General features: G+C 44.5%; 1 protein-coding gene across 4 annotated transcripts; it reads right to left on the bottom strand.

Moving 5' to 3' along the window:
- Positions 1-29,578: 29,578 nt before the first annotated feature.
- Positions 29,579-51,555, bottom strand: LOC123181529 (MADS-box transcription factor 56). 4 transcript variants are annotated; one of them, XM_044593813.1, is made up of 9 exons: positions 51,450-51,555; positions 51,096-51,343; positions 32,535-32,616; positions 31,774-31,835; positions 31,596-31,695; positions 31,451-31,492; positions 31,255-31,296; positions 30,903-31,097; positions 29,579-30,764 (listed from the first exon to the last, which is right to left on the bottom strand). In XM_044593813.1, exons 2-8 carry the CDS (start codon positions 51,278-51,280, stop codon positions 30,918-30,920), a joined length of 693 nt encoding a protein of 230 aa, XP_044449748.1. In that variant the 5' UTR covers positions 51,281-51,343; positions 51,450-51,555; the 3' UTR covers positions 29,579-30,764; positions 30,903-30,917. The 4 variants fall into 4 exon arrangements, with proteins under 4 accessions (XP_044449748.1, XP_044449747.1, XP_044449746.1 ...); XM_044593811.1 differs by having other exon boundaries at positions 29,591-30,764; positions 30,903-31,100; XM_044593812.1 differs by having other exon boundaries at positions 29,589-31,097.
- Between the last annotated feature and the right edge of the window lie 20,534 nt (positions 51,556-72,089).

Raw genomic sequence — 72,089 nt, 5'->3', positions numbered from 1 at the left:
AGTGCTAAGCTAACGGAATGGGTCAAGTCAATCACATCATTCTCCTAATGATGTGATCGTGTTAATCAAATGACAACTCATGTCCATGGCTAGGAAACTTAACCATCTTCGATTAACGAGCTAGTCAAGTAGAGGCATACTAGTGACACTATGTTTGTCTATGTATTCACACATGTATTATGTTTCCGGTTAATACAATTCTAGCATAAATAATAAACATTTATCATGATATGAGGAAATAAATAATAACTTTATTATTGCCTCTAGGGCATATTTCCTTCAGTCTCCCACTTGCACTAGAGTCAATAATCTAGATTACACAGTAATGATTCTAACACCCATGGAGTTTTGGTGCTGATCATGTTTTGCTCGTGGAAGAGGCTTAGTCAACGGGTCTGCAACATTCAGATCCGTATGTATCTTGCAAATCTCTATGTCTCCCACCTGGACTTGGTACCGGATGGAATTGAAGCGTCTCTTGATGTGCTTGGTCCTCTTGTGAAATCTGGATTCCTTTGCCAAGGCAATTGCACCAGTATTGTCACAAAAGATTTTCATTGGACCCGATGCACTAGGTATGACACCTAGATCAGATATGAACTCCTTCATTTGCTGCTTCCGAAGCAGCTATGTACTCCGCTTCACACGTAGATCCCGCCACGACGCTTTGTTTAGAACTGCACCAACTGACAGCTCCACCGTTCAATGTAAATACTTATCCGTTTGCGATTTAGAATCATCCGGATCAGTGTCAAAGCTTGCATCGACGTAACCATTTACGACTAGCTCTTTGTCACCTCCATAAACGAGAAACATATCCTTAGTCCTTTTCAGGTATTTCAGGATGTTCTTGACCGCTGTCCAGTGATCCACTCCTGGATTACTTTGGTACCTCCCTGCTAGGCTAATAGCAAGACACACATCAGGTCTGGTACACAGCATTGCATACATGATAGAGCCTATGGCTGAAGCATAGGGAACATCTTTCATTTTCTCTCTATCTTCTGCAGTGGTCGGGCATTGAGTCTGACTCAACTTCACACCTTGTAACACAGGCAAGAACCCTTTCTTTGCTTGATCCATTTTGAACTTCTTCAAAACTTTGTCAAGGTATGTGCTTTGTGAAAGTCCTATCAAGCGTCTTGATCTATCTCTATAGATCTTGATGCCTAATATGTAAGCAGCTTCACCGAGGTCTTTCATTGAAAAACTCTTATTCAAGTATCCTTTTATGCTATCCAGAAATTCTATATCATTTCCAATCAGCAATATGTCATCCACATATAATATCAGAAATGCTACAAAGCTCCCACTCACTTTCTTGTAAATACAGGCTTCTCCAAAAGTCCGTATAAAACCATATGCTTTGATCACACTATCAAAACGTTTATTCCAACTCCGAGAGGCTTGCACCAGTCCATAAATGGATCGCTGGAGCTTGCACACTTTGTTAGCTCCCTTTGGATCGACAAAACCTTCCGGTTTCATCATATACAACTCTTCTTCCAGAAATCCATTCAGGAATGCAGTTTTGACATCCATTGCCGAATTTCATAATCATAAAATGCGGCAATTGCTAACATGATTCCAACAGACTTAAGCATCGCTACGGGTGAGAAAGTCTCATCGTAGTCAATCCCTTGAACTTGTCGAAAACCTTTCGCAACAAGTCAAGCTTTATAGACAGTAACATTACCATCAGCGTCAGTCTTCTTCTTGAAGATCCATTTATTCTCAATGGCTCGCCGATCATCGGGCAAGTCAACCAAAGTCCACACTTTGTTCTCATACATGGATCCCATCTCAGATTTCATGGCCTCAAGCCATTTTGCGGAATCTGAGCTCACCATTGCTTCTTCATAGTTCGTAGGTTCGCCTTGGTCAAGTAACATGACCTCTAGAATAGGATTACCGTACCACTCTGGTGCGGATCTTACTCTGGTTGACCTACGAGGTTCAGTAGTAACTTGATCTGAAGTTTCATGATCAATATCATTAGCTTCCTCACTAATTAGTGTAGGTGTCACAGGAACCGGTTTCTCTGATGAACTACTTTCCAATAAGGGAGCAGGTACAGTTACCTCATCAAGTTCTACTTTCCTCCCACTCACTTCTTTCGAGAGAAACTCCTTCTCTAGAAAGGATCCATTCTTAGCAACGAATGCCTTGCCTTCGGATCTATGATAGAAGGTGTACCCAATAGTTTCCTTTGGGTATCCTATGAAGACACATTTCTCCGATTTGGGTTCGAGCTTATCAGGTTGAAGTTTTTTCACATAAGCATCGCAGCCCCAAACTTTAAGAAACGACAACTTTGGTTTCTTGCCAAACCACGGTTCATAAGGCGTCGTCTCAACGGATTTTGATGGTGCCCTATTTAACGTGAATGCAGCCGTCTCTAGAGCATAACCCCAAAACGATAGCGGTAAATCAGTAAGAGACATCATAGATCGCACCATATCTAGTAAAGTACGATTACGACGTTCGGACACACCATTACGCTGTGGTGTTCCGGGTGACGTGAGTTGCGAAACTATTCCGCATTGTTTCAAATGTAGACCAAACTCGTAACTCAAATATTCTCCTCCACGATCAGATCGTTGAAACTTTATTTTCTTATTACGATGATTTTCCACTTCACTCTAAAATTCTTTGAACTTTTCAAATGTTTCAGACTTATGTTTCATTAAGTAGATATACCCATATCTGCTCAAATCATTTGTGAAGGTGAGAAAATAACGATACCCGACGCGAGCTTCAACATTCATCGGACCACATACATCAGTATGTATGATCTCCAACAAATCTGTTGCTCGCTCCATTGTTCCGGAGACGGCGTCTTAGTCATCTTGCCCATAAGGCATGGTTCGCAAGTACCAAGTGATTCATAATCAAGTGATTCCAAAAGTCCATCAGTATGGAGTTTCTTCATGCGCTTTACACCAATATGACCCAAATGGCAGTGCCACAAATAAGTTGCACTATCATTATCAACTCTGCATCTTTTGGCTTCAACATTATGAATATGTGTATCACTACTATCGAGATCCAACAAAAATAGACCACTCTTCAAGGGTGCATGACCATAAAAGATATTACTCATATAAATAGAACAACCGTTATTCTCAGATTTAAATGAATAACCGTCTCGCATCAAACAAGATTCAGATATAATGTTCATGCTTAACGCTGGCACCAAATAACAATTATTTAGGTCTAAAACTAATCCCGAAGGTAGATGTAGAGGTAGTGTGCCGACGGCGATCACATCGACTTTGGAACCATTTCCCACGTGCGTCGTCACCTCGTCCTTAGCCAGTCTTCGCTTAATCCGTAGTCCCTATTTCGAGTTGCAAATATTACCAACAGAACCAGTATCAAATACCCAGGTGCTACTGCGAGCTCTAGTAAGGTACACATCAATAACATGTATATACATATACCTTTGTTCACCTTGCCATCCTTCTTATCCGCCAAATACTTGGGGCAGTTCCGCTTCCAGTGTCCAGTCTGCTTGCAGTAGAAGCACTCAGTCTCAGGCTTAGGTCCAGACTTGGGTTTCTTGAGCAGCGACTTGTTTACTGTTCTTCTTGAAGTTCCCCTTCTTCTTCCCTTTGCCCTTTTTCTTGAAACTGGCGGTCTTGTTGACCATCAACACTTGATGCTCCTTCTTGATTTCTACCTCCGCAGCCTTTAGCATCGCGAAGAGCTCGGGAATTGTCTTATTCATCCCTTGCATATTATAGTTCATCACGAAGCTCTTGTAGCTTGGTGGCAGTGATTGAAGAATTCTGTCAATGACACTATCATTCGGAAGATAACTCCCAGTTGAATCAAGTGATTGTTATACCCAGACATTTTGAGTATATGTTCACTGACAGAACTATTCTCCTCCATCTTGCAGCTGTAGAACTTATTGGAGACTTCATATCTCTCAATCCGGGCATTTGCTTGAAATATTAACTTCAACTCCTGGAACATCTCATATGCTCCATGACGTTTAAAACGTCGTTGAAGCCCCGGTTCTAAGCTGTAAAGCATGGCACACTGAACTATCGAGTAGTCATCAGCTTTGCTCTGCCAGACGTTCTTAACGTCGTCAGTTGCATCTGCAGCAGGCATGGCACCCAGCGGTGCTTCCAGGACGTAATTCTTCCATGCAGCAATGAGGATAAACCTCAAGTTACGGACCTAGTCCGTGTAATTGCTACCATCATCTTTCAACTTTGCTTTCTCAAGGAACGCATTAAAATTCAACGGAACAACAGCACGGGCCATCTATCTTCAATCAACATAGATAAGCAAAATACTATCAGGTACTAAGTTCATGATAAATTTAAGTTCAATTAATCATATTACTTAAGAACTCCCACTTAGATAGACATCCCTCTAATCATCTAAGTGATCACGTGATCCAGATCAACTAAACCATGTCCGATCATCACGTGAGATGGAGTAGTTTTCAATGGTGAACATCACTATGTTGATCATATCTACTATATGATTCACGCTCGACCTTTCGTCTCGGTGTTCCGAGGCCGTATCTGCATATGCAAGGCTCGTCAAGTTTAACCCGAGTATTCTGCGTGTGCAAAACTGGCTTGCACCCGTTGTAGATGAACGTAGAGCTTATCACACCCGATCATCACGTGGTGTCTCGGCACGACGAACTTTGGCAACGGTGCATACTCACGGAGAACACTTTTATCTTGAAATTTAGTGAGAGATCATCTTATAATGCTACCGTCAATCAAAGCAAAATAAGATGCATAAAAGATAAACATCACATGCAATCAATATAAGTGATATGATATGGCCATCATCATCTTGTGCTTGTGATCTCCATCTCTGAAGCACCGTCATGATCACCATCGTCACCGGCGCGACACCTTGATCTGCATCGTAGCATCGTTGTCGTCTCGGCAACTATTGCTTCTACGACTATCGCTACCGCTTAGTGATAAAGTAAAGCAATTACAGGGCGACTGCATTGCATACAATAAAGCGACAACCATATGGCTCCTGCCAGTTGCCGATAACTCGGTTACAAAACATGATCATCTCATACAATAAAATATAGCATCATGCTTTGACCATATCACATCACAACATGCCCTGCAAAAACAAGTTAGATGTCCTCTACTTTGTTGTTGCAAGTTTTACGTGGCTGCTACGGGCTGAGCAAGAACCGTTCTTACCTATGCATCAAAACCACAACGATAGTTCGTCAAGTTAGTGCTGTTTTAACCTTCTCAAGGACCGGGCGTAGCCATACTCGGTTTAACTAAAGTTGGAGAAACTGACACCCGCCAGCCACCTGTGTGCAAAGCACGTCGGTAGAACCAGTCTCGCGTAAGCGTACGCGTAATGTCGGTCCGGGCCGCTTCATCCAACAATACCGCCGAACGAAAATATGACATGCTGGTAAGCAGTATGACTTGTATCGCCCACAACTCACTTGTGTTCTACTCGTGCATATAACATCTACGCATAAAACCAGGATCGGATGCCACTGTTGGGGAACGTAGTAATTTCAAAAAACTTCCTACGCACACGCACGATCATGGTGATGCATAGCAACGAGAGGGGAGAGTGTTGTCCACGTACCCTCGTAGACCGAAAGCGGAAGCGTTAGCACAACGCGGTTGATGTAGTCGTACGTCTTCACGATCCGACCGATCCAAGTACCGAACATACGGCACCTCCAAGTTCAGCACACGTTCAGCTCGATGACGTCTCGTGAACTCCGATCCAGCAGAGCTTCACGGGAGAGTTCCGTCAGCACGACGGCGTGATGACGGTGATGATGTTGCTACCGACACAGGGCTTCGCCTAAGCACCGCTACGATATGTTCGAGGTGGAATATGGTGGAGGGGGGCACCGCACACGGCTGGAATAGATCAACAGATCAACTTGTGTGTCTAGAGGTGCCCCCTACCCCCGTATATAAAGGAGCAAGGGGGAGGCGGCCGGCCAGGAGGAGGGCGCGCCAAGGGGGGCCACTGGGAGTAGGACTCCTCCTTTTCCTTGTTGGAGTAGGAGAGGGAAGGAAGGGAGAGAGGAGGAGAAGGAAAAAGGAGGGCACCGCCCCCCCTCCTTGTCCAATTCGGACTAGAGGGGGAGGGGGCGCGCGGCCGCCCTGGCCGCCCCTCCTCTTCTCCCACTAAGGCCCATGAGGCCCAATTAACTCCCCGGGGGGTTCCGGTAACCCCCCGGTACTCCGGTTTTTATCCGAAACCACTCGGAACACTTCCGGTGTCCGAATATAGTCGTCCAATATATCGATCTTTACGTCTCGACCATTTCGAGACTCCTCGTCATGTCCGTGATCATATCCGGGACTCCGAACTACCTTAGGTACATCAAAACACAAAAACTCATAATACTGATTGTCACCAAACTTTAAGCGTGCGGACCCTACGGGTTCGAGAACTATGTAGACATGACCGAGACACGTCTCCGGTCAATAACCAATAGCGGAACCTGGATGCTCATATTGGCTCCTACATATTCTACGAAGATCTTTATCGGTCAAACCGCATAACAACATACGTTGTTCCCTTTGTCATCGGTATGTTACTTGCCCGAGATTCGATCGTCGGTAACTCAATATCTAGTTCAATCTCGTTACCGGCAAGTCTCTTTACTCATTCCGTAATGCATCATCCCGCAACTAACTCATTAGTCACATTGCTTGCAAGGCTTATAGTGATGTGCATTACCGAGAGGGCCCAGAGATACCTCTCCGACAATCGGAGTGACAAATCCTAATCTCGAAATACGCCAACTCAACAAGTACCTTCGGAGACACCTGTAGAGCACCTTTATAATCACCCAGTTAGGTTGTGACGTTTGGTAGCACACAAAGTGTTCCTCCGGTAAACGGGAGTTGCATAATCTCATGGTCATAGGAACATGTATAAGTCATGAAGAAAGCAATAGCAACACACTAAACGATCAAGTGCTAAGCTAACGGAATGGGTCAAGTCAATCACATCATTCTCCTAATGATGTGATCGTGTTAATCAAATGACAACTCATGTCCATGGCTAGGAAACTTAACCATCTTCGATTAACGAGCTAGTCAAGTAGAGGCATACTAGTGACACTATGTTTGTCTATGTATTCACACATGTATTATGTTTCCGGTTAATACAATTCTAGCATAAATAATAAACATTTATCATGATATGAGGAAATAAATAATAACTTTATTATTGCCTCTAGGGCATATTTCCTTCACTTATGGGCCAAGAGAGGGAACACACCAGCCCACATGGGGCTGGTGCGGCCCTATACAGGCCGGCCCCATGAGGAGGAGAAGGAAAGAGGGGAGGGAAAGGAAAGTGTGGAGTAGGACTCCCCCTTCCTTCCCTCTCCCCCTTCTTACAAGGAAAGGGGGGCATACGGCAAGGCAGCAGCCCTAGGGCTGCCGCCAAGTCTCTTGGGGCGCCCTAGTGGCTGCCTCCTCCCCTCCCACCTATATATACATGGGTAGGGGCGCCACACAAGGACACAACATTGTCTTAGCCGTGTGTGGCGCCCCCGTCCACCGTTTACTCCCACGGTCATATTTTCGTAGTGCTTAGGCGAAGCCCTGCGGAGATCACTTCACCATCACCATCACCACGCCGCTGTTCTGACGGAACTCATCTACTACCTCGATATCTTGCTAGATCAAGAAGGCGAGGGACGTCACCGAGCTGAACGTGTGTAGAACACGAAGGTGTCGTGCGTTCGGTACTTGATCGGTTGAAGCGCGAAAAAGTTCGACTACATCAACCGCGTTGAGAAACGCTTCCGCTTACGGTCTACGAGGGTATGTGGACACACTCTCCCTCTCGTTGTTGTGCATCTCCATGGATAGATCATTGTGTGTGCGTAGAAATGTTTTTGTTTTCCATGCAACGTTTCCCAACACAATGATGCTTCGGCGAGAGGATTACTCAAGATTTCCGCCTAAACAGACATGCTCCAGGCATATCTCATTTACTTTTTGCTGATGATAGTATCCTATTCTTTAAAGGTAATTTGGAGCAAGCTCTAAACATAAAGGTATATTGTCAGCTTATGAGGAGGGGACCGGTCAATTATTAAGTCCGGATAAATGTTCCATCTTATTTTGCAAGAAATGCTCTATAGAAGACCAGGTGTCCATCTTGGTTATCCTTAAAATAACGATCAATGGATTTGAGGACAAATATCTTGGTCTGCCTATGCTGGAAGGTTGTATGAAGGCCGGCAAGTTTCAATCTACAAAAGATAAAGCGCTCAAGCGGGTCTCAGACTGGATTGAAAAATATGCTTCTAGCGGAGTGAAGGAAATCCGGATCAAGTCTGTTATCCAGGCTACTCCGGTATATGCTATGTGCATTTTTAAATTCCATGCTTCACTTTGTGATGAGTTATCCCAGATTATCAGGAATTTTTGGCGGGGCGATGAGGAGAATAGGAAAAGAACTCATTGGCTGGCTTGGGATATAATGACGAAACCAAAAAGTGAAGGGGGAATGGGTTTTCGTGACCTTAGGCTTTTTAATCAAGCTCTTTTGGCAAAACAAGCTTGGTGTTTATTGGTTTTCCCAGATTCTCTGTGCGTAAAGGTGATGAAAGCTAAATATTGTCCTCATGGGCATCTTATTGACATTGTTTCCCCGCAAGCATTATCCCTTACTTGGCAAGGTATTATGCATGGCCTTGAGTTGTTGAAAAAAGGTATTATTTGAAGAGTTGTTGATGGTACTAGTATAAATATTTGGAGGGATAATTGGATTCCTAGGGAAGTTGGCCTAAAAATTACTGCCAAAAAGAATAGAACGAGGATTAAATGGGTGTCTGAATTATTCATGAGCGGATCTAGGAGTTGGGATGAAAATTTGATCAGACATCTATTTTATCCTCATGATGCAGAGGAAATTTTAAAGTTGCGTATTCTGAATTTGGGTGAGGGAGAACTTATTGCATGGCACCATGAGAAAAGTGGCCTATTCTCGGTGAAGAGTGCATATAGACTCGCACTGAGTCTTAAGCAATCGCTGGGTGAGTTCGGGAATTCTAGTAGTGCCATGAATGGGGAACGAAGGCTCTGGAACATTATTTGGAAGGCGAATGTCCCCTAGAAAATTAGAATCTTTGCTTGGAGGGCTGCTTCTAATAGTTTGGCGGTTCAAATTAACCGGGTAAAACACCATCAAACTATTCGAGGTACGTGCTTTTGTGGTATTGACGATGAATGCATTTTCCACGCATTGGTGAATTATCCCAAAGCTCGTGCTTTTCGTATGGCTTTGAAGGAAGTGTGGAATTTACCGGCTGAGGAGTCTCTCAAATATTCTGGGCCTGATTGGTTTCTTATTTTATTGGCCGAATTAAGTTTGCACATGCATGAGCAAACTATATTCATCTTCTGGAGAGCCTGACACATGAGAAATGAATTGATTTTTGGTAAGGGAAAAGAATCCATTGCAGCCTCAGTGAGCTTTGTTCAAAATTATTGGGCATCATTTTCGTCTTGTCATGCAAACATACATGTCACAGTGTGCAACAAAGGTAATCAAGTGATGGAAGAACCCAAGGCAAACACTAATATGGGGAGGGATGTTATCTCCTAGAAGCCTCCCGCCTTGGGTTTTCTCAAAATTAATGTCGACGCCAGTTATGTAAAGGCCATCAAAGCTGCGAGCGTGGGGGTGGTCGTCAGAGACCAGTATGGAGTAGTCAGGATTGTTATAGAAGTTGAGAAGGTTTTATCCAAGTTTGCATCAAGGGTTCAAACAAGTAATGTCATATATATATATATATATATATATATATATATATATATATATATATATATATATATATATATATATATATATATATATATATATATATATATATATATATATATATATATATATATATATATATATAGGACAAATGTTTCCTACAAGCAGTGGTAGTTACCACTACTTGTTTTTTGTATGTTGTATGTAGTATCTATCGAAACCGAGAGTACGTACGTGTATTATGTAGTATATAACAATGATTAGGTAGTATATATACTAATTTTTAGATATTATGTACCATGTTTTGAGTATGCTCTTTTTTACGTAAAAATATGTACGTATTTCACAAATATAACAAAAACTATGGGCTCATATGCAATTTTTTCATGCAACTTGCTTTGAAATATCTTAGATATAGTATATGAACATATTTAAAATAATAAAATAGTATATATAGTACCACATGGTAGTATATGAGATATGTGGGGTAACTACCACCGGGTGGTAGGATGGATTTTCTGCCGCTACGCCTCCGCCGGCAGATGTATTGAAATTATCTGCCACCTGGACAGCCATTGGATCCCATAGTTGTTAGCCATCCGATCTAGTGTGCGCGTCCCGCATATCTCCCTCATTATTCCGGCAACATGCGCATTGTTGCAGAAAAAAGACAACAAACTTGCCCCCGGCCCCGACACGCGTCTGCCGGCAGATGTATTGAAATTAGGCTGATTGTTTTGTGAACGTAAACACTGTTCAAATTTGCGAATTGTTTTCAAAAACTGAAACCTGTTCGAAAAGCAGGAACATTTTTCGTAATCCTAAACACTTTTTTCGAAAATGGGAACATTTTTTGAAATTCCAAATGAAAAATGTGCAAACGCGAATATTTTTTAAACTTCCGACAAAAAATCGAAAACACGACATTTTTTTGAAACTCCAAAAAATAGAAACATGAATATTTCTTACATTTTTTGAAAGATTTTCTAAAAAGGGAACATGTTTTGAAAAGTTTCTGAAAGTTTTTAGCAGAAACATTCCGAACATTATTTCAAAAAACATGATTTTTCCTTTCTAATATGTGATTTTTAAATGTCAACATTTTTTGTATTTATGATTTTTTGAAAACTAGATGTTTTCACGAATTTTGATAAATTTTGGTATCAACAACATTTTTTGAAATTTCAGAACGTTTTTTTAAATAAATTAAAAAATAAACAATTTTTTGAATGTTCGAACAATTTTAAAAATGCGAACATAATTTGAAGGGATGGACAAAATTTGAAACAAACATATTTTTTGAATATTGATCATTTTTTAAAAGCATGAACAATTTTTGTAATTTCCGAACATTTTCTAAAAATAAAATAAACTGGAAAAACAAAAAAGAAAAGAAACATAAATTAAAAAAGAAAAAGGAAAAGAAAAAATGGTGAACCCAAAAAGAAAAAGGGAAAGAAGCAGGAAGACTGGAAAAAGAAACAAAAACCGGCTTAGGAACCTTCTAGAAGGTTCCCAAAACCGTATGAGGTTATGGATACACTAACAGGCCAGCCCTTCGCGTCGCTTCGGCCGCTCGCCAGTGCGAAACGCCAGCTCTTTGACGCGGCAAACCTTATTTGGCGCTGCAGGCGCCCGTTATAGGGCATTTTGCTAACGGCCGCCTGCGCACACCCTCTGCGCCATTTTGGGCCGGCCCAGTTCATTCCCTTCCCTTCTCTTTTTCTGTAAAAACTGAAAAAAAAAGGAGTGCAGAGAAGGATTCGAACCTGCAACATATACCATAAGGTAGCAACGCTGCAACCACTGGGGACAAACCATACCCTGTGACAAGAAGCTCATTTTTCTGCTTCTATTCCTTCTCCAAATCGCGACAGGATTTCTCTTTCTTTCTTATCTTTTTTTTTCTGTTCCTTTTTTGTTTTGTTCTTCTTTTGCAAATGCGTGAACTTTTCTCAATTTTTGCAAAAAAATTAAAATCAATGAACTCTTTCTTAGATTTGTGAACTTTTTCAGAATCGTTGAACTTTTTCAAATTTGATGAACTTTTTTAAAATTTGACGAACTTTTTTTTCCAAATTTAATGAACTTTTTTAAGATTTTATGATTTTATTTAAATTGATGATTTTTTTTTTGAAAATCGATTAACGCTTTTTTCAAATTTGATGAACGTTTTTCGAAATCACTGAACTTTTTATCAAAATTGATGAACCTTCCCAATTTTGATGAATGTTTTTCAAATCTGATTTTTTTCTCTTAAAAATATGTGAGCATTTTCAAATTTGATGAACTTTTCTGCAAAATCGATGAACTTTTTTGAAAATCAATGAACTTTTTTGAAAATCACGATCTTTTTTCCAAATAATTAAAAAAAATTAAATGGTACAATAGATGAATAAAATAGTGCTGCAGCCTTGTTATTATTCGTTTGCCTCTGTTACTAATCAACAACGGCAAGTAGCTCGTCTGGCTGGTGGCACCTCTATTTTTTGGCGAGGTTTTTGCGTTCACTGGTCGCCACGGGTCGTGGACCGGCCCAGCAGGGCCCTGCAGGCGCCAGGAGCGCGAACAGGCGCATGCAGTGCCATATAGGAGCTCCCCTTTGACGCATCGTGCGTCAAACAGGATTTCATGAAAGATTGGGGAGCACCAGCTCTATGTCTCACTTATAGCCAGATGTAGAGAATCCTCGCATCAGGGGAGCGCCAGATGGACCGGCCAAGGCGCTGGGAGGCCACAACCTCATTTCTTTATTTCCTTTTCACGTTTTTTATTTTGTTATTTATCTTTTTTCTACTTTTGTTTATAATTCCAATTTAATAAATAAATATATAACAAAAAAACACTTTACATAAAACATTAGCTAACCAAGCATTTGAAACATGTTTATAGAGAAAATATTTCTTATATATATGCGAAAAATGTATAAAAAAAATATATAATGTGTGTGAAAAATGTTGCTCATGCATTTTAAAAATGTTGATCAATTATTGGAAAAGAATGTTAAACAAGTATTTGAAGAAAGTTTTTTTTTGCGGGTGAAGTATTTGAAGAAAGATAATCAAGCATTTGAAAATGTTAAATGTGTATTGAAAAAATGTTGATCATGTATTTAAAAAAGTTAATCTTGTATTGTATTCAAAAATGTTAAACTTGTAATTGAGGAATGTTATTAAATATTTGAATTTTTTTAAATGTATATAGAAACAATGTTGACCATGTATTTTAAAATGTTAATCTTGCATTTGAAAAAAAATGTTAATCGAACATTTGAACAATGTTAAAGGTGTATAATTTTTTTTACCATGTCTTACTAAAATGTTAATCTTGTATTTAAAAATGTTAATCAAGATTTAAAAATGTTTAAAATGTGTATAATATGAATTTTGACCATGTATTCAAAAAATCTTAATCTTGTATTTGAAAAACCATTTTTTGTGAGGTGAATATCTGAAAAATGTTGAAAACATGTGTAGAAAAAATGTTGACCCGGTATTGAAAAAATGTTAAACTTTTATTTGAAACATGTTAAACATGTATTAGAAAAATGTTCTTGACATATACGAAAATGTAGAATAAAAACCAAAAGAAACGAAGAAAAACAAAAAACAATGAAAAACAAAAACATAAACAAAATAAAACAAAAAGAACCAAAGAAACAAGTGCAAAAAGAATGAAAAGACAGTGAAAACCGATAAAAAAAGAAAGAAAAACCAAAAAACCTGTTGAAAACAAAGAAACAAACAAAAAAGAAAAAGAAAAAGGTAAAAACCATGAAAGAAACAAAGAGAAACCAAAGAAAAATGAAAGGGAAAACAAGAAAAAAAAACAAATACAGCAAAGAAAAAACAAACAAAACACGAGAAAAAATCGGAAAAGAAAACAAATCAAAAGAAAACGAAAAGAAGAAGAGGAAGAAGAAAAACCCCGGAGAAAACCTATAGGGGCCGAACCTGTAGCGCGCTAGCTGCAGCAACAAACCTGAGATTGGTTCACGTGGATCTTCTTCCCTGAGGAACGATCATTGGCTCTAGGGTCCAAGAAAAACAATCCTGGACGTATCCACCAACTCAGTATCTCAAGGGGCATGGCGTTGATACATTGTGTCACAAACCCCGAGAGTTCGATATCAACTCCAACAAGCAACAGTGCAATAGAATCGACAACAGCAACACTTTAGATGTGTCATTTATAATTTCTTTACCCTTACTACAGATATCTATCAGTTCATTTGTTTTCCTAACATGCACAAGCGTTGTTGGTCGATATATTAGTAGAAAAGTAGAAATGGCAAACAATTTAGGGTATCTGACGCAATAGAGGGGCATGCGCGTTTACAAGGAGAACAACCCTGGGGTAGAGTGGTCGGGCAACCACGGTCACCGCTAATTTACAACGGCAACGCCCAGAAACGAAGAAATAATAGGGACATGAGAGACAACAATTTCATAATTTCTATATATACAGCCAGGGCAAGAAACTTTTTTTTGAAACGGAGGCAATTTTTTTGCCTCATCTCTTAAATAAGGAGCGAATAGAGAATATTACACGTGAACCACAATCACGACATGACAACTACTCCCGCCATAAAATTATGTCAAGCTTCTTAACACTTGCTAAGACCCAAAGTTTTGCCTCCTCTAAAATTGATGTAAGAAGAATCAGCGGTGGTGCACTCTTGTGGTAGAAGAGTCAGGTATTTCTCTTGTTCTAGGTGGTCCATGAAACGAGCATGGTAAGAGAGGCCATGGCTCGTCTGTCGAGATTTTGCATGCCGGTTCTCTTGTCCCACCAATCCTTGTCCGAATCATCAAGGTGCCATGTGGAGGTGTCCATGTGGGCAAGACCCAACTTGTCGGTGACCGAATTCCAAAGCCTAAGGGTGTAGCAACATTTGAAGAAGAGATGTGCTCCTGTTTCTTGCTCTCTTTTGCAAAGTTGACAGAGCCAATAATTTTGCCAACCTCGCTTCTCCGACCTATATACGGTCTGATACGTCTCCAATGTATCTATAATTTTTGCTTGTTCCATGATGTTATATTATCGTTCTTAGATGTTTTACAATCATTTTATAGCAACTTTATATCATTTTTTGGGACTAACCTATTGACATAGTGCCCAGTGACAGTTGCTGTTCTTTTACTTCGCAGAATATCAGTACCAAACGGAGTCCAAACGCAGCAAAACTTTTTGAAGAATTTTTCTGGACCAGAAGACACCTGTTGGGCCAAAGAAGTACCAGAGGGGGGCTCCGAGGGGAGCACAACCCACCTGGGCGCGCCTGGGGGCCCAAGCGCGCCCTGGTGGGTTGTGCCCACCTCGCCCGCATCCCGCACCGCCTCTTTGCTCTATAAATACCCCGAAAATCCAAAAATCCTAGGGGAGTCGACGAAACACAATTCCAGCCGCCGCAAGTTTCAGAACCACCAGATCCAATCTAGACACCATTACGGAGGGGTTCATCATCTTCATTGGTGCCTCTCCGATGATGCGTGAGTAGTTCATTGTAGACCTGCGGGTCCGTAGTTAGTAGCTAGATGGCTTCCTCTCTCTCTCTTTTGATTCTCAATACAATGGTCTCTTGGAGACCTATTTGATGTAACACTTTTTGCGGTGTGTTTGTGGGGATCCGATGAACTTTGAGTTTATGATCGGATCTATTTATCCATGAAAGTTATCTGAGTTTCTTTGATCTCTTATATGCATGATTACTTATAGTCTCGTATTTCTTCTTCGAATATTTGGTTTAGTTAGGCCAACTAGATCGATTTTTCTTGCCATGGGAAGAGGTGCTTTGTGATGGGTTCGGTACGTGCGCTATTCTTTCCGAGTGACAGAAGGGGCAGCAAGACACTTACTGATCGTTGCTATTAAGGATAACAAGATGGTGTCTATTCCTACATGAATAGATCTTGTCTACATCATGTGATCGTTCTTATTGCATTACTTCGTTTCTCCATGAACTTAATACACTAGATGCATGCTGGATAGCGGTCGATGTGTGGAGTAATAGTAGTAGATGCAGGCAGGAGTCGGTCTACTAATCTTGGACGTGGTGCCTATATAATGATCATTGCCTGGATATCGTCATAATTATTTGAAGTTCTATCAATTGCCCAACAGTAATTTGTTTACCCGTCGTATGCTATTTTTCTCGAGAGAAGCCACTAGTGAAATCTACGGCCCCCGGGTCTATTCTTTATCATATTTGCTTTGAGATCTATTTTTATTTGCTTTTGCTTTCAGATATATTATTCTAAAAACCCAAAAATACCTTGCTTTTTCTTTATTTATTTTATTTTGTTTTATCGCGAGATATATTTATCCAAAATCATACAAACCGATTTATCTTTTACCCAAGAGGGGTTGACAACCCCTCTTACGCGTCGCGTTGCAAGTATTTGTTATTTGTGTGCAGATACCGTTTACATAGTGTTGCTTGGTTCTCCTACTGGTTCGATAACCTTGGTTTCACAACTGAGGGAAATACCTACCGTAGCTGTGCTGCGTCATCCCTTCCTCTTCGAGGAAATACTGAAGCAGACACGAGCCATCAAGAAAGAATTTCTGGCGCCGTTGCCGGGGAGACATCATCAACATCTATCAGGTTCCTAATCACAAATCTCATCTCCTTGCAATTTACATTATTTACCATTTTCCTATCGTTTTCATCTCCCCCACTTCACAAAAATTTGTCGTTTTATTCGCTCTCTTTTTTGTTTGCCTTTTTCTCGTTCGATCTTTTATTTGCTTGTGCTACCATGTGGCTTCTATTTGCTTGCTAAAAATATATTGATATGGATCCTCACCACTTGCTAATCTTTTCAAAAGATCCAATTATGATGAACCAATTGCTAGTGAATGGAGTTCACTAGATTATCTTTATGAAGTTTTGCTTGAGATTATGAATGTGAGAAAAGTGATGAAGTGCTAAACGAAGAAATTTATAAAATGATTCATGATAGCTCCTTGAATGAAAAGCATGATTGCAATGATGTTATTATAAATTATATTAATGTCAATTGTGTTAGTGATATGCAAGACCCCAAGCTTGGGGATGCTTGTTTTGCTATGTCCACTACTTATTGCAATGATCATGATTGGGGCGATAATGATTATTATGATCTTGAAATTTTATTTAAACCTCATGATGAATATGCTTGCGATAATAGTAAAAGTGGATTTGGAAGATTGTCAACTTTAGCTAAAAATAATCCCACTATTTTGGAAGAGTGTCAACTTTGCATGCATGTGGATCATGAAGAGAAAATTTATTATGATAGCTATATTGTTGAATTTTATTATGATCCTACATGTAATTGTTATGAGAGAGGAAAATATGGTTGTATAAATTCTCATGTTACTAAGTTATCTCTCGTTAGTTGAGATTGCTATTGTTTCCTTCTTCTTCCTTGCATATGCTAGTTTTTGCTTGCCGTGATAATTTGTTTACTTATAAAATGCCTATGCATAGGAAGTATGTTAGACTTAAATGTGTTTTTCACATGCTACATGATGCTCTCTTCGTGTTTCAATTATTATCTTTCATGTGAGCATCAATAAATTCTTATGCCTAGCTAGGGGCATAAAACGATGGTGCTTGTTGGGAGGCAACCCAATGAATAAATTTTATTTTTGCCTTTTTCTTTCTGCTCTTGAGTGTTTGCACAATTATGCAACTGTTATGATTGTGTTTTTCATGTTTTAATTAGTGTTTGGGCCAAGCAAAGCCTTTGGGATCATGTTGGGAGATAGTTGATTTGATCTTGTTGGAAAACAGAAACTTTTGCGTCCAGTAAAATAATTTTGAAAAATTACAGAAGCGACGAAAATTTCTGAATTTTTTGTACAAGATTTATATACAAATTGCCTACGTTTCCTATTTTTTCAGAAATTTTGGAGTTACAGAAGTTTTCGAAGTTTTCAGATTACTACAGACTGTTCTGTTTTTGACAGATTCGGTTTTCATTGCATTGTGTGCTTATTTTGATGAATCTATGGGTCGTATCGGGGGGTATGTGTTGGAAATATGCCCTAGAAGCAATAATAAATTGGTTATTATTATATTTCCTTGTTCATGATAATCGTTTATTATCCATGCTAGAATTGTATTGATAGGAAACTCAGATACATGTGTGGATACATAGACAACACCATGTCCCTAGTAAGCCTCTAGTTGACTAGCTCGTTGATCAATAGATGGTTACGGTTTCCTGACCATGGACATTGGATGTCGTTGATAACGGGATCACATCATTAGGAGAATGATGTGATGGACAAGACCCAATCCTAAGCCTAGCACAAGATCGTGTAGTTCGTTTGCTCAGAGCTTTTCTAATGTCAAGTATCATTTCCTTAGACCATGAGATTGTGCAACTCCCGGATACCGTAGGAATGCTTTGGGTGTACCAAACGTCACAACGTAACTGGGTGGCTATAAAGGTGCACTACAGGTATCTCCGAAAGTGTCTGTTGGGTTGGCACGAATCGAGACTGGGATTTGTCACTCCGTGTAAACGGAGAGGTATCTCTGGGCCCACTCGGTAGGACATCATCATAATGTGCACAATGTGACCAAGGAGTTGATCACGGGATGATGTGAGTTACGGAACGAGTAAAGAGACTTGCCGGTAACGAGATTGAACAAGGTATCGGGATACCGACGATCGAATCTCGGGCAAGTAACATACCGATAGACAAAGGGAATTGCATACGGGATTGATTGAATCCCCGACATCGTGGTTCATCCGATGAGATCATCGTGGAACATGTGGGAGCCAACATGGGTATCCAGATCCCGCTGTTGGTTATTGACCGGAGAACGTCTCGGTCATGTCTGCATGGTTCCCGAACCCGTAGGGTCTACACACTTAAGGTTCGATGACGCTAGGGTTATAGGGAAAGTATGTACGTGGTTACCGAATGTTGTTCGGAGTCCCGGATGAGATCCCGGACGTCACGAGGAGTTCCGGAATGGTCCGGAGGTAAAGATTTATATATGGGAAGTCCTGTTTTGGTCACCGGAAAAGTTTCGGGTGATATCGGTAATGTACCGGGACCACCGGGAGGGTCCCGGGGGTCCACCAAGTGGGGCCACCAGCCCCAGAAGGCTGCGTGGGCCAAGTGTGGGAGGGGACCAGCCCCAGGTGGGCTGGTGCGCCCCCCCACCAAGGCCCAAGGCGCATGGGAGAGTGGGAGGGGGCAAACCCTAGGTCCAGATGGGCCTTAAGGCCCACCCTAGTGGGCGCCCCCCCTCTCCTCCCCTTGGCCGCCCCCCTTGATGGGATCTAGGGCTGGCCGCCTCCTCTTGGGGTGGGAACCCTAGAGGGGGCGCAGCCCCCTCCCCCCTATATATAGTTGAGGTTTGGGCTGCCCAAGACACATGAGAACGTCTCTCTTTCGGCGCAGCCCTACCCCTCTCCCTCCTCCTCCTCTCCCGCGGTGCTTGGCGAAGCCCTGCGGGATTGCCACGCTCCTCCACCACCACCACGCCGTCGTGCTGCTGCTGGATGGAGTCTTCCCCAACCTCTCCCTCTCTCCTTGCTGGATCAAGGCGTGGGAGACGTCACCGGGCTGCACGTGTGTTGAACGCGGAGGCACCGTGTTCGGTGCTTAGATCGGAATCAACCGCGATCTGAATCGCTACGAGTACGACTCCTTCATCCGCGTTCTTGCAACGCTTCCGCATCGCGATCTACAATGGTATGTAGATGCACTCCCCTTCCCCTCGTTGCTAGAATACTCCATAGATTGATCTTGGTGATGCGTAGAAAATTTTGAATTTCTGCTACGTTCCCCAACAGTGGCATCATGAGCTAGGTCTATGCGTAGTTTCTATGCACGAGTAGAACACAAAGTAGTTGTGGGCGTCGATGTTGCCAATTCTTCTTGCCGCTACTAGTCTTATCTTGTTTCGGCGGCATTGTGGGATGAAGCGGCCCGGACCGACCTTACACGTACGCTTACGTGAGACAGGTTCCACCGACTGACATGCACTAGTTGCATAAGGTGGCTAGCGGGTGTCTGTCTCTCCCACTTTAGTCGGAACGGATTCGATGAAAAGGGTCCTTATGAAGGGTAAATAGAAATTGGCATATCACGTTGTGGTTTTACGTAGGTAAGAAACGTTCTTGCTAGAAACCTATACAAGCCACGTAAAAACTTGCAACAACAATTAGAGGACGTCTAACTTGTTTTTGCAGCATGTGCTATGTGATGTGATATGGCCAGAAGATGTGATGAATGATATATGTGATGTATGAGATTGATCATATTCTTGTAATAGGAATCACGACTTGCATGTCGATGAGTATGACAACCGGCAGGAGCCATAGGAGTTGTCTTTATTTTTTGTATGACCTGCGTGTCATTGAATAACGCCATGTAAATTACTTTACTTTATTGCTAAGCGCGTTAGCCATAGAAGTAGAAGTAATCGTTGGCGTGACAACTTCATGAAGACACAATGATGGAGATCATGATGATGGAGATCATGGTGTCATGCCGGTGACAAAGATGATCATGGTGCCCCGAAGATGGAGATCAAAGGAGCAAAATGATATTGGCCATATCATGTCACTATTTGATTGCATGTGATGTTTATCATGTTATGCATCTTATTTGCTTAGAACGACGGTAGTAAGTAAGATGATCCCTCACTAAAATTTCAAGAGACGTGTTCCCCCTAACTGTGCACCGTTGCGAAGGTTCGTTGTTTCGAAGCACCACGTGATGATCGGGTGTGATAGATTCTAACGTTCGAATACAACGGGTGTTGACGAGCCTAGCATGTACAGACATGGCCTCGGAACACATGCAAAACACTTAGGTTGACTTGACGAGCCTAGCATGTACAGACATGGCCTCGGAACACAAGAGACCGAAAGGTCGAACATGAGTCGTATAGTAGATACGATCAACATGGAGATGTTCACCGATGATGACTAGTCCGTCTCACGTGATGATCGGACACGGCCTAGTTTGACTCGGATCATGTATCACTTAGATGACTAGAGGGATGTCTATCTGAGTGGGAGTTCAATAATCAGATGAACTTCATTATCATGAACATAGTCAAAAGGTCTTTGCAAATTATGTCATACGCTTTAGTTCTACTGTTTAAGATATGTTCCTAGAGAAAATTTAGTTGAAAGTTGGTAGTAGCAATTATGCGGACTGGGTCCGTAAACTGAGGATTGTCCTCATTGCTGCACAGAAGGCTTATGTCCTTAATGCACCGCTCGGTGTGCTGAACCTCAGCGTCGTCTGTAGATGTTGCGAAACATCTGACATACACGTTTTGATGACTACGTGATAGTTCAGTGCGTAATGCTAACGGTTTAGAATTGTGGCACCAAAGACGGTTTTTGAAACGTCGCAGAACATATGAGATGTTCCGAAGACTGAAATTGGGATTTCAGACTAGTGCCCACGTCAAGAGGTATGAGACCTCTGACAAGTTTCTTAAGCCTGCAAACTAAGGGAGAAAAGCTCAATCGTTGAGCATGTGCTCAGATTGTCTGAGTACCACAATCGCTTGAATCGAGTGGGAGTTAATCTCCCAGATGAGATAGTGATGGTTCTCCATAGTCACTGCCACCAAGCTAGTAGAGCTTCGTGATGAACTATAACATATCAGGGATAGTTATGATGATCCTTGAGCTATTCGCGATGTTTGACACCGCGAGAGTAGAAATCAAGAAGGAGCATCAATTGTTGATGGTTAGTAAAACCACTAGTTTAAGAAGGGCAAGGGCAAAAGGGATACTTCATGAAACAGCAAGTCGTTTGCTGCTCTAGTGAAGAATCCCAAGGTTGAACCCAAACCCGAGACTAAGTGCTTCTGTAATGAGGGGAACGGTCACTGAAGCAGTACTACCCTAGATACTTGGTAGATGAGAAGGCAGGCAAGGTCGACAGAAGTATATTGGATATACATTATATGAATGTGTACTTTACTAGTACTCCTAGCAGCACCAGGGTATTAGATACCGGTTCGGTTGCTAAGTGTTAGTAACTCGAAATAAAAGCTGCGGAATAAACGGAGACTAGCTAAAGGTGAGATGACGATATGTGTTGGAAGTGTTTCCAAGGTTGATGTGATCAAGCATCGCATGCTCCCTCTACCATCGAGATTTGGTGTTTGCGTTGAGCATGATTGGATTATGTTTATCGCAATACGGTTATTCATTTAAGGAGAATAATGGTTACTCTGTTTATTTGAATAATACCTTCAATGGTCTTGCACCTAAAATGAATCTCGATCGTAGTGATACACATGTTCGTGCCAAAAGATATAAAATAGTAATGATAGTACCACATACTTGTGGCACTGCCATTTGAGTCATATTGGTATAGAACGCATGAAGAAGCTCCATGTAGATGGATCTTTGGACTCACTCGTTTTTGAAAAGATTGAGACATGCGAACCATGTCTATTGGTATATATGCATGAAGAAACTCCATGCAGATGGATCGTTTGGACTCACTTGATTTTGAATCACTTGAGACATGCAAATCATACCACATGGGCAAGATGACTGAAAGGCCTCGTTTTCAGTAAGATGGAACAAGAGAGCAACTTATTGGAAGTAATACATTTTGATGTATGCAGTCCAATGAGTGCTGAGGCATGCAGTGGATATCGTTATGTTCTTACTTCACAGATGATTTGAGTAGATGCTGAGTGTATTTACTTGATGAAACACAAGTCTGAATTATTGAAAGGTTCAAGTAATTTCAGAGTGAAGTTGAAGATCGTCGTGACAAGAGGATAAAATGTCTGTGATATGATCATAGAGATGAGTATCTGAGTTACGAGTTTGGCACACAATTAAGACATTGTGGAAAGTGTTTCACAATTAATACCGCCTGGAACACCATAGTGTGATGGTGTGTCCGAACATCATAACTGCACCCTATTGGATATGGTGCATACCATGATGTCTCTTATCGAATTACCACTATCGTTTATGGGTTAGGCATTAGAGACAACCGCATTCACTTTAAAAGGGGCACCACGCAATTCCGTTGAGACGACACCGTTTAGAGAAACCTAAGTTGTCGTTTCTTAAAAGTTTGGGGCTGCGATGCTTATGTGAAAAAGTTTCAGGCTGATAAGCTCGAACCCAAAGCGGATAAATGCATCTTCATAGAATACCCAAAACAGTTGGGTATACCTCCTATTTCAGATCTGGAAGCAAAAGTAATTGCTTCTAGAAACGAGTCCTTTCTCGAGGAAAAGTTTCTCTCGAAAGAATTGAGTGGGAGGATGGTGGAGACTTGATAAGGTTATTGAACCGTCACTTCAACTAGTGTGTAGCAGGGCACAGGAAGTTGTTCCTGTGGCACCTACACCAATTGAAGTGGAAGCTTATGATAGTGATCATGAAACTTCGGATCAAGTCACTACCAAACCTCGTAGGACGACGAGGATGCGTACTACTTCAGAGTGGTACGTGATCCTGTCTTGGAAGTCATGTTGTTGGACAACGATGAACCTACGAGCTATGGAGAAGCGATGGTGGGCCCATATTCCGACAAATGGTTAGAAGCCATGAAATCCGAGATAAATGGATCTTTAAGAAGAAGACGGACGTGGACGGTAATGTTACCGTCTATGAAGCTCGACTTGTGGCAAAGAGTATTTCCACAAGTTCAAGGAGTTGACTACGATGAGATTTTCTCATCCGTAGCGATGCTTAAGTCCGTCGGAATCATGTTAGCATTAGCTGCATTTATGAAATCTGGCAGATGGATGTCAAAACAAGTTTCCTTACCAGTTTTCGTAAGGAAAGGTTGTATGTGATACAATCAGAAAGGTTTTGTCGATCCTAAGGATGCTAAAAGGTATGCTAGCTCCAGCGATCCTTCCATGGACTAGAGCAAGCATCTCGGAGTCAGAATATACGCTTTGATGGAGTGATCAAAGTTTTTGGGTTTATACAAAGTTTGTTAGAAACTTGTATTTACAATAAAGTGAGTGGGAGCGCTACAACATTTCTGATAAGTATATGTGAATGACATATTGTTGATCCGAAATGATGTAAAATTTCTGGAAAGCATAAAGGGTTGTTTGAAAGGAGTTTTTCAAAGGAAGACCTGGATAAAGCTGCTTACATATTGGGCATCAAGATCTATAGAGATAGATCAAGACGCCTGATGATACTTTCAAAGAACGCACACCTTGACATGATTTTGAAAGAGTTCAAAATAGATCAGCAAAGAAGGAGTTCTTGGCTGTGTTACAAGGTGTGAGTATTGAGTAAGACTCAAGACCTGACCACAGCAGAAGAGAGAGAAAGGACGAAGGTCGTCCCCTATGCTTTAGACGTAGGCTCTACAGTATGCTATGCTGTGTACCGCACATGAAGTGTGCCTTGCCATGAGTTGGTCAAGGGGTACAATAGTGATCCGGGAATGGATCACATGACAGCGGTCGAACTTATCCTTAGTATCTAGTGGACTAAGGAATTTTCTCGATTATGGAGGTGAAAAGGAGTTCGTCGTAAAGGGTTACGTCGATGCGAACTTTGACACTAATCCGGATGACTCTGAGTAGTAAACCGGATTCGTATAGTAGAGCAATTATTTGAAATGGCTCCAAATAGCGCGTGGTAGCATCCACAAGATGACATAGATATTCGTAAAGCACACACGGATCTGAAAGGTTCAGACCCGTTGACTAATAACCTCTCTCACAAGCATAACATGATCAAACCAGAACTCATTGAGTGTTAATCACATAGTGATGTGAACTAGATTGTTGACTCTAGTAAACTCTTTGGATGTTGGTCACATGGTGATGTGACCTATGAGTGTTAATCACATGGTGATGTGGACTAGATTATTGACTCTAGTGCAAGTGGGAGACTGTTGGAAATATGCCCTAGAGGCAATAATAAATAGGTTATTATTATATTTCCTTGTTCATGATAATCGTTTATTATCCATGCTAGAATTGTATTGATAGGAAACTCAGATACATGTGTGGATACATAGACAACACCATGTCCCTAGTAAGCCTCTAGTTGACTAGCTCGTTGATCAATAGATGGTTACGGTTTCCTGACCATGGACATTGGATGTCGTTGATAACGGGATCACATCATTAGGAGAATGATGTGATGGACAAGACCCAATCCTAAGCCTAGCACAAGATCGTGTAGTTCGTTTGCTCAGAGCTTTTCTAATGTCAAGTATCATTTCCTTAGACCATGAGATTGTGCAACTCCCGGATACCGTAGGAATGCTTTGGGTGTACCAAACGTCACAACGTAACTGGGTGGCTATAAAGGTGCACTACAGGTATCTCCGAAAGTGTCTGTTGGGTTGGCACGAATCGAGACTGGGATTTGTCACTCCGTGTAAACGGAGAGGTATCTCTGGGCCCACTCGGTAGGACATCATCATAATGTGCACAATGTGACCAAGGAGTTGATCACGGGATGATGTGAGTTACGGAACGAGTAAAGAGACTTGCCGGTAACGAGATTGAACAAGGTATCGGGATACCGACGATCGAATCTCGGGCAAGTAACATACCGATAGACAAAGGGAATTGCATACGGGATTGATTGAATCCCCGACATCGTGGTTCATCCGATGAGATCATCGTGGAACATGTGGGAGCCAACATGGGTATCCAGATCCCGCTGTTGGTTATTGACCGGAGAACGTCTCGGTCATGTCTGCATGGTTCCCGAACCCGTAGGGTCTACACACTTAAGGTTCGATGACGCTAGGGTTATAGGGAAAGTATGTACGTGGTTACCGAATGTTGTTCGGAGTCCCGGATGAGATCCCGGACGTCACGAGGAGTTCCGGAATGGTCCGGAGGTAAAGATTTATATATGGGAAGTCCTGTTTTGGTCACCGGAAAAGTTTCGGGTGATATCGGTAATGTACCGGGACCACCGGGAGGGTCCCGGGGGTCCACCAAGTGGGGCCACCAGCCCCAGAAGGCTGCGTGGGCCAAGTGTGGGAGGGGACCAGCCCCAGGTGGGCTGGTGCGCCCCCCCACCAAGGCCCAAGGCGCATGGGAGAGTGGGAGGGGGCAAACCCTAGGTCCAGATGGGCCTTAAGGCCCACCCTAGTGGGCGCCCCCCCTCTCCTCCCCTTGGCCGCCCCCCTTGATGGGATCTAGGGCTGGCCGCCTCCTCTTGGGGTGGGAACCCTAGAGGGGGGCGCAGCCCCCTCCCCCCTATATATAGTTGAGGTTTGGGCTGCCCAAGAGACATGAGAACGTCTCTCTTTCGGCGCAGCCCTACCCCTCTCCCTCCTCCTCCTCTCCCGCGGTGCTTGGCGAAGCCCTGCGGGATTGCCACGCTCCTCCACCACCACCACTCCGTCGTGCTGCTGCTGGACGGAGTCTTCCCCAACCTCTCCCTCTCTCCTTGCTGGATCAAGGCGTGGGAGACGTCACCGGGCTGCACGTGTGTTGAACGCGGAGGCGCCGTGGTTCGGCGCTTAGATCGGAATCAACCGCGATCTGAATCGCTACGAGTACGACTCCTTCATCCGCGTTCTTGCAACGCTTCCGCATCGTGATCTACAATGGTATGTAGATGCACTCCCCTTCCCCTCGTTGCTAGATTACTCCATAGATTGATCTTGGTGATGCGTAGAAAATTTTGAATTTCTGCTACGTTCCCCAACAGTATGAGCCATAGCAAAGTTGGAATAAAGTAGATATAATGGAATAATAAAATATGAATGGGTTTGCAACAATACTTAGAGTGGTGATTCGCTTTCTTATACTAACGGATGTCATGAAGGTTTTGTTAAGTTTTGTGTGATTGAAGTTTTTAAGTTTTGGATGAGATCACGATGGAGGAAGGAATAAGGAGTTAGAAAGCCTAAGCTTGGGGATGCCCCATGGCACCCCAAGATAATATTCAAGGAGAAACAAGCAACTAAGCTTGGGGATGCCCCGAGTGACATCTCCTCTTTCTTCTAACAACCATCGGTATTTTACTTGGAGCTATATTTTTATTCGTCACATATCTTGAGTTTTGCTTGGAGCGTCTTGTATTATAGGAGTATTTGTTTGTTTTGCTTTTTAGTTTGTCACAAGTATCCTTGCTGGACACACCTATTTGAGAGAGCCAAAATTATGCTATGATTTAATAGAATTGCTCTATGCGCTTCACTTAAACTTTTTGAGCTATGGAATTGCTCTAGTGCTTTACTTATATCTTTTTGGGCACGGTGTGCTTTAATATTTTTGAAAAAAAAATGCTCTCATGCTTCACATAGATTTGTTTGAGAGTTAGTAAATTTTTGAAGAAATTCTCTCATGCTTCACTTATATTATTTTGAGAGACGAAAATTTTTATGCTCATGTTCTTCACTTAGATTTGTCTGAGTTTGCCAAAAGCAACTGCAATATATGAAACTAGTCCCAAAGTGATAGATATTCAGGAGGGATATAATAAAAACTTTCATGAAGATCATTGGACAAAATAAACTTGATTCTTTGTAATAGTTTTGAGATATGATGATAGTGATATGTGAGTCATGTTGATGAGTAATTGTGCTAGAATATTGGTGTTAAGGTTTGTGATTCCCTATGCAAGTACGAAAGTCAATAGTTGTGCAATGAAATTACATCCTACTTGTGGTGCATTATTCGGTGTTAGTTATGCTTAATGCTTGCTTATGTGATTTTTCCGTTTCTTGGTTGGATGCTTCTCAGTCTTTTTGCTAGCCTTCACTTGTATTAAGTAGGAATACTACTTGTGCATCCAAAATCCTTAAACCCAGTTTTGCCATATGAGTCCACCATATCTACCTATATGCGGTATTCCCGTGTCGTTCTAAGCAAATTTGTATGTGCCATCTCTAATTTTCAAAACAATTGGTTTAGTTAGGCCAACTAGATCGATTTAGGCCACCTCTTCTTCGAATCTTTGGTTTAGTTAGGCCAACTATATCAATTTTTCTTGCCATGGGAAGAGGTGCTTTGTGATGGGTTCAGTCGTGCGGTGTTCTTTCCCAGTGACAGATGGGGCAGCAAGACACGTATTGATCGTTGCTATTAAGGATAACAAGATGGTGTCTATTCCTACATGAATAGATCTTGTCTACATCATGTGATCGTTCTTATTGGATTACTCCGTTTCTCCATGAACTTAATACACTAGATGCATGCTGGATAGCGGTCGATGTGTGGAGTAATAGTAGTAGATGCAGGCAGGAGTCGGTCTACTAATCTTGGACGTGGTGCCTATATAATGATCATTCCTTGGATATCGTCATAATTATTTGAAGTTCTATCAATTGCCCAACAGTAATTTGTTTACCCGTCGTATGCTATTTTTCTCGAGAGAAGCCACTAGTGAAATCTACGGCCCCCGGGTCTATTCTTTATCATATTTGCTTTGAGATCTATTTTTATTTGCTTTTGTTTTCAGATCTATTATTCTAAAAACCCAAAAATACCTTGCTGCACTTTCTTCTTTATTTATTTTATTTGGTTTTATCGCGAGATCTATTTATCCAAAATCATACAAACCAATTTATCTTTTACCCAAGAGGGATTGACAACCCCTTTTACGCATCGGGTTGCAAGTATTTGTTCTTTGTGTGCAGGTACCGTTTACATAGTGTTACTTGGTTCTCCTACTAGTTCGATAACCTTGGTTTCGTAACTGAGGAAAATACCTACTGTAGATGTGCTGCATCATCCCTTCCTCTTCGAGGAAATACTGACGCGGACACGAGCCATCACGATCCAAATCCGATCTTGCAAAGTTAACCATGCAAATAATTTGATTTTTGGGGGCGCCCAAACCTTCCAGACCATGAAGTCCATGGGGGAGTCAACCCAAGGAACTGATCCTTGTAAGCAGTGGCGGCCGAGTAGATCCCATCATTCGAGTGCTTCCAAACAATGTCATCCTCAATATGTGCCTCAAGGTGGAAGTCATGAACAAGCATCTAGAGAGTGAAGAATTCCCTGATGTGGGCCCCAGTGATGACGACTGGGAGATTGATCCTAAGGATCCAAGCACTCCGACAGAAGGCCTCCTGCACCTTCCAATTTTTTCTCCTCGATGCTTCATGAATTAGCGGGGCGATGTCCTTGGGTTTGCGCCCAAGCAACCAGGGGCATCCCAGAAAGGAGTTTTGGCGCCATTCCCAATGGTGATTGTTGATGGAGGCATAGAAGAAATCGAGGTCCTCCTCGGTGCATGGGTTACCAAGCCCTACCCAAAGTTTGTTTGGCTCTTTCCACTCGTACCAAGGCCATCTTAGCCGCAACGCCCCTGCAAAACTTATCGGTGTTAAGCACCCCAAGACCACGGTATTCGCGTGGTCGACACACAGTCTCCCAATTGGCCTTGCACTTGGCACCGGTCGTTTTGTCCGATCCAGACCAAGGAAAAACCCTCTCAATCTTGTTGAGGTTTTGCAAAGAGCTCGGTGGAACGATGAGAGGTGTGATGGAGTACATTGCTTGAGAGGAGATGACCGATTTAGCGAGAGTTGTGCGCCTGATAGTGGTGATGCTTTGCCCCTCCCAAGTGACCAATTTGCCCGCCGCTTTTTCTTCAAGGTATTGGAAGTCAACCTTCTTAAGTTGCCACACAGAGAGTGGGAGACCCAAATATTTCATAGGGAATGAAGCTCTAGTTGCCGACATTGGCGGAGTTTAGCCATTGAAGACTGGAGCTAATGAGGGAGTCAAAACTCTGGATGCCCCTCATGATATCACGCTTGATAAAACCCCAATGCTTCTTGAAAAAGATGCCGGTGAAGCCATCCGGTCCGAGAGCCTTGTCAGGCATTTCCTTGATTGCGTTCCAAACCTCGTCCTCGGTGATGGGCGCATCAAGGTCATGTAAGTCATGTTGCTCACAAGGGAGCTCATCCCAATTAAAATCCTTGTTGCTCGAGGCCCCTCTTCCCATAACCTCAGTGAAGTGGTGAAGTATAATCTTCTCTTTTTCCCGTGTTCGGTTATCCAACCATGCGCATGCTTGATCCTATGAATGTGATTTTTTCTTCTCCGTGCATTGATGCGGTGGTGGAAAATTTTTGTGTCGTCGCCATCTTTCAAGTTTGCAATCCTCACACATTGGCTTTTCCTAGCCCTTTCTAGCAACACCATGCTCACCACTCTCCACTTATGGCGGGAGCGGAGGTCGATCTCGTCGGGGGAGAGTGGACGCGATTCTTGCGCAATGTCAAGGCAAAGAATGACGAGCAGAGCCGCATAAAGGTGAACTTTTGCCTTCGAGAAGAGCTTCTTACTCCACTCGGTGAGACGGAGCGCGGTTTTCTTCAACTTGTGGTGCAAGACCTGAAAGGGCTCTGAATGGTTCGCTTGATCATTCCACGCCTTCCGTGCCACGTCAATAAACCCGGGCAATGAGACTCAGAAGTTCTCAAACTTGAAAGACCGCGGCCCCCTAGGCCCCTTGTCATCGGCGAGCAAGAGACGGCAGTGGTCAGAGAGGGATGACGACAAGGCATGTAGAACATGTGTATCGGATGTTGTATCCCATTCAACATTACAAAAGGAGTCTAGCTTGCATAGAGTCGGGTTCACCCTCTCATTACTCCAGGCGAAACGTCTATTTTGAAGATGAATCTCTTTGAGTTCACAGGACTGCAAAGCAGCACGGAACCAGTTAATTCTGCTCCGGTTGATGTTTCTTTTGTTCTTGTCCCTAGCCCGATAGATCTGGTTGAAGTCTCCGGAGGCCAACCAAGCCACCCCAGGCAGCGGTTTATGGCTAATCAACTCGGCAAAGAAGGCATCTTTATAAGTACAGACGGTAAGTCCATAGACAGATGTGGCCTCAAAGCAGACATTTATTTTGCTGATCCGAACCATGGCTCAGAGACAGTAGGTCGAGGCGACAATGTTCGTCACATCCAGGAGGTTTGCGTCCCATGGCATAAGAATGCCTCACCTAGTTCCATTTGACGGCCGTTGCGCAAGAAACAATTGGTGTACTGGCGTTTCACCTTCAGTCGTCAGAGGTTCTCTGCAGGTTTGTCATCGTCGCAGCCGCTAATTTAGCTTGCAAGAGATTATAGATTAAATATAGAGAATAACAGAAATGGTGGACTACTGATTGGCCACTTCATGCCTCTGTAGAGAGTTTATTTGTGTGAGGCTCAACCTTCCGGCTGATTAGCTATTTGGCTTGACCTGACCGCCGGTTGGAGCAGCGAACCCCGGGCAACCCAATGTAGAGCTCCGTCTCCACGTCCTCATCGCTCGGTACCGGTTCCTGCTCTGGTGCCAGCTGGCCACGTGGCTGCAGGGGCGTGACGCAGTTCAGGGCAGGAACCACCAGCGACGCCTCAAGGTCGCGCTGCTGCAGCGACAAGATCGACGTCAGTGACTTGGTAGAATTCCATACATAATACATGATGGGTGCGAGATTAATTTGCTATGTTCTCTGTCTCTTGCATATAAGATATCAGATACTCCGCAGTTTTACTTGCAAACAAAGTACAAGAAGTCATCACCTTTCCGCGCAAGTCTTCGTTGTCTTTGAGAAGCATCCTCTCCTGAACATAGTACAAGAAGCATGCAGAATTAGTTGGCGTGTGTACTGTGAGTTATTTATGTATATAGGCTGCTGTAAGATGTTTTTTTAGAAAACAGGCCATAAGTTAATCTGGCCTTTGGGGTTATGCATCAGTTGGGGCCTTGGGGGTATACCTTCTCTTTCAGGTTAGCTATCTGCTGTTCGAGCACCTGGGTCTGATGGCAGTGGAGTGAACACATACACAGATTCAGGTTAGTTTGTGTAAAATTGAGCAGCTCACCTGTTTTATAGCAATTCAAGAGTTTTTGACTAGCCAACCTTCTTTCCTCTGATGGTGCGGAGACTCTTCTCAATATTTACTTCCAGACAGTTCAGTTCTTCAGCAGAGCACCCTCCTAAATTTTCGCCCAAGATCTTTCTGCACCTCATATAATTAAGCATTATTTTTGGCTGTCTACCTACAATCTAGGCTTCAGGAAGTGACAAGATTGCTTACAGCTTCGAAACTTCAAGAGCTTCAAGTTTCTTTGCCAAGCTTACAGTATCGGCTTTGACTTGCTGCAGTTCAGAATCCAGATGATTCAGCATAAGAATGTGTGTCGTCACATTACATGCCATACTACAATGCCCAGAGCTAACGTTTAAGTCCTTATTATACTGAAAACTAATGGGCAGTATATAACTACATATCATGTTTTTGCTATTAGCATGTGTCCATGTGAAATTGCAATAGTGAGCTGGCATAAGTTAGTTGCAACAACAGTGATAGCTCCTGATTTTTAATTGGTTAAATGAAGAATTGCACAATCTTTGAGGGTTTAGATGCACGACCATTCTATCAACATTTGTTTTGCTGTATTCACTGAAGGTGTAGAAGAGTATCCAGTCATTGGTCAACATGACAAATACAGTATTAAAGAGAGCATATTGTGATCATGTTCCTACATTATATACGTACATTATAAGGGTCGTGCAGGTTTTAATTTTAGCTATTATGTATCAATTGAATATACAGTGGCGTGTATCAATATATTTAGTTGTCACGCAGGTCATTGACAAATTAATATACTGATGTAAGATACAAGCAAATTGCATCACTGCTATACTGTGTTATGGCTATATTCTGAAAAAGAAGGCCTCAATATATACAAAATGGAGATGTACTATAACTTGATATCACTTGCCAGATATTCACATAATTTTAATGGATTATTCAAGTCTTAATCAACAAAAAAGTTGAGATATTAGGATCTTCACCTGTATATCTGGCTGTACTGTCTTGTTATTAACATTATTATCCTTTGTATATGCCTTATAGCGGTCAATCGATTTCTGCAAGCTGAATCACACATACAATAAGAAAACTAAAGTTAGAACTTAAAAATTATTTTCTGACAAAAGAAATAAAGATGTTACACATATTTTCTTGAGCGCCAAGAATGCAATCTTTTGTCAGAGGGATCAAGGACATCAAGATATATGTTGGAATGGTAAATATTTTTGAAGGACAAATAAAAACGATAATGAGATATTGAATATAAAAGGCCAAGAATGCAGTGTCTTGTCAGAGAGTTCATGAACATCAAGATATGCAAACAATATTTAGTTTTCAAGAAAAAATAAGGTCAATAATGAGATGCTAAAGAGTGTACCATCTGGCTTAAGCTATCCTTCTTATGACGTGTGTCACTTTCATGTTGATGTTTTAAGCCATACAAATTACTGCATAGTCAACGCTGGTACATGCTAACTCTAAAAATGGAGTTGGTGGTTGTCACAACCTAGATTACGGTGGGGATAATCGTGGGATGTTGGAGGACGTGGAGAGAGGCTGTTTGGGCTCTGGCTTATTTCCTAGATACCAGATTACTTGGCATAGCTGCTCGCAACTACAGTACGTAGGAAGGAAAGATCCAATCCAAAGAAAAAGGAACGACCCAAACAGAATCCAAACTAACCAAACTTTTTCTAGAATACCAAACTAACAAGACTTGAAGCTCTAGATAACACTAATCTTAGGATTTAGCTCTTGATGATGGTTTGGCTGGTCCTGGACTTTGTAGTGGTGGTAGTGACATAGTTACCGGATTAGAAGAGGCGTCGAACTCCGATCCCCATCGACCTATCCAGATCGGGGTTCGAATTCGCCCCGGCCGTCCTGTGCTCGCTCGCCGATTCGCCGAATCCAAAATCGATCCGAAATAGAGCGCTCATCCCTCTGCCCATCTGTGTACGACGAACACGCGATGGGGCGGGGGATACTCGTTGGCCGGCGCGAGGCAGCGGCTGAAGCGTCGGTGCTGGAGACCTGCGCACAGATGGGTAGCGGTAGGTAGGTCCGGTGGTTCTCGCGGAGTGAGGGGTGGCCAGGAACTCGAAGTTGGAGGAAGAGGTGGCGCAAAACGGGAGGCGGCTGTGGCTGTGTTGTGGCGGCGGCCATGGCGCTGTAAGAGCATCTCCAGCCCTTAAAAGAGTAAAATGCAAGCGCGGTCATAATTTTTTTTGAAAATATCACTTGGGTCCTAATTCTTTCAAAATGCATATCTAAGTCCCAAATCTTTTTAAGTTGTTCACACGAGGTCCTAATCCCGTCTGACCGCCGCTGACCAGTGCCACGTCGACACCAGAGGGCCCAGGCGGGAGTTTTCCCGCCCCTGGCGGTTGGGCTTATATGCAATTTGGCCCCTAATTAATCCGTCCTTCCCATTCCCCGTCCCTAGGTCTTCTCCACCCCGCTCTGCTCGTTCCGCCGCCGCCCAGCACCATGTCCGCCGCCGCTAGCTCATCTGCGGTGAAGCGCCATGGGAGGAAGTTGCTTGGTCCATCGCCGGCATCCATGGCCTTGGCAGCGCCGTCTCCACCGGCGGCATCTCCACCGAGGATAGTAGCTCATTCGGTGCAGCCGCCTGCGGGGATGCTGCCGTTGGTACCTTGCCCTAGCTGCCACATTCGATCTACAATTCGTCTTGTGTCAAAATCGGAGGCAAATCCTGGTAGGATTTTCTACAAGTGCCCCAATCACCATGTAAGATTTTCTACAACTGCCCCAATCGATTTGATGTTTCTGTGTTATTTTTTGCTGAATTTTGTTACTCAATTTGTGTCAGATTCCACCAAATCCTTGCCAACATTATTACTGGGAAGATGGACCAGACAACTATTTTGATTTTTTGGTGAGAGGTGGGTACATCAGCCATGGATTGAGCAGTTTTGATTCGGCTGGTGTCATTGCAAGTGAAGAAATAGAGGTGCAAGAGGAATGTGCAGGAGCAATGCAGAGCATTGTTGAGACTGTGGTGAATGCAGATGTAGTGAAGAAGATCAATGAGCTCATTTTTCTTTGTAAGAGTATTCTCAGTGCACTTGTTGTACTGATTGCAGTAGTGGTGTATGTAGGTTTTAAGAAGTGATGTGCTAGTATGATGTATCCAGAGTTGATGTATCCACTGTTGATTTATCCAGATCTTGATCATCTACTGTGGTAATGAAATTGAAGTAAAATTTGGCAGCATTTTGTTTGTTTTTTTGTACTGTGGCAGCATTTTTTCAATAGCATTGACAACACAAATAAACAGTAATTGAACTTAGAAGTAGTTTGAAATATAGATAGATGGGTTCAACATTACAAAGTCTTGAAGTTGTGCAACCAAAATAGGAAATAGCATTACATTTCCATGGGACTACTCTTTTCCATGGTTTGTGTGAAACCCAAAGGCATTGTCAAATTGCATTGTCAAATGTCATATCTTTATGGTCGACAAACAACTGAAAATACTGAAATTTTGGGACAACTGCTGTCATGTGCAATGTGTCAGTGTCGCAGTCCACAATCCGGAGACCATCAGCTAGATTCTTTCCAGGGAGCAACCAATACAAAATGTAGTTCAATTGGTCACTATATCCTAATTGTTGCATAAAATCAGTGAGTCAGAGAGGAGACCATGTATCTACTTCACATCCATCAAACACAACATCTTTGCCATCGACATATGACTTTGACTTGCCAAATCCGCAAAAAAAACCCATCATAATTGATTTCTACACTGAAAAGCTCCTCTTGTGGTCCTAGATTGCAAAGGATTCGGTCATTGATTCTGCCTAATGAGAAGAAGAAGGGGAACTAAACAGTAGGATTGGGATTAGGGTTACAAGAAATTACCATATCGCGGAGGAGGACCTCCGGGTCGCCGTAGATGTGGCGCCATCCTAGCGTCGCCGTCGCCCTCGCCGGACAACAGCCACCGCCGCCACCCTTTTCTCACTGGAGCAGAGCCGCCGCCGTCAATCGCCCTGTTTTCTCCAGGGAGAGGGAGAGGGGTGGGGAAGAGGAAGGGGGGCTGCGAATGAAAGGGAATTAGGGTTAGAGGGTTTTTTCTGCAAATATTCACGGCCGGTCGTTATCCCCCCGGGCCCTCTGGTGTCGACGTGGACTGGTCAAAGTGCCACGCGAGCTGGTCAGCGGCGGTCAGACGGGATTAGGACCTCTCGTGAACAACTTAAAAAGATTTGGGACTCAGATATGCATTTTGAAAGAATTAGGACACAAGTGACACTTTCAGGAAAGAATTAGGACCGCGCTTGCATTTTACTCGCCCTTAAACGTCCGCCGCCAAGGCAATCCCTCAAATGTTGCATCGCACATTCACATACTACAAATTCTGGTCCTCAAATCCATACAATTCATACACGTCGATCATATATACCAATATAAAAGGACCCAAAGAGGCAGATTCAATTAATCTTGTCCATCAAATCATGTCAATCCAATGACCTAGACTGCTTCAATGTCGAGCACTCAACACGTTTAGCGTGCAGTTAATTTCATGCCAAATATAGTGGTAATCACATAGTAACACGGAAAAAATGCAGTTAATTTCATGCTAAATATAGTGTTAATCACATAATAACACACAAATAATATCTTACTTAACATCCGCATGCACATAATATACTTTCAAATTAACGTGCATTGCACGTACACATTGACTAGTATAGTATAAACTGTCCAAATGCCAAAGTTTGAAACAAAACAAAGCAAATCATAGTTCAACAAACCGAACATGGCAAAATGAAATCAATGTCCGAGCGTGACGGATGGCCTCCGAGCGCTCGGAGGGAAGGGATGCAGGGATCCAGGCGCGGCGGAGGAGACAGCTGCTCCACCACGTCCTAACCTCCCTACGACGTCGCCGCCTCCCTCTCTTGCTGCCGGCGTCGCTGCAACTTGCGGGCGACGTCCTCCGCCTTGCAAGTCGCCGCCGACGAAATCACGCCTTCGACGGACAAGGCGAACTACGTCTCCGTCACGGCGGTGTGGGTCGGGCTAGACGACATCTTCGGTGGTGGATTGGGACCGAAGGTGAGGATTGGGAGCAAGGGTGGAGGCCGGCGAGGGTCCAGGCGCGGAAATGGTTGGAGGAGGAAGGGTTTGGTGAATTTGGTGCAATTTGTGGTGGGCTCGAGCTTTCGGGTCCGCCGTGGCAGGCGTGCCCCGGCGCTCCCATATCCGTCCATATTTGAGCTGGATATATGGGTGCCGGTCAGCCCGGGTGTTTGAGGCCGTTTGAGAGACCCGTCCGAGTCAAAAAATTATGACCGAGTAGTGACCGGGCGGCCCGCTCGGGCGTATAAGGCGGGTTTAAGAGTTCCGGTTGTAGATGCTCTGACTGTATAGCGAGAGTGGTGCGTGGGGTCTAGGCTTAATTGTGGACTAGTTGGTCTAGCTTGGCCCAACCCGGTTAAATCTCACTTTCCCCATTTTTAGTACTCCCTCTGTAAGAAAACATATGTACTATCTTTGTTCTGATGTTTTCTTAGTATTTTGTGTCAAACTTTGATCTCAGATTTAACTAATAAAATGTTAATGCATGCCTAAAAAGATATCATTGAAAACTATGTCCAAATACGATAATTTTTTGTGACAAGCACTAAAATTTTGTTAGTTAAATCTATAATCAAAATTTAGTACAAAATACGAAGGGGATCAATAAATCAGGATGAAGCTAGTAGTAGGATTTAGACATAGCCCCCCCCCCCCCCCCAAATGTAGACATATGATCTTCTTATTGAGTTTAGGATCTTTCATTGTTGCTAACTATGTGTTCTGTACAGCTATAGTTGTGTTGCCAATCAAAAACCGCGAAATCATCAACCCAATCTCTTATTCGTGAATCAGAGATGTATAACCCCTAAGAAATATCATTCATATGAGGTAGCAAATTACGAACCGCGAGCTTGAATAGTGAATGGAGCAAATCACGAATCTAGTAACTATCGCGGTACTGCTTGCCCCACATGGCATTACTCCTCCCTTCAACAAGTAGCTCGTCCTCAAGCTTGAAAGTGATCAACATTGGAATTCTACCATGTTTTCCCAGGAAGCTTCAGAAGCAGCAACTCCTTCCCAATGACTAGGAGGTGATGGAATGACCCTTCCATGATCTATCTCAGGTCGAGGAGGTATAGGTTGTGATTCCCCATGGTAAACTTTAGCTAGGTAACTTGAAACATGTAGTGGAGACAGACCATAGGAGCAGCTGCAGTTTGTAAGGCACTGAACAAACTCTAACTGTCAGAGTTATTTCCAGCAGATCCCTCAACAACGTATATCAGCTAGACAGGAAGACTGGAGGGGAACAAAAGGCAGGTTACCTAGGTTCAGGCCCTCAAGGTCGAGGTAAAACCCTACTTCTTGCTCATGTATATTGATTGATGTGGGTGAACAATGGTGATTGAGGGATCGAGAATAATCTCTAGGTTCTCTCCACCAACTAGCCTAGCCAAACTTATAGGGGATACCGGTGCCTAGGGTTTAGAGGATCCTTGCCAGTTAGGGTTACAAAGGAGTCCTCCTAGACGGTGGCCCCCTTGTCGTGTATGTGAAGCCTTTCAGGTCCTCTCTATTGGGACCATAGGCCAGGACGTTGGCCTAGGGCATAAGCCGACCAAGGGGCCACAGAAGAGGCACCCCTGGGCCATAACACCAGTCAGTAGCCCTTGAACCGGTCTTCGAGCTTGATTACGTCTGTATTGGAGCTGACCTGGAGGCGCCGTCTCCTACAAGTTGGTCGGGGTCATAATCGTTCATGAAGCTCCTCTGAAAGTTGACTTAATTGATTCTTCTACGAGAATAGGCAGTGCATGACAGCCGATCTCCTTTAGCCGTCATGCTCCCTGAATTCGGCTTGCCTATCTGAATGGATGGCATATCTTGTCTTGAATTGTTGGTGTAGACAACCAACCTCCTCGGAAATCTCTTCCCGCGAAGCTGATTTCCATGGGTCAATTTCCCAAGGAACAGTTACCAAAATTTTCAAATGGAGGTCCAACCTTGGAGGAGGAAAAGATCAGGCTCTGGTCCAGCTGCTCGAGACAGATAACCTTGGTTGCGTTGACCATTGGTTAACCAGGCGTGCGAAGGACCATGGGCCCCATTAAGCCCACACCCCATCGGTCATTACAACTTGACCAGACAGAATGTCACATGCGCCAGCGTCATTGATGACACGCCTTGATTCCTGCATGCCTTAACCATGCGTTAGTGGGAAATGGATAGAGTTCTCTCCCCGCGTGACACGGTGTGCCCACTGCCGTTTCCCCTTCGTTAGAGCTTTATGAGGGAAAAATCCTGAAGGGCACAACATATGGCCCCCTTTCTCCCCGTCTTCTTCTTCTCGCACCCCAGTCTCTATTGTTCTTCTCCAAAGTTCTCCCATCCTCCCTCCCTCTCCCTCTCTCTCTTCCTCTCCATCCATGTGCGCCCAACCACAATCGATGGCTCCTAAGCTGACCAAGGTCCAACCGACAAAGTGCGGAGCCGTGGGCAAGGAGGCCACTGCCGACGGTAATGGGAACCTGAAGGTCATATCCAACATCAAAGGGACCAACATCTCTTCGAGCAAGGGTATCTGCCACCGTCAGGGGTTGCTGACTGCCGCTCACCGGTGGTGATGACTGCCTAGGGAGAGGTCAAGGAAGTTATCCCCAAATCCATAGGAGGACGAGCGGGTATGCTTCATACCATTCCTCCTCCGTGGCCTCAGTTTTTCTGGTACATCATTTCTTTCAAGGACTCTTGCATTTCTAGGTGCTTCGACTTCACCTCACCCCGACCAGCGTCCTGCACATTGCTCGCTTTATGGCTTTGTGCAAGTGCTTCCATGGCATCGAGCCCATTTCGGCCTCTCGCGGTGGTACTTCCAAGTGAAGATCCAGAACAACATCATCGAGACCAGCGAGTGTGGCAGAGCTGCCATTACAAAGAAGTTTGGATCCAGCTAACTCAAAAGGACCCCTGGAGGAGTTCAACAAGAAGTGGCCTATACACCATTCAATGGTTCTACATCCCTGCTCTCAAGGTTAGAAACCCTCCGCAGACCGGCTTCGTCGAGGCCTTCACCTCGGTTCCACCCATCCGACGCAACTCCTGGAGCCCAAAGCTCGCCAAGGAAAGTTTGACAATGGTTGAAGGGATGATGGCAGTTATGGAGCAGGGCATCCAACCACTTAAGGCCAGGGAACATCCAACGATGTACATGCACACGATGAGGTCATCACCGGAAGCCTCCGGGCCAACTACTTCAAGGGGAAGTCGGCTCGCGAGATGATCTTGATGATGTTTAAGGGGATACTGCAGATTTCTCAGAGGAGATCCAGTTCCTCGGCTTCCTGACCGACGACCAGCCACCCGAGGTGAGTAATATTGTCTTGAATCTTCTAGGTTCTTTCCGACGTTCTGCACTTGTTGATCCGATTTCCCGATCTTGTCAAGCCTTGGCTATAGTTTGCGTGTGCTGTGATGTCGTCGGCACCTCGGCCAGAGGATACACTAGACGCCAACATGCACTTCCTTCTTGAAGTGGACGCCAGCCAAGCCGAAGCCCATGCAGCCAATGGTGGTGAAGGTGAGGCGGGAGACGTCGGATGCCTTCGGACGCCAAAGACAAGGATGCCAAGACAGACTAGCTTCTTCTTCTGAAGAGGGGTCGTGATGATGGGGCTTTGGGCTCTCAAGCTTCCCCACCCAGGATTGCAGCCCAGGCCGACCTAGAGCTGCAGAAGAAGAGGCGTCAGGACCTTATCGCCAGAATGTTGGCTTTCTTTAGCAAAGAGCCGAAGACCATTGAGGGAGCCTCGCTACTTCCTCCACCTCAGATGGTGCAGAAGCGAGCCATCAACACCAAGTCAGCGATCTTTTCCTCAAATGCCTTGTTCTTTTTTCTTTGCTTCATTCTCCTCATCTATTCATCACCCATGCAAAGAGGTAGCAAGCTTTGTGTGATGATCTTCCCGGGCAGTCTGGTACAAGCACTGGGTCTGTGCCTATTCCCAGCGTCTCGAGGACCACAGAAGGGGCGTTGATAGCCACGCTGATCTATCTGGTGTCGCCATCATAAGGTGTGGCTACTCCCGGGACTACGTTGAAGTTGCTAGAGCGCGCCAACCCAGTCAGCCGACCTGCGGAAAATGTAGAGCCTGCCATGGCGCCTATTGCAGGTGCCACCATTGAGGGTCCTTCTGCCAGCTCTACAACGGGAGATGATGAAGACAAAGATCCGGCCCCTAAGGCCAGGGATAATAAGCCAGCCTCCAGGGATCCACTTGTGCCAGAGGTACCACAGGAGTCGGTCATGCCCCGAGCGACGTAGGCCCTTTCAGCTCTTCGAGGAGTTTCATTGACAAGGCCACCCGTTGAAGCCGGAGCCATGGTGGTTGTGCAAGCCCGGCGAGCCATCCCATGCCCCTCTGCTAGTGCCGCCTTTGGGCGCATCCCATCGGACATGTTAACTGACTCCTTGGAGGCAAGGACCGTGCTTCGCCAGTGCGCGGCCAAGAGAAGGGAGGGAGAGGGAAAAGTGTCTGTGGTGGGGTCCGAGACTGAGTTGGTGGTGTTCGTGGCCATCCGGATCTACCCTAACAACCCCCCCTGGTTTGTGGGATTTCAAACGTTCTTACCAATCCGTAGATATTTGGTGAATATCATTGGATGGCTAAAACTGCCTGGATCGTCCAGTCTGTACATATGTGGAAAGATTTGGTGACCCAATTGGAGATACCCTAACTATCTCCAGGGGTACGCAAGCTGCATGTCATGTTGGCGTACCATATGGACGTGCCGACAACTTGCCATGATGTATCAAAGAAACCATTGAATGGTGTATAGGCCAAGCCAACCCACTGACTGACATTCAAGGATAGTTCACAATGCTTGGCATCATAATATTATTGATCATGATGTTGGACCTGGGCAAGATGATCTTGAGCATTAGCAATGAACTCCTCTCGATTCATGAAGTAAGAAATCAACTACTCGTATGCAGGCTGCACCAGTATCATAGAACCATAGAGTTAGGGGGCATGCGTAAACACAATCTTGAAGGAGTAGGCCTTAGAGCAATATGAAAGATGTATAGCATAATTCTACCGAAGGAAGCCATTCGAGCCAAGTGTGGGGACGATCGCTCATCATACAACGTATATACATCACAATTACATGTTTGACAAACTTTTTTTGGTCTCCAGACTGACAAATGGAAGGCAGATTTCGTGTGGAACTGAACCATAGCGAAGCGGGAGCGTTCTAACCAAAATTGACTTGTAAAGACAAGGTCTCGATCAGACATTATCGTCTCTGGTAGGTTATGAAGTCAAACAATGTCAGTGAAGAAAGCATGGGCGACCAAAAAAATAATTTAAGTTCATTTGTTGTGAGGAATACACGGGAAAGTTAGACGGGAAAGTTACATTTGTTGGCCAATAATTGGCCAAAATTATATGGTGCTTTCATTCCGGGAGCGTTCTAACCAACAAATTTAAATTATTTAGAGAATTTAAGTTCATTTGTTGGCCAAAATTTGCTAGTAGTATGCCCGTTCTTCAAATTACAATGGATGCGTGAAACTAATTGAGTGGTGATTTATCAATTGTAAACCCATTTTAGATGCTATTTTGCTAACTTAATTCACCCGTTGTATATCATTTGATGAAGCAGATTCGAAAGTAATGTGACCATGTGAGATCGCATGGCCAAAGTAACACATCCAAGAATAAATAAGGACTTGTTTAGCTCAAAGCTGACTTTGCCATAATGAATAGTAGCACGTGAGAAATCCCATGCAACGTTCCTTAGTCTGTACTCGATTAGGTGATGACATAGCAAAACAGGAAGTAGAGTAGAAGCAAATATATGTGTGCATGAATCCAGATTAATACATTTATAAGCCAAACCATTTTCATGAATGAATGCCATAGCTAGCTTTGATTGGTTAAACTATCAACAACACTGAATATTCAATTGCATGTTCAAGTTACATGAAAATTACCCCGCAAAAAAAAGTTACATGAAAATTATAGTGTTAGATTGTGAAATGTAATTTAATAATGGTCTTTTACGAGAATAATTTAATAATGTTAAAGGGGTATTCATATTCACATCTTCAGCTGTGATTATCTTTCGTGATTTGGGGGGGGGGGGGGGGGGGGGGCGTCAGTTAGAACAAGCAGTCTGCAAACAGTGCAAGGAAAATCAGAAAGGCGGGGTAATAATATTTATTAAATAACAGTTTTGCTAGAACTCATCTAGATGAGATATAATTTGATCTCATTCACTCACCACATCTAATGGCTATAAAAGGTGAATGAGACCAAATTATATCTCATCTAGATGAGTTCTAGGTACTCCCATTAAATAATACCCACTATTACAATGTACCTTCTACAATGTACCTTCTTACATATTTTTTTGAATATAAATGTTGATACGAACAAATTAAATAATAGCCTACCAAGCTAAGACCAGATAAGATGGGGAACAAATGATTATATTTAAGGAAACAAATAATCATATTCAATGAAAAAGATAACATTGTTTGGAAATATAATCATCATAACTAATGCTCAATGTTTAGTCCAATACTATAGTACCATCGGCAAAATATAATTTCATTCAAAGTGGTCAGGAACACTAATTTTTGAATGTGATATTTATTAAAATAGAAAATAATATACGAAATAAAAACATTTTATATTCTTATAAATATTCTCATTAATAATTTTCCATATTGAATAAAAAACGTAGTATAGTGAAGTAAGTTCATTCAGTGTGTAACTGTTGATATGCATATTGTATGGAAATCAATACTTGATCTTACGAAATATAGTCTAATTTGTCCATAGACTACTGTGAGTAACCATCCTTGTGAATTAAAAGAATAGTCCAATCACATGAAATTTTAGCAAGACTTAGGAAACACTCAATTTTAGGGTAATATTATTGGATTCATTTATCAGTAGAGTTGCCTAACAGATAACATGTCTGTTTCGATGTGTGTGAAACCTATTTTTTTAGAAAAGGAGGATGACCCCCGGTCTTTGCATCTGGGCGATGCATACGGCCACTTTATTAATTATTTTCACATGACCTTACAAAGTCATACAACAGTAAGACTAAAGCCGTCGTGTAAGCAACAAACTGTCGCTACACCTATCCAGTTGATGAAGGGGCGCAGATAGCCTGGGCCTAATACCAAACAGACGTCGCAACCAAGTCTAACATCTAAGACCTGAGACCCAAACCTAGCCACTTGCCGGGTCTGGGGCACACACTGGTCCGGCGTGCTCTCAGAGGCCGCCGCCACCAACTGGCACCGCTCCATCTTCAGAACTGTACTGATGCATCAACCTTGCTCGGTCTAGCTATCGTCGACGCCACCACGGCGCCCAACGGCACCTCCTCCCTGCGCGCAAACAACTGAGCACGTCGCGGTCGCCACTGATACACCTCAGCGCCATGCTGCCAAGTACCACCAGCCGACACAGCTTGAAGTCCTTGGAAGATCTGTCGTGCGTAGCACCTGCCGACCAGGCATGACTTGACATCTTCACCGAAGCTCCGTGCAAGACGAAGCCGCTCCACCTCCTGCCTCTGACTTCCAACGCTGCTCCACAAACGATGCTCCCAAGAGAGAAACGACACCACAGTGCCGCCATCGTCCGATCTCGAACACCAGATCCTAGGGTTCCCCCTCCCCAGAACGAGTGGGTCGACAGTAGTTACACGACGATGCCTCCATCAAGGTAACGGCGAGAACGCCGCCATCGCCTGCCGTCGGCTCGGTTTTCACCGGCAACCATGTCGCAGCCGGGACTAGATGATGGATCTCAAGATCCGATCACCAAGCCTCTGGCCGGCCATCTCTGGAAGAAGATGACCACCACGTCCACCAGCATCACCACGCCGGGCACACGTCGCCGCCGGCACCCCCATGGTACCTAGAGGCCGACAAGCCCCGACGAACACTACGCCTCGCCAGCCGCCATGGCCCAGACCCAAGCACCACCAGATCCAGATCGGATCAGGGTCAAGGGCCCCAAGCCGCAGCCGCCGCGGAGGCAGCACCACTGGACGGTGCCCTGCCCTCCACCCCGCCGTAGGACCGTGTCATCACCGGAGCTCCGCCGCGCCACGCCGCCAAGCCGCCGCCGGAAGAACTCGCGCCGCCGCCAGGGGAGAGAGACACGCGCCAGGGAGAGGCCCCGCCGTTGCCGGCACTGCCTGGGCTTTGCCCAGCAGTGTCCCTCGGCGGCGGCGAGGGGGAGGGAGGGTGGAGGGGGCCGGCGGCGGAGGGCGCTAGGGTTCCCCCGAGTCGCCTCAGAGAGGGACGCGGGGGACGAGTCACTTTTTAGAGGCTTTGGGTCAGTGCATGTGTGTGAAACCTATGACGGATCGTCTTGCGCAATCTAGAAATTATGCTTGTCATGCCAAATGATTTATGTATATACAGCCCTAATATTACTACTTAGTTCTTTGAATATATTTTTTCATGGTTGCCTGCTATATATATCGAGTTATTAATTTGCGAGGCATCTTTAATACGATTTAAAGAAAAGCAAGAATTAGAGAATTAATATTAACTGCATAAAAAAGGGAGTTTCATGTTTTCCATGGAACTTTTCATATTAATGAATCTCGTTGTTAAAACAATTACTTTTTTATTTCTGAAACAACGATGGGTTATTTTAAATCACTCCATATTTACAACGGAGTGATAATCGATTACGTGGTACTAATTAATGAATCTTAAGGAAAACAAAGAAAGTATATCATATAACCCTCAGCGAATAAAAGTGCCCACAAAGTAGAATAACTCTAGAATCAATTCACTCGGCTCTACTCTCTCTCTCTCTAGTACTAACCACTAACACATACACACATAGATAAGATATGCTCGTCCATACATACTTGAACTTTAATTACTTCTACTACTCTTTTTTTGCGGTTATCTATTACTATCTCCGTTTCAGTTTACAAGTCCTGCACATATACCTAGGTTATCAATTTTATCACCCTAATATAAACTATATAACACAAAAATTATATCTTTTGAAAGTAGAAACTCCGAAGTTTATGTTGGTATATTTTTTGTAATATATGACTTGTATTAGGTTGGTCAAATTTACGACCTAGGGGTACGCGCACACCCTGTAAACTGAGAGAGAGGTAGTACTCTTTCTTACCAACATGGAAGGATAGAGAAAAGTTTGAGAACACCCCCCGCGTCGCCCCCGCTCGGGCTACTCGGGCGGGATCGCAACCCTAGCCGTCGGGGGCTCCCCTTTCTTCCATCCCTCCCTCCTCCGCCGCCGAAGGACACCGCCGGCCTATAGCCTGGGGGCTGACGGCGGTGGCGGGGGCCTTCCCTCCCTCCTGCGCCATGGGGGGCGGTGCGGAGCCCCGCGGCGTGTGGTGGCACGGCCGATCTGGCCTTGGCGTGGCGTGGCGGGCCTGCCTCGGCCTAGGGCGGCGATGGTGGCGGGTGCCGCAGCCGGCCCTGCTTCGGGCAGCGGCCTTGGCTACGTTCGGTAGCGGCGGCAGAGTCTGCGGCGACGGACCATCTGACCTCGGATCGGCGGTGGCGGCATGGAGGGCCTGGTGGTTGGGTCGGCGCCATGCGTGGTTTGCCCTCCGGATAGATCTGATCTGGCCAGTGCGGCCTGCTCGATGTGCGGCGGCTCAGATCGGCGGCGACCCATGCACATTATGCTTGATGGAGGTTTCTTCGAGCGGATCCGGGTGAAAATCTCGTTCTCGGCTTGATGCCAAGACCGACGTTGGCGGCACTCTTTTGTGTCATTACCTTCTTGAAGGCATCGCCGTGGAGAAGCTCCACACCTCTATCCGCTACCTCCGGGGGAAACCCTAGATCAGTAGATCGGATGATGGCGGTGCGTTGGTGTCGTTTCCTCCTTGGAGGCGTCATTCTTGGAGGCGTACACGGGATCGAGGGACCGGTGGGCGGCTTTTTTTGGTGGAGCGGTGCTTCATCCTACACATTGATGACGGCGGATCTCGGCGGCGTGGCGCAGTGGAGACTCGGCGCCCGATGCGAGGTGATGGACTCGCGCAGGAGGAGGTAGTTGTCTACCGTCATGATGGCGTCGATGGCAGAGTGGCCTGACAAGGTAGAAGCCTCAATATCTACTCTGAAGACGGACCTGTGGAAGATGGCGGCGACGACAAATGTGAGTGCGTCAGACCAGTTTATGCCCCAGACCCGGTATGTGGCTCGGCTAGGGCTTCTGGCTTTTGATGATAGGCTTAGGTGAGTGGTCTGGGTATTTGGCCCAGCTAGCACCCCTTCATCATATAGATAGGAGTAGTGGCATATGTTGCCAAGATGGCGGATTCGGGCATATTGTTGTAATACTTTGTAAGGTCCTCGAGAATAATCAATAATGTGGCCGCATGCATCTCCCAGATGCAGAGGCCGGGGGTCATCCTCCTTTTCTGAAAAACATGAAACATCTAACTATATGACGAATGCGTGCATACATCCCTAACTTGCACATACTATTTCACCAGCTGTAGAAAATATAACCTCATCATAGTCTCCAAGCCGACATGCATTATTGCTAGCTATTTCCTAACATGCATGCATATATAACTACACGAGAAGATTATTACCACTGTTCAAAAATTCGTCCGATTAATCAGTTAACGGGCCAATTAATCTCTACTTATAGGGTGACCAAATTGAATAGCACATATCCGTGCTTGTTAGGCTGATTAATTGGCCCGTTAGACCGACTAATCGATTGTTAGGCTGAATAATCCCATTAACTTGTGGGCAAAGAAAGCCCAAAAATTTTCTGTGTAACCTCTCCCATTCCTCTTTCGCTCCTCAATAGCTAGAGCTCGACCAAACTGTAGCATATTTTGATATTTTACGTAGCTGAGAGGATGGTATAATGAATAAAAAGGTAGATATATGTTGGCAATTCCTATTTAATCTACCGATTAATCCAATTAATAGGGCGATTTGCCGATTAATCACTACTCCCAAGCCGGTTGAGCAGCTACCAGTTACCGATTTCCTGAACAATGATTACTACTAACAAAAGGGATGCACTGTTATTCTCGCATTTACAAATTGGATATGTATGAAGCTATCGGAAAGCCCGTCTGGTATGTTTGAACACATTGTTTGGTTCACTCACACTATAGCCAAATATTAAGACATGCCTACATACTTGGTTGTGAGAAGTGATGTGTTTGACCGTCTTGACAGAAAAATTCTACCAACATAGAGACAGGAAGTTAACCAAATATGACTAGATCATATGTACTGAACGATTGTGCCCAATCATAATACATAAGTTTAAGGTTGATTAGCCTACACGGTGTACCAAAGCACTAAATCATACACCTAAATGAAAGCCAAAACAGCTGATAATGAGAGTGAACTCATGAATTTCTCCAGACCCAGGAGAAACATGCAGTTTTCATGCACACGATTAAACTACAACTCGTCAAAGCGAAGGACACCCGGCCCTGATCAGAAAGCACGCCGAAACAGTATCGTATGTACCACACAACTTGACCCACGAGTGCGGACCCCAATAAAACAAGCAAGAGATCTACTGTGACAAAGGTCACACAGCCGAATCACAGGCCATACCTCGAACGGAACTGACGCGATTAAAAAATAACCAGCAGGCGCTTTTCCTCTTCATCAAGTAGGAATTTTGGAGTGACTTATTTGGAATATTTTAGTGCATCAAAATGTCCCGGTTTTGCTCAACTTATCAGTTCAAATTTCTTAGATATTAATTAGCTCCATTTTCGTACTCCTTCCGTTTCTTTTTACTCCGTTAGATTTGTCTGAAGTCAAACTTTGCAAAATTGACAAAACTTATATTAAAAATTATAGACATCAACAATATCTAATAAATATAATATGAAAGTACATTCCCTGGTGGATCCAATGATATTGATATTGTATTGCGAATGTATAAGTTTTCATATAAACTTGGTCAAACTTTGAAGAATTTGACTTCAGAAAAACCTAATACATGGAGGAAAAAAAACAAAGGGAGTACTTGGATTATCTTGTCAACTTATTTCATTGGGTTCCCGTAAAAAAAAAACTTATTTCATTGGGTTAGTCAGTCTATTTTCCTGGCATCTATTTTAAATAAATTGGCTGTATCCTTCTGATTATTCTTTTGCAGTACAATATTTCTACCGCACAGAATGAAATCAAGACACGACAGTAGGAAAAAGGAAACAAAGTACATATGTCCCTTTTATCCTAGAGGTTGCGTCTATATCCACCTCAGTCATAAACAACATGTACTCCATGCTATCAAGATGTGCTGTGAACCTCAATAACAGGATAACTACCGCGTGCTCAAGATAGCCAAACTGCATAGCCGCATATAGCCGCTATCCAACCTCCACCCCCACCCCTCCTCAACAGTTTCTTCTTTTATTTCTGAAACACGGACGAGTTATTTTAAATCGCTCCTTAGTTACAACGGAGTGATAATCGATTACACAGTACTAAAGAATCTGGAAGGTAAAAAAAAAGAAAGTAGGACAGAGGGAGTACATCATATGGTGCTTATAATTCCCAACGAATAAAAGTGCGGACAAAGTTGAACGACTCTAGAATCAATTCAGTCGGATCTACTCTCTCTCTCTCTCTCTCTCTCTCTCTCTCTCTCTCTCTCTCTATCTATCTATCTAGTACTCACACATACACACATAGATAAGATATACACACTTCAACTTGACTTCAACTACTCTTTCTTACCAACACGAAACATCTAACTATGTTGAATGCATGCATACGTATCCCTAACTTGCACATATTATTTCGCTGGTAAGGCTGCAGAAAATATCCTTACCCTCATCCCAGTCTCCAAAGCCTTCTAAAAGAAATCTTTTTGAAAAATCCTAGTCTCCAAGCTGATCGACAGTCATTGCTAGCTAATTTCCTAACATGCATGCATATATAACTACTCCCTTTGTCCCAAATAAGTGTCGTTGATTTAGTACAACATTGTACTAAAGTATGTACAATTTGTTAGTACAATGTTATACTAACTTTGTACTAAATGAGCGAAACTTATTTTGGAACGGAGGGAGTATCTGACAAGGTTAATAGTAACAAGAGGGATGCAGTGTTATTATCGCATTAACAAATTGGATATGATGAACCTATCAGCTGAAAGCCTGTCTGGTATGTTTGAACATAGTTTGGTTCACTCACACTATAATCAAATATTAAGATATGCCTACATACTTGGTGGGGAGAAGTGATGTGTTTGACCCCGTTGACAGAAAAATTCTACCAACATAGAAATAGAAAATTAACCAAATATGACTAGATCATATGTACTGAACGACTGTGCCCAAAGGCCCCAAACATAGAGATACATGCGATCAACTTGTCATAATATATAGTATAGTAAAGATCGAAACATAATACTAGGATTTCGTACAGAAGTTTAAGGTTGATTAGCCTACGCTATACCAAAGTAAGCACTACATCGTACACCTAAATGAAGCCAAAACAGCTGACGAGAGTGAACGCATAAAATCCTCCAGGCCCAGGAGAAACATGCAGTTTTCCTGCTCACGATGAAACTAAAACTCGTCAAATGTGAAGGACGCTCGAATCAGAAAGCTCGCCGAAACTACAGTATCGCATGTACCACAAAGCGTGACCAAGGAGTGCGGATCCTAATAAAAATCAAGCAAGAAATCTGCGTAGGTACGGTGGCTATTGTACTGACAAGGGTCACACAGCCGAATCACAGGCCATACCTCGAACAGAACTGATGCTATTAAAAAAACGGAACAGACGCGATTGGAGAGGGGAAGAGAAAGCGTATCAAATCAGCGGTACTGCGAAGTGCACACAAGAGAAATTATTACGAGTACATTGCTTTTATGGGTGAAGCTCACTGTCCTAGTCCGGACATCACATGAATTTTTTTCTCCATTTGTAGCCGTAGCCTTCCTTCCCCTGCCGCACCGTAATTGCTGGGCACGCCTGCACATTAATTTCGGCCTTGGGCTCCATGTACCACCAGCTATTATGTGTGTCCTTCATTTTTCAGAACCTCTTTGAATCGCTACCGCCTCTGATCGAACGGAAAGAACGGAGAAGAGGCAAGAGAGAAGGCAGAGAGGCTCCATGAGATAATGCGGGGGGAGTGAGAGGGAACTGGAGAAATCGAGGGGAAAAGAAAAAGCAAAAGCCAAAAGGTTTGTGTGGCGTGTGTGAGAGACGGAGACAAAAGGAAGAGCAAGCTAGCAAGAATGTGCTTTTTGATTAGCCCGTGTGCATCGAGTACGTACGGATACTTTGGGGGTAGAATGGCAGCACCTACAAGAGTTCTCGACCTCCAATAATAGCTAATGGCAACCGGAGCATTGCAAACGCCCATGAACCCAAATACCCAAGCAGTAACCAGATTTCAAGCAGCAGCACGGAAACTAGATTTAAAGATTTGCCATTCGCGTGGGGTTACCTGGTGGCGCTGGAGAACTCGTAGAGCCTGCCGCGGGGGGAGAAGACGGCGAGGGCGACCTCGACGTCGCAGAGCACGGAGAGCTCGAAGGCCTTCTTGAGCAGCCCGTTCCTGCGCTTGGAGAAGGTCACCTGCCGGCTCGTCGCGTTCTCTATCCGCTTCATCTCCGTCTTCCCCCGCACCATCCTTCCTGCCTCTGGCGGAGCTCGATTGATCCCCTCTCCTCCCGAAGACGGACCAATCAACAACTACACAGCGCGGTGAAAAACGAACGAATTAAGTGAGTAAATTCGAGCCGGCGGAGATCAAAAGCGACAAAAGTTGATAGATCTGATGAGAGGGCAGTGCGCTCACCAGAAATGGCTAAGCGAGGAGGAGGGACCGCGCGGCCGCGGCTGCCCTTTCTGGTCCCTGCCCGCGTCGCGTAGCCCGGAGAGGAAAGGGCGTGGTGTGATGAGGTGGGTGCGGCCACTGTGCACTGGATTTATAAGAGCATCTCCCCTCGGCCCTCAACAGGCTCAGGGCGTCTTTTTTAGCGTCGGCGGCGAAAAACGGTTGAGCCGCGTCCGAGATCCTCGTTGATCGCCGGTTTAGACCGAAATTACAACGGGCGAACCCAAGCCGAACCCAGCGCACCGGGGGCGCTTGGGGCGCCGGCTGAAGCGAAAAGGCGCGTGGACCTGCACTATGTGCGACATCGGCCGATTTCCCGATGTTTTCTTCCCCCTTTCCCTCCATTTCCATTGTCCCCTCCCTTCTCCCCCGCCACTCCTGCTATTCTCTCTCCAGATCCGCCCGCCATGCCGCCGAAGAAATATGGCCTCTCGCCTAGCTACAACGGCGACCAAGAGTTTAAGTTCCTTCATGTGTTCACCAGGATCGGGTCGTGCGAGAAATGGACGGAGGTCCGGCTCGCTCTTGCCAAGGCGAAGGACACCTACAACCCGGATGCGCCTGCCCCGGTGACGGCAGAAGGGCGCCCTGATGGCAACAAACGAGCCAAGGCGGCGAGGGACGCGGCACCCGCTGCCGAACGGCTGCAATCGTCGATTGAGCAGTGCATCGCCGACGCCAAGAGCAACGCCGCCAAGAGGGAGGAGAAATCCGATGCGAGGTGGTCGGCGTTGATGACGAAGCAGGACGCCAAGCTTGACCTTCTCAGGACCAACGTCGCCACGAAGAAGAGGAACACCGACCTGGCGTTCTTGATGGGGGAGACACGTCGACGATGGACGGGCAGGTGAAGGCGTGGTACCTGGCGGAGCGCGGCCTCATCTTGAACCAGATGTCGTGACCGGCGGCGACCACCGCTCCTACGCCCATGCCGACGCCGACCCCGAGCCCGAGAACTGAAATTGCGCCGACGCCGACGCCGAGCCCGAGCACTGCTGAAGCTGCACCCTTGCTGACGCCGACGTTGACCTCGGCCAGCCCTGCGGCAGAGGAGCCTGCTGTTTGATGAGCTCCACGTCTATTGTTCCTACCCTGTGATCGCCGGATTTTGGCTATGATGATCGCCGACCTGTGGCATGATGATCGCCAAAGTGTGTCGTTTTTTGGTAGCGGGAAAAGTGAACTTTGAATTTTTATGCGTTTGGGACCGAAACCTGGGGGCACAGCTGGGAACTAGATTGTCCTTAGGCCAAAAAAATCGTCGGCGCAAATGCAAAAAACCCTTCGCCGGGTGCGTCGGGGAGCCAAACGACTGGATCAGATGCTCTAAGACTGCCCATAGTGTGGGGAGCAATTTAGATCAGTAACATGCATATGTCATTACTCATAGTGGGGAGTATGTTACTATCTTTATAGTGGGGTGTAAGACCAACTCCAACACGCGACCTGAACGGACGTCCATTTTGTCAAGATTTCGTCCGTTTAGTTCGGCAAAACGGACACGCTCGCCCGCTTGCGGTCGTGCGGCCATCGATGCCCCCAACGCGCCCGCCATATCTCAAACTGTCCCTTTTTTGGACTTGAATTTCTATCCCAAAAAACCCAAATAAACATTGCAAATAATTTTAAAATATTAATATAAACATTAAACATCCACAATAGTCAAATTCAACACATTAATATAAACTAAAACTTAAGAAAATTATACAAGGCATGTCGTCGCCGCGGCCGTCGTCGTCTTCCGTAGCCATCGTCCTACATGTTGTCGTCATCCCCGGTGAGGTCGACGTATGGCGGTGGCTGATGAGGTCGCCTACTATAGGTAGGGTCAAGGACGTGTCATATGGGCTCCACCTAGGGCCCACACCATCATTGGTAAGTCTTAGGACCACACTCGCATTCGGATGCGTATACCAGGAGGTCCACTCAGACACCTCGACGTCACTCGGCGACCACTCTTCAGTCGGCATGACCACCATCACTCGGACAAGGGAGGTGAAGGGATGACATGGGAGCTGCAATGGTAGAGGAATCCTAAGTCATTCTTAAAGTAGAGTCATAGCTACCGTTACCTGTAACTGCTGTAGTTGTGGCGTTTTACACCTATAACTGTCATAGTTATGAGCATTAAGTGCCCCAGCGACATGGGAGCGATGGAGGCTGCAGCGCACTCTATATAAGCCACACTCCTCCTCCTGAGGTGGCGTTAAGTGATAACCCACAAGTATAGGGGATCAGTTGTAGCCTCTTTCGATAAGTAAGAGTGTCGAACCCAACGAGGAGCTAAAGGTAGAACAAATATTCTCTCAAGTTCTATCGACCGCCGATACAACTCTACGCACGCTTAACGTTCGCTTTACCTAGAACAAGTATGAAACTAGAAGTACTTTGTAGGTGTTGTTGGATAAGTTTGCAAGATAATAAAGAGCGCGTAAATAAAATCTAGAGGTTGTTTAGATAAAGACACAACTAAGTTAGTTTTAGTAGAGAGCTTGTTGTCACACAAGAAAGTTATTTGTCCCTAGGCAATCGATTACTAGACCGGTAATCATTATTGCAATTTTAGTTGAAGGAGAGGCATAAGCTAACATACTTTCTCTTCTTGGATCATATGCACTTATGATTGGAACTCTAGCAAGCATCCGCAACTACTAAAGATCATTAAGGTAAAACCCAACCATAGCATTAACATATCAAGTCCTCTTTACCCCATACGCAACAACCCCCTTACTCGGGTTTGTGTTTCAGTCACTCACGCAACCCACTATAAGCGAATCATGAACGTATTGCAATACCCTACAGCAGGAATCCCTCACGCTTGCGCGACATGGAAAGCATCATAGGACAACACCAATAATAAAACATGCAACTCAAACCAATCACGATCATCAAATAACCGATAGGACAAAACAGATCTACTCAAACATCATAGGATAGCCATACATCATTGGGAAATACTATATAGCGTTGAGCACCATGTTTAAGTAGAGATTACAGCGGGTAAAAGAGGGGTTACACCGCTGCATAGAGGGGGGAAGAGTTGGTGATGACGGTGGTGAAGTTGTTGGTGAAGATTGCGGTGACGATGATGGCCCCGGCGGCACTCCGGTGCCACCGGAAGCGAGGGGGAGAGAGCCCCCCTCTTCTTCTTCTTCCTTGACCTTCTCCCTAGATGGGAGAAGGGTTTCCCCTCTGGTCCATGGTCTCCATGGCGTGGGAGGGGCGAGAGCCCCTCCGAGATTGGATATGTCTCTCTGTCTCTCTCTGTTTCTGCGCTCCTAATTCTGCCCTTTCACCGTTTCTTTTATAACCGGAGATCCGTAACTCCGATTGGGCTGAATTTTGGACACGATCTCTATCCGAGTATTAGCTTTCTTGCGGAGAAAGAAGGGCTCCAACCGCCTTACGGGGGCCCCACGAGGGTTAGGGGCGCGCCCAGGGTGGGCAGGCGCGCCCCCCTGCCTCGTGGCCCCCTCAGGCACCTTCTCGTGTTGATTCTTCTTCCCATATTTCACAAATATTCCAAAAATATTCTCCGTCCGTTTTTATCCCGTTTGGACTCCATTTGATATGGGCCCCCTCAGGAAACCGACTCCGGGCCGTACCCGAGCGGGACTCCGCCCGGGGGGGGGGGGGCTTTATAAGCCGCAGCCCCGAGCCGCCCCAAGGCCCAGCCACCGCCGAAGCCCACCACCGCCCCAAACACTAACCCTAACCGCGCCCCGCCGCCGCCGCCGTGCCGCGCGCCACCGACGCTGCCGCTGCACCGCGCCGCACCGCCGCCCCGCCGACCCGCCACCGCCGCCTCGCCGTCGACTCGCCGCCCCGCCGTCGCCTCGTCGTTGCCAGAGGTAGCCGCCGCCTCGGTTTTCACGAGAAAACCGATCGTTTTTTCGAAACCCTAGATGCGATTTTTTATTTTAGATCGGTTTTTTTTCGGTTTAGTTATTTAGCGGACGTTCGTCCGTACGTTCGTTTTAACGAACGGTTTTCACCGTTTAGCCGCAGACAGCGAACGTTCGTTCGTTAGCCAGTTCATCAGTTTTTCTTTTTCTTGGATTTTCCGCGATTATTTTCGATCGCGATTTCTGATCCGATTTTCGTTTTAGTTAAACTTTTCGCTCGATTATCGGAATCAGGCGATTCAAGCGCCTAGAGTTTCGTCTCGAAACCCTCTTTCTGTTTAACCAACTTAAACAAGTTTTTGCTACTTTAAAAATTGACTTTAGTCCAGATTAGTAAACGAAGCTTGTTTCTTTCGCCGTTTGAGTTTTGTTGCTTCGTTTGATTTGATTCTTTTTGCAAACCGGAGTTCTTAAGTTGAACTTTCTGGTTAGATCTCTTATTTGAGTTTTACCCGTGCCCTTGCTTGATTGCTTATTGTATGCTTGTTTGTTTGCGATAGAGTACCCGGAGTGCGAAGCGTGCTACTACGAGTCTCTAGGTTTCGCGGATCATCAGCAAGGCAAGTAACACTTTGATCATACCTCTTTACTACCCAATTTTATTGCATTAGATCAATCCTCAAATAATTGCATGGTTAGGATCTGAATTAAATTGTGGGTTTGGGAAGTAGATGAGGTAGTACCTATTCACCTATTTATTATCAAACATATGGGAGTTACTTCTACGTTGCTTATACTGCTATGCTATGCTCGTAGACGTGGATTGTGTTTGAGTGTAGTCATGACAGATGTGAGTATTGTTAATTAATGGTTAACTTAAGGTGGCAACTTTAATACACATCTGGGTGGATTGAGGCACCTAGGGAATCCAGTGATTGCCTGTATTTTTGGAAGTCCCGGGGTACCGTGTGATTCTCCTATGGACTGCCACCCAGGCTCAAAGGGATCATGAGATTATTCATGCTAGAAACTTCCGTGTGCAGCCACAAGCCATTATGGGCTCTGGCATAGTTGAGTATGTTGTGTGACCTCTTTCAGTGGTAGACTAGCAGATGTAGGGGATGTAGGTGGTACGGTCTACCCATCGAAAGAGTTAATGCTTCTGAAAGACTGTGTCTCGGTCATCCGTTTCTCAAACACCATGTAGTGCGAGAAATCCAACGGAGGCGATCGAGTCTTGTGGGGAAAAGTGCGCAAACCTCTGCAGAGTGTACAAACTAATCATGGTTAGCCGTGTCCTCGGTTATGGACGTCTTGAGTATCTGGTTCTTGGATTATCATGTGGATCTCATCACTCTTAATTATAAAATTTGATTGGGTTATTAATTACTTTTAATTGGGATTGAGATGGGGTTTACCATTCTCAATGTTTAACAACCACCATTATAGTTAAATAAAATTTATTCCTTTGTTGTAGGAAAAAATTGGCTTTCCGCAAAACATATTAACCATACAGCCTCCACCAGCCATATAAGCATGTAGTGATAGCCTTATTCTGTTTATTACTCTTTTGTGTCACATTGCTAGCATATTCCATGTGCTGACCCGTTTTCGGGCTGCAACGTATCATGTTGCAGACTTTTCAGACGATGAGTAAGGAGCCTTAGGTCGTTGTCTTTCACTCAGTGATGCCGTTGGAGTTGATGGACTCACTTTATCTTCCAAGCCTTCCGCTGTTATCGTATTAGATGGCCTTAAGCCATATTTATTGTAATAAGTTCTCTTTTGAGACATTCGATGTAATAAGTGTGTGATTGCTACCCTGTTATAAATCCTTCAAGTACTGTGCATGTCAGCATTACCGATCCAGGGATGACACGGATGCACAGAGATCAGACTGTTTGAGGTTTGGTCGCTACAAGATGGTATCAGAGCACACGCTGACTGTAGGACACGACCACTTAGCTAAAGCCCTAGATCACTACTCTCTTCTCATTTCTGACTCCTCTCCATTTTCTATTCTTTAGGATGGCGGATGCAAGGATCAAGTTCACGCAACCGGATGAAGACACCCCTTTTGGACGCCACTTGAAGGAAGTTACCAGATACCTGAACATTGGAATACCAAGCTTCAGAAGGACTTACAATGCCACTTTACCAGAAGAGGAGCGCTGGAAGATTCAAGTTCAAGTTCCAGGAAGGACATTCATGCCAGTCACTGAGCCCATAGAGTTTTCCTTTGATGCACCAACCTGGAGTCTAGGAAAGAGTATGGCAGCCCACATCACCATGGGACGCATTGGAGAAGTTTACCACAAGGATCTCAAGGATACTATCTACCAGATTTGTGGGCGCCGAGATGAGCAATGGGAGATGATCAGCACCAGGAAGGATAGATCGATTGCAACGTTCATCCAGGAGTTAAACCAACACATTCGACGCCAGGAGAACCAGATGTGCGCAGGCATGACAGATTTGAATAAGGCGATGACAAGGATCACGGAACTGGAGGAAGAACTCAAGGCTACTCGCGAAGATTATGAGGAGGAAATCGTCGTACTAGTGGAGAAGAAAAATGACGACCTGACAAGGAAGCTAGGAGTTTTCATGGGAGACCCCGCGCCAGGAGGAGAAGATGACGGTTCCACTTGCCCGGAGAACTACATCATCATCGACGACACCGACTCGGATCCCGATGATAGCAATGATAACTATGTTGATGAAGCTGGAGCGGATATCATGGAGTCTTCGACCGATCAATTTTTCTAGTCGACCACCATATCAGTAGTAGTATTCCACCATGTATATAGTATAGTCCGAGCACTTTTGTAACGATAGTTCTAGACCGATTGTATGCCCTTGTTTGATTGATTGAGTGATATGTTTGTGTTTGTCTCATGTGCATATGGGTAGTGTTTCCCCCTAGACCTCATTCTACTCTGTTTTCTCACCTTTTCTAAACCTAGCAGATGCCTCCGAGACGCGACAATGGATTTGCTTTCCCACCGGAGCTCACTCAGTTGATCCAGCAGCAGAATGCATTGATGCAGATACTAGTCCAGAATCAGAACCAGGGGAACAACAACAACAACCCACCCCCACCACCACCAGTTGATCACTTAGCCCGTTTTCTTACGCTGAATCCGCCGGTGTTCTCCAGTAGCACCGAGCCGATTGTTGCAGATGATTGGCTCCGCAAGATTGAAAGGGAGTTGACTACTGCAGGATGCACATATGCGGAGAGAGTGCGTTTTGCCGCACATCAGCTTGATGGACCCGCAACATCATGGTGGGAGAATTTCATAGTCACTTACCCCATCGACAATGTGACATGAGATCAGTTTCAGCAGGCTTTTCGCACTGCCCATGTATCAACAGGAGCTATGGCCATGAAGAAGCGTGAGTTTCGCAACTTACGCCAAGGAGGGCGCACTGTTGGCCAGTATGTGGATGGCTTTAGTAAGCTAGCACGTTATGCCCCAGATGACGTCGCTATGGATGCAGCTAAGCAGGAGAAGTTTCTGGAAGGACTGAATGATGAGCTGAGCATGCAGTTGATGGTGGCAAATTTCAATAACTACCAGGAGTTGGTAGATAGAGCTCTCATGCTTGAAGGGAAGCAGTAGCAGATTGACAGCCGCAAGAGGAAGTATGGACAAGGGAAGTATAATTCTGGAGCTCATCAGAGACCCCGTTTTACCCTGAACTCGGGAGGACCCCTTCAGCATAACCATGGAGGTCACAATCACACTGGAGGAAGTTCGCACAATCATAGTGGCCCCAAGAACGGGAATGTCAATGGAGGAAGCGACGGACAAAACCGTTCCAACCCGGCAACACCCGCCAAGAAATACCTAAGCCACGTTACTTGCTACAAGTGCCAGAAGACCGGACATTACGCCAATGAATGTCCTGAAGCTAAGAATGGAAACGGCAATGGAAGCTCTGGGAAGAAGCCCAACCCTTTCAACAGGGGACAAGTGAACCACGTTAACGTGGAGGAGGTTGAAGCCCAGCCTGATGCAGTAATAGGTAAGTTTTTGGTTAAGTCATTTACTGTAGTTGTTCTTTTTGATACTGGTGCATCGCATTCATACATATCAAGGGGATTTGTGGATAAGTTTAAACTGCCAACCCAAGCCCTTAGGTCTGTTGGGGAACGTAGTAATTTCAAAAAAATTCCTACGCACACGCAAGATCATGGTGATGCATAGCAACGAGAGGGGAGAGTGTTGTCCACGTACCCTCGTAGACCGACAGCGGAAGCGTTATCACAACGCGGTTGATGTAGTCGTACGTCTTCACGATCCGACCGATCAAGTACCGAACGTACGGCACCTCCAAGTTCTACACACGTTCAGCTCGATGACGTCCCTCGAACTCCGATCCAGCCGAGTGTTGAGGGAGAGTTACGTCAGCACGACGGCGTGGTGACGATGATGATGTTCCACCGACGCAGGGCTTCGCCTAAGCTCCGCAACGGTATTATCGAGGTGTAATATGGTGGAGGGGGGCGCCGCACACGGCTAAAATATCGTATATCAAGTGTGTAGAGAGGTGCCCCCCTGCCCCCGTATATAAAGGAGCAAGGGGGAGGCCGGCTGCCTATGGGCGCGCCAAGGAGAGGGGGGGAGTCCTCCTCCTAGTAGGAATAGGACTCCCCTTTCCTAGTCCTACTAGGAAGAGAAGGGGGAAGGAAAGAGAGGGAGAGGGAGAGGGAAAGGGGGCTGCGCCCCCCTCTCCTAGTCCAACTAGGACTCCTCCTGGGAGGGGGCACACCACCTCCTGGCTGCTGCCCTCTCTCTCCCCTCAAGGCCCACTAAGGCCCAATACTTCCCCGGGGGGTTCCGGTAAACCTCCGGCACTCCGGTTTAATCCGAAACTTCTCCGAAACACTTCCCGTGTCCGAATATAGTCGTCCAATATATCAATCTTTATGTCTCGACCATTTCGAGACTCCTCGTCATGTCCGTGATCACATCCGGGACTCCGAACAACCTTCGGTACATCAAAACATATAAACTCATAATATAACTGTCATCGTAACTTTAAGCGTGCGGACCCTTTGGGTTCGAGAACTATGTAGACATGACCGAGACACCTCTCCGGTCAATAACCAATAGCGGGACCTGGATGCCCATATTGGCTCCCACATATTCTACGAAGATCTTTATCGGTCAGACCGCATAACAACATACGTTGTTCCCTTTGTCATCGGTATGTTACTTGCCCGAGATTCGATCGTCGGTATCTCGATACCTAGTTCAATCTCGTTACCGGCAAGTCTCTTTACTCGTTCCGTAATACATCATCCCGCAACTAACTCATTAGTCACAATGCTTGCAAGGCTTATAGTGATGTGCATTACCGAGTGGGCCCAAAGATACCTCTCCGACAATCGGAGTGACAAATCCTAATCTCGAAATACGCCAACCCAACAAGTACCTTTGGAGACACCTGTAGAGCACCTTTATAATCACCCATTTACGTTGTGACGTTTGGTAGCACACAAAGTGTTCCTCCGGTAAACGGGAGTTGCATAATCTCATAGTTATAGGAACATGTATAAGTCATGAAGAAAGCAATAGCAACATACTAAACGATCGGGTGCTAAGCTAACGGATTGGGTCATGTCAATCACGTCATTCTCCTAATGAGGTGATCCCGTTAATCAAATGAAAACTCATGTCTATGGCTAGGAAACATAACCATCTTTGATTAACGAGCTAGTCAAGTAGAGGCATACTAGTGACACTCTGTTTGTCTATGTATTCACACATGTATTATGTTTCCGGTTAATACAATTCTAGCATGAATAATAAACATTTATCATGATATAAGGAAATAAATAATACTTTATTATTACCTCTAGGGCATATTTCCTTCAGTCTCCCACTTGCACTAGAGTCAATAATCTAGATTACACAGTAATGATTCTCACACCCATGGAGTCTTGGTGCTGATCATGTTTTGCTCGTGGAAGAGGCTTAGTCAGCGGGTCTGCAACATTCAGATCCGTATGTATCTTGCAAATTTCTATGTCTCCCACCTGGACTAAATCCCGGATGGAATTGAAGCGTCTTCTGATGTGCTTGGTCCTCTTGTGAAATCTGGATTCCTTTGCTAAGGCAATTGCACCAGTATTGTCACAAAAGATTTTCATTGGTCCCGATGTACTAGGTATGACACCTAGATCGGATATGAACTCCTTCATCTAGACTCCTTCATTTGCTGCTTCTGAAGCAGCTATGTATTCCGCTTCACACGTAGATCCCGCCACGACACTTTGCTTAGAACTGCACCAACTGACAGCTCCACCGTTCAATGTAAATACGTATCCGGTTTGCGATTTCGAATCGTCCGGATCAGTGTCAAAGCTTGCATCAACGTAACCTCTTACGATGAGCTCTTTGTCACCTCCATAAACGAGAAACATATCCTTAGTCCTTTTCAGGTATTTCAGGATGTTCTTGACCGCTGTCCAGTGATCCACTCCTGGATTACTTTGGTACCTCCCTGCTAAACTTATAGCAAGGGACACATTAGGTCTGGTACACAACATTGCATACATGATAGATCCTATGGCTGAAGCATAGGGAACATCTTTCATCTTCTCTCTATCTTCTGCAGTGGTCGGGAATTGAGTCTTACTCAATCTCACACCTTGTAGTACAGGCAAGAACCCTTTCTTTGCTTGATCCATTTTGAACTTCTTCAAAACTTTGTCAAGGTATGTGCTTTGTGAAAGTCCAATTAAGCGTCTTGATCTATCTCTATAGATCTTTATGCCTAATATATATGCAGCTTCACCGAGGTCTTTCATTGAAAAACTCTTATTCAAGTATCCCTTTATGCTACCTAGAATTCTATATCATTTCCAATCAGTAATATGTCATCCACATATAATATCAGAAATGCTATCGAGCTCCCACTCACTTTCTTGTAAATACAGGCTTCTCCAAAAGTCTGTATAAAACCAAATGCTTTGATCACACTATCAAAGCGTTTATTCCAACTCCGAGAGGCTTGCACCACTCCATAAATGGATCGCTGGAGCTTGCACACTTTGTTAGCTCCCGTTGGATCGACAAAACCTTCCGGTTGCATCATATACAACTCTTCTTCCAGAAATCCATTCAGGAATGCAGTTTTGACATCCATTTGCCAAATTTCATAATCATAAAATGCGGCAATTGCTAACATGATTCAGACAGACTTAAGCATCGCTACGGGTGAGAAGGTCTCATCGTAGTCATCCCTTGAACTTGTCGAAAACCTTTCGCAACAAGTCGAGCTTTATAGACAGTAACATTACCATCAGCGTCAGTCTTCTTCTTGAAGATCCATATGTTTTCAATGGCTTGCCGACCATCGGGCAAGTCAACCAAAGTCCATACTTTGTTCTCATACATGGATCCCATCTCGGATTTCATGGCTTCAAGCCATTTTGCGGAATCTGGGCTCACCATCGCTTCTTCATAGTTCGTAGGTTCGCCATGGTCTAGTAACATGACCTCCAGAACAGGATTACCGTACCACTCTGGTGCGGATCTTGATCTAGTTGACCTACGAAGTTCAGTAATAACTTGATCTGAAGTTTCATGATCATTATCATTAACTTCCTCACTAATTGGTGTAGGTGTCGCAGAAACTGATTTCTGCGATGATCTGCTTTCCAATAAGGGAGCAGGTACAGTTACCTCATCAAGTTCTACTTTCCTCCCACTCACATCTTTCGAGAGAAACTCCTTCTCTAGAAAGGATCCATTCTTAGCAACGAATATCTTGCCTTCGGATCTGTGATAGAAGGTGTACCCAACAGTCTCCTTTGGGTATCCTATGAAGACACATTTCTCCGATTTAGGTTCGAGCTTATCAGGTTGAAGTTTCTTCACATAAGCATCGCAACCCCAAACTTTAAGATACGACAACTTTGGTTTCTTGCCAAACCATAGTTCAAAAGGTGTCGTCTCAACGGATTTCGATGGTGTCCTATTTAGAGTGAATGCAGCTGTCTCTAAAGCATAACCCCAAAACGATAGCGGTAAATTAGTAAGAGACATCATAGATCGCACCATATCTAATAAAGTACGATTACGACGTTCAGACACACCATTACGCTGTGGTGTTCCCGGTGGCGTGAGTTGCGAAACTATTCCGCATTGTTTCAAATGTAGGCCAAACTCGCAACTCAAATATTCTCCTCCACGATCAGATCGTAGGAATTTTATTTTCTTGTTACGATGATTTTCAACTTCACTCTGAAATTCTTTGAACTTTTCAAATGTTTCAGACTTATGTTTCATTAAGTAGATATACCCATATCTGCTCAAATCATCTGTGAAGGTGAGAAAATAACGATATCCGCCACGAGCCTCAATATTCATCGGACCACATACATCTGTATGTATGATTTCCAACAAATCTGTTGCTCTCTCCATAGTTCCGGAGAACGGTGTTTTTTTCATCTTGCCCATGAGGCACGGTTCGCAAGTACCAAGTGATTCAAAATCAACTGATTCCAAAATTCCATCAGTATGGAGTTTCTTCATGCGCTTTACACCGATATGACGCAAACGGCAGTGCCACAAATAAGTTGCAGTGTCATTTTTAACTCTGCATCTTTTGGCTTCGACATTATGAATATGTGGATCACTACTATCGAGATTCATTAAAAATAGACCACTCTTCAAGGGTGCATGACCATAAAAGATATTATTCATATAAAAAGAACAACCATTATTCTCTGATTTAAATGAATAACCGTCTCGCATTAAACAAGATCCAGATATAATGTTCATGCTCAACGCTCGCACCAAATAAAAATTATTTAGGTCTAAAACTAATCCCGAAGGTAGATGTAGAGGTAGCGTGCCGACGGCGATCACATCGACTTTGGAACCATTTCCCACGCGCATCGTCACCTCACCCTTAGCCAATCTTCGCTTAATCCGTAGCCCCTGTTTCGAGTTGCAAATATTAGCAACAGAACCAGTATCAAATACCCAGGTGCTACTGCGAGTATTAGTAAGGTACACATCAATAACATGTATATCACATATACCTTTGTTAACCTTGCCATCCTTCTTATCCGCCAAGTACTTGGGGCAGTTCCGCTTCCAGTGACCAGTCTGCTTGCAGTAGAAGCACTCAGTTTCAGGCTTAGGTCCAGATTTGGATTTCTTCTCCTGAACAGCAACTTGCTTGCTGTTCTTCTTGAAGTTCCTTTTCTTCTTCCCTTTGACCTTTTTCTTGAAACTAGTGGTTTTACTGACCATCAACACTTGATGCTCCTTTTTGATTTCTACCTCCGCTGCCTTTCGCATTGCGAAGAGCTCAGGAATTGTCTTATCCATCCCTTGCATGTTATAGTTCATCACAAAGCTCTTGTAGCTTGGTGGCAGTGATTGAAGAATTCTGTCAATGACGCAATCATCCAGAAGTTGAACTCCCAGTTGAATCAAGTGATTATTATACCCAGACATTCTGAGTATATGCTCACTGACAGAACTATTCTCTTCCATCTTGCAGCTATAGAACTTATTGGAGACTTCATATCTCTCAATCCGGGCATTTGCTTGAAATATTAACTTCAACTCCTGGAACATCTCATATGCTCCATGACGTTCAAAATGTCGTTGAAGGCCCGGTTCTAAACCGTAAAGCATGGCACACTGAACTATTGAGTAGTCATCAGCTTTGCTCTGCCAGACGTTCATAACTTCTGGCGTAGCTCTTGCAGGAGGCCTGGCACCTAGCGGTGCTTCCAGGACGTAATTCTTCTGTGCAGCAATGAGGATAATCCTCAAGTTACGGACCCAGTCCGTGTAATTGCTACCATCATCTTTCAACTTAGCTTTCTCAAGGAACGCATTAAAATTCAACGGAACAACAACACGGGCCATTTATCTACAATTAACATAGACAAGCAAGATACTATCAGGTACTAAGTTCATGATAAATTTAAGTTCAATTAATCATATTACTTAAGAACTCCCACTTAGATAGATATCCCTCTAATCATCTAAGTGATTACGTGATCCAAATCAACTAAACCATGTCCGATCATCACGTGAGATGGAGTAGTTTCAATGGTGAACATCACTATGTTGATCATATCTACTATATGATTCATGCTCGACCTTTCGGTCTCTGTGTTCCGAGGCCATATCTGCATATGCTAGGCTCGTCAAGTTTAACCTGAGTATTCCGCGTGTGCAACTGTTTTGCACCCGTTGTATTTGAACGTAGAGCCTATCACACCCGATCATCACGTGGTGTCTCAGCACGAGGAACTTTCGCAACGGTGCATACTCAGGGAGAACACTTTTATCTTGAAATTTTAGTGAGAGATCATCTTATAATGCTACCGTCAATCAAAGCAAGATAAGATGCATAAAGGATTAACATCACATGCAATCAATATAAGTGATATGATATGGCCATCATCATCTTGTGCTTGTGTTCTCCATCTCCGAAGCACCGTGCTTGCGATCTCCATCTTCGAAGCACCGTTATGATCACCATCATCACCGGCGCGACACCTTGATCTCCATCGTAGTATTGTTGTCGTCTCGCCAACTCATTGCTTTTACGACTATCGCTACCGCTTAGTGATAAAGTAAAACTATTACATGGCGATTGCATCTCATACAATAAAGCGACAACCATATGGCTCCTGCCAATTGCCGATAACTCGGTTACAAAACATGATCATCTCATACAACAAATTATATCACATCATGTCTTGACCATATCACATCACAACATGCCCTGCAAAAACAAGTTAGACGTCCTCTACTTTGTTGTTGTAAGTTTTACGTGGCTGCTACGGGCTTAGCAAGAACCGTTCTTACCTACGCATCAAAACCACAACGATAGTTTGTCAAGTTGGTGCTGTTTTAACCTTCGCAAGGACCGGGCGTAGCCACACTCGGTTCAACTAAAGTGAGAGAGACAGACACCCGCCAGTCACCTTTAAGCAACGAGTGCTCCGAACGGTGAAACCAGTCTCGCGTAAGCGTACGCGTAATGTCGGTCCGGGCCGCTTCATCTCACAATACCGCTGAATCAAAGTATGACATGCTGGTAAGCAGTATGACTTATATCGTCCACAACTCACTTGTGTTCTACTCGTGCATAGAACCAACGCATAAAACCAGGCTCTAATACCACTATTGGGGAACGTAGTAATTTCAAAAGATTTCCTACGCACACGCAAGATCATGGTGATGCATAGCAACGAGAGGGGAGAGTGTTGTCCACGTACCCTCGTAGACCGACAGCGGAAGCGTTATCACAACGCGGTTGATGTAGTCGTACGTCTTCACGATCCGACCGATCAAGTACCGAACGTACGGCACCTCCAAGTTCTACACACGTTCAGCTCGATGACGTCCCTCGAACTCCGATCCAGCCGAGTGTTGAGGGAGAGTTACGTCAGCACGACGGCGTGGTGACGATGATGATGTTCCACCGACGCAGGGCTTCGCCTAAGCTCCGCAACGGTATTATCGAGGTGTAATATGGTGGAGGGGGGCACCGCACACGGCTAAAATATCGTATATCAAGTGTGTAGAGAGGTGCCCCCTGCCCCCGTATATAAAGGAGCAAGGGAGAGGACGGCTGCCTATGGGCGCGCCAAGGAGTGGGGGGGAGTCCTCCTCCTAGTAGGAGTAGGACTCCCCTTTCCTAGTCCTACTAGGAAGAGAAGGGGGGAAGGAAAGAGAGGGAGAGGGAGAGGGAGAGGGAAAGGGGGCTGCGCCCCCCTCTCCTAGTCCAACTAGGACTCCTCCTGGGAGGGGGCGCACCACCTCCTGGCTGCTGCCCTCTCTCTCCCCTCAAGGCCCACTAAGGCCCAATACTTCCCCGGGGGGTTCCGGTAACCCTCCGGCACTCCGGTTTAATCCGAAACTTCTCCGGAACACTTCCGGTGTCCGAATATAGTCGTCCAATATATCAATCTTTATGTCTCTACCATTTCGAGACTCCTCGTCATGTCCATGATCACATCCGGGACTCCGAACAACCTTCAGTACATCAAAACATATAAACTCATAATATAACTGTCATCGTAACTTTAAGCGTGCGGACCCTTCGGGTTCGAGAACTATGTAGACATGACCGAGACACCTCTCTGGTCAATAACCAATAGCGGGACCTGGATGCCCATATTGGCTCCCACATATTCTACGAAGATCTTTATCGGTCAGACCGCATAACAACATACGTTGTTCCGTTTGTCATCGGTATGTTACTTGCCCGAGATTCGATCGTCGGTATCTCGATACCTAGTTCAATCTCGTTACCGGCAAGTCTCTTTACTCGTTCCGTAATACATCATCCCGCAACTAACTCATTAGTCACAATGCTTGCAAGGCTTATAGTGATGTGCATTACCGAGTGGGCCCAGAGATACCTCTCCGACAATCGGAGTGACAAATCCTAATCTCGAAATACGCCAACCCAACAAGTACCTTTGGAGACACCTGTAGAGCACCTTTATAATCACCCATTTACGTTGTGACGTTTGGTAGCACACAAAGTGTTCCTCCGGTAAACGGGAGTTGCATAATCTCATAGTTATAGGAACATGTATAAGTCATGAAGAAAGCAATAGCAACATACTAAACGATCGGGTGCTAAGCTAACGGATTGGGTCATGTCAATCACGTCATTCTCCTAATGAGGTGATCCCGTTAATCAAATGACAACTCATGTCTATGGCTAGGAAACATAACCATCTTTGATTAACGAGCTAGTCAAGTAGAGGCATACTAGTGACACTATGTTTGTCTATGTATTCACACATGTATTATGTTTCCGGTTAATACAATTCTAGCATGAATAATAAACATTTATCATGATATAAGGAAATAAATAATACTTTATTATTGCCTCTAGGGCATATTTCCTTCAAGGTCACCCATGTTAGTAACCTCGCCAGGAGCAGAGTATATGGCTAGTCTATGGTGTGATCGGTTACCATTAAGGATTGGTAACTACCTGTTTCCCTCAGACCTAATAGTATTGGAGTCACAAGGATTGGATGTGATATTAGGCATGGATTGGTTATCGAAGTATGGAGGGAACATTGACTGCGCCAGTAAGTCGATTCTGCTCACCTCTCCAGAAGGTAGAAGGATCGAGTATGTATCCCGGCATGTGCCGAATAGGACTAAAGTGAATTCCTTATCAGGAGTTGTACAAGAGGAAGTACCAGTGGTGAAGGATTTTCCGGATGTATTTCCAGAAGAGTTTCTAGGCATGCCACCGGATATAGACATTGAGTTCTTGATTGAGCTTTTGCCAGGCACAGGGCCAATATCTAAGAGGCTGTACAGAATGCCTGCAAAGGATTTGGAGGAGATTAAGAAGCAGATCAAGGAGTTACTGGATAAAGGTTATATTTGCCCAAGTTCGTCACCTTGGGGATCGCCAGTGCTTCTAGTGGAGAAGAAGGATGGATCATTAAGGATGGTTGTTGATTATCCAGGATTGAATGAGGTGACAGTCAAGAACAAGTACCCACTGCCGATGATCAATGATTTGTTTGACCAGCTGCAAGGAGCTAAGGTGTTTTCCAAGATCGATCTGCGATCAAGGTACCACCAGCTGAAGATTCGAGAGCAGGATATACCCAAGACAGCTTTTACCACGAGGTACGGGCTATATGAGTATACCGTCATGTCATTCGGTCTAACTAACGCACCTGCCTATTTTATGAACATGATGAACAAGGTGTTTATGGAGTTTTTAGATAAGTTTGTTGTGGTGTTCATTGATGATATTCTGGTCTACTCGAAGAATGAAGAAGAACATAAAGAGCATTTGCGTTTGGTACTTGGGAAGCTCAGAGAACATCAGCTATACGCCAAGTTCAGCAAGTGTGAGTTTTGGCTGAAGGAAGTTGGATTCCTTGGACATGTTATATCCGGAGAAGGAATAGCAGTAGACCCCACCAAAGTTGTCACTGTGACAAATTGGGAGTCACCCACGTCAGTTGGAGAGATCCGGAGTTTTCTTGGACTCGCAGGATACTACCGGAGGTTCATTGAAAATTTCTCATAGATTGCGAAACCCATGACGGAGTTGTTGAAGAAGGACACCAAATTCAAATGGACCGAGGAATGTGAGGCCAATTTTCAGGAGTTGAAGAAACGCTTGGTTACATCACCAGTGTTGATTCTGCCAGATCAACGCAAGGATTACAAAGTGTATTGCGACGCTTCTCGTCAAGGACTTGGAGCCGTACTTATGCAGGAGGGAAGAGTTGTTTCATATGCCTCACGACAGCTTAGACCCCATGAGTTAAATTATGCTACACATGATTTGGAGTTAGCAGCCGTAGTGCATGTGTTGAAGACTTGGAGACATTTTCTCATCGGAAACCATTGTGAGGTATACACGGATCACAAGAGTTTGAAGTATATCTTCACACAGAAGGAGTTGAATCTCAGGCAGAGGAGATGGTTGGAGCTCATTAAGGATTATGATATGAGGTTGCATTATCATCCCGGAAAGGCTAACGTAGTAGCCGATGAGTTGAGCCGCAAAAGTCATGTCAATACACTCATGACCGGAGAATTACCCAAGGAGTTGGCAGATGACCTACGCGAGCTATGTTTGGAAATTGTTCCGAGAGGTTATGTAGTAGCTTTGGAGATTCAATCTACTTTGATGGATAAGATCAGAGAAGCTCAGAAGACGGACAAGGAGATTGCCGAGATAAAGGAAAGAATGAGCAAAGGAAAAGCTAAAGGATTTCGTGAGGATGAGCACGATACCTTATGGTTTGAGGACCGCGTATATGTGCCAAATGATCAGGAGATCAGGAAGATGATTTTGCAGGAGGCCCATGATTCACCATATTCGATTCACCCAGGAAATACCAAGATGTACCTGGATTTGAAGGATAGTTTCTGGTGGACCGGAATGAAGAAGGATATTGCGGAGTATTTAGCAGTTTGTGATGTATGTCAGAGAGTGAAGGCAGAACATCAAAAGCCACCAGGATTGCTACAGCCATTGCCGATACCCGAATGGAAGTGGGATAAACTAGGCATGGACTTTATCACGGGATTACCCAGGACTTGTTCAGGCTATGACGATATGGGTTGTAGTCGATCGTTTGACGAAACTAGCTCATTTCATCCCAGTGAAGACCACTTACACCAGTGCTAAGTTGGCAAACATACACAAGACCAGGATCGTGTGTCTGCATGGAGTTCCGAGGACCATTATATCAGATAGAGGAACCCAGTTCACCTCAAAGTTTTGGAATGAGTTGCATGAAACTTTGGGAACCAGGCTAGAGTTCAGTACAGCTTTTCACCCGCAGACAGATGGACAAACTGAGAGAGTCAATCAGATTCTGGAGGACATGTTGAGAGCTTGTGCACTAGATTATGGATCTAGTTGGGACGATAATTTGCCTTACGCAGAGTTCTCTTACAACAACAGCTATCAAGCCAGTTTGAAGATGGCCCCTTTCGAAGCACTGTACGAAAGGAGGTGCAGAACACTGTTGTTGTGGGATGAAGTTGGAGACCGACAGTTGTTTGGACCAGATTTGATTAAAGAGTCTGAAGAGAAGGTTAAGCTGATTCGCGATAGACTCAAGGTAGCCCAGTCCAGGCAGAAGAGTTATGCGGATTCTAAACGCAAGGAGACAGTTTACGAAGTTGGAGACAGAGTGTATCTTCGTGTATCCCCACTTCGAGGAGTGAAGCGTTTTGGAGTTAAGGGGAAGTTAGCACCACGTTTTGTGGGACCATACAAAGTTTTGGAACGTATGGGAGGAGTTGCTTACAAGTTGGAATTACCCAAAGATTTGTCAGGAGTTCACGATGTGTTCCACGTTTCTCAGTTGAAGAAGTGCCACGCAGAGATGGCTGATATTCCTCTGAGAGATACAGTGCCGCTGGAAGCGATACTGTTGGATAGCGATTTGACCTACGAGGAGAAGCCAGTCAAGATTCTCGAGTTTGCCAGCCGAGTCACATGCAGCAAAGTAATCAAGTTCTGCAAAGTTCAGTGGAGTCACCATACCGAAGATGAAGCCACCTGGGAACGAGAGGAAGACCTATGGAAGGATCACTCTCACCTATTTTCTAGCCAACCCAAATCTCGAGGGCGAGATTCATCTTAAGGGGGGTAGGTTTGTAACATCCCAAATTTTCAATTTGGAATGTTATACATTAGATCATCATTGCATATCATATTTTATTGCATTTTGGTTTGATCCTACAAATTCTACGCAACTCAAGGACCCACGGAGAGAGTTGTGGATTTCATTATTTTCATATTCGAGTTTTTCTCGAATTTTGAAAAGAGGATCGTTGATTTTAATTATTTTCTCTTTGAATATTTATTTTATTAAAAATAAAAGAGAGAGGATAAAATGACTTCCTCAAAATAAAGAAATATTGGAGATATAATATTAAAATCAAATAAGATTTTTATTCGGAGTTTATTGCTATTTTATTTGAGTTAGGAAAAATATGCATTTTTCAGAATTGCATTAGAGTCCCAAATAAATGTTCACCTTGTACGGTAGATTTTTAGAGGATGGGGAAAATTTATTTCAGGATTTTTGGAGTCCGTTTAGTATTTCTTTTCTTCGTTTTTCTGCACGAAATAATTAAAAAAAAGGAAACCGACTCCGGGCCGTACCCGAGCGGGACTCCGCCCCGGGGGGGGGGGGGCTTTATAAGCCGCAGCCCCGAGCCGCCCCAAGGCCCAGCCACCGCCGAAG

The sequence above is a fragment of the Triticum aestivum genome, chromosome 1D (assembly GCF_018294505.1).
Source record: "Triticum aestivum cultivar Chinese Spring chromosome 1D, IWGSC CS RefSeq v2.1, whole genome shotgun sequence".
NCBI lineage: Eukaryota > Viridiplantae > Streptophyta > Magnoliopsida > Poales > Poaceae > Triticum > Triticum aestivum.
The sequence above is the reverse complement of the archived record's forward strand: the minus strand, read 5'-3'. Positions and strand labels throughout refer to the sequence as shown.

Bases quoted from the DNA above. Each gene is read 5' to 3' on its own strand.
- LOC123181529 (XM_044593811.1), bottom strand. From the start codon at position 51,280: ATGGTGCGGGGGAAGACGGAGATGAAGCGGATAGAGAACGCGACGAGC. The intron at 32,617-51,095 runs GTAACCCCACGC...TGTGTGATTCAG, and splicing joins GAGTTCTCCAGCGCCACCAG to CTTGCAGAAATCGATTGACC. The intron at 31,297-31,450 runs GTATACCCCCAA...TACTATGTTCAG, and splicing joins TAGCTAACCTGAAAGAGAAG to GAGAGGATGCTTCTCAAAGA.